This window comes from Myotis yumanensis, unplaced genomic scaffold (assembly GCF_028538775.1).
Source record: "Myotis yumanensis isolate MYYU_CA2020_CCGP unplaced genomic scaffold, mMyoYum1.0.hap1 SCAF_13, whole genome shotgun sequence".
NCBI lineage: Eukaryota > Metazoa > Chordata > Mammalia > Chiroptera > Vespertilionidae > Myotis > Myotis yumanensis.
This window is the reverse complement of record NW_027223764.1, coordinates 13,008,058-13,080,146: the sequence shown is the minus strand read 5'-3', so window position 1 is coordinate 13,080,146 and position 72,089 is coordinate 13,008,058.

The following is a 72,089-nucleotide window of genomic DNA, read 5'->3' as shown; positions in this document are numbered from 1 at the left end:
TAATTAACAAGTCCAAATTATTTTTATTATTTTCAGAAAGTTCTCGTTAGTGAAAACACTAGTTTTGAGTCTGATATTCTGATTACTCCTAGAGAAATTTAAACACCGAAGAACCCAGAGATGTCCTTTAATACAATTTGACTATGCTTGTGAAACTTAGAAGCATATGTTAAACAAGTGGATATTTACAAAAACGTGGTTGGCAAGCTCCAATGAAGTCACTACAAAATAAACCCCTAAGAAAGCCACTTAATTTTTTATGTTATTGAGTCTATGTTGTTTTTTTTATTCTACTCAAAGTTGTAAAGTTCTTCAAGGATGATTGCAAAAAATAATAACCTAAATTAGGAACACATGTTTCTTCTCTCAACAATGATAATGTCATTGCTTCTCATATTTTACTTGTGTACCATGTCATCATTAAAATAAACTCTTAGCATTCTTCATCACAGGCTGCATCTCACAGGTGAAGAGATGCATTAAAAATTTTCACCATATGTGCCCTGGCCAGTTTGGCTCAGTGGATAGAGCGTCGTCCTGCAGACTGAAGGGTCCTGCGTTTGATTCCAACCAAGGGCACATGCCCGGGTTGCGGGCTCAATCCCCAGTAGGGGGCGTGCAGGAGGCAGCCTTTCAATGATTCTCTCTCATCATTGATGTTTCTATCTCTCCCTTCCTCTCTAAAATCAAGAAAGAAATATATTTTTAAAAAACATTTTCACCATACATAGTGACATCTTGGAATATAATGTGTCATGTGAAGCTTTTGATAATTAACTGGGAGTCAACCCCTGGGTATCAACAGATAGTCATGGACTCATAAGCAAAGGTAATGAAGGGACTGTTACCATAATGAATAGTATGTGTTAGGGTATAATTACCAAAGCAGGAGCCTGCATCTTGATGATTTTTTAATGAAGAATAGGATGCTTTTGTAATTTAGAATTATTTCGCTCAAAAGCTCATTAGCACATCACATTCTCTAGTGTAGCAACATTTATCCAAGGAAAAAAGGTGATAGGCCTAGCTGTAATTTCTGGAGTTGGAATGGTAGGGTTTGTAATTTTCTCATAAGCTGCTATAGTATTCTTAACCAAGATTTTTTTTTAATGATAGTTTGCTCTCTTCCTGGGGTGCGATAAAATGTTACCATTTTACTGGGCCCCCAAAAGTTGGGAAGATTTAGAATATATAACTGCAGTAACACCTGGGACAATTTCTCATGATTCCATGTTTAACTAAAAAACAACTTGAGATGGGTCTATTGCGCTAAGGATCTCGGAAAACTCAACAGGTAGACTAAGAGATCTCTGAGCCCCTTGGTTTTGATTTAGTGACCCAGATACTCAACCTGATGTTGGAACTCTACATTTGAGTCCCACAGGTCCTGGATGGTCTTGCAATATAGGGAAACCAGGACCTGTGTAAATCTGCTGCTCCAGAAAAGCAGAAAGAACACAAGCAAGTATTGTTAAAATCAAATGTTTGAGGATTGTGAAAACTAATAAATATTTGTGAGAAGCTGAGTAGCACTTATTCAAGAAAAAAGGCTGAGTTAAACGACTAAAACTAGCAAATGTGTTGCATGCTAACTTGTCCTCTCCCATTCACTTTCTCTCCAGCTCTGCAGCAGCCTTGAAACTATGGAAGTGTTAAAGTCAGCTTCCTATCAACCACTAAAGAGAGCATATCAGGACTGGAACTTTTCAAAAAGCCTCATCCCCAGAGTCTTGTCACTATGGGACTTGTCTGATGGCCACCTTTGAAAGCCCCATTCAAAGGGCTGGGCATTATTTGACATTGCTCAGGACTCAGTAGAAAAAGCCTCAGAATTAAAATAAAAATGGAAATTGTTTACATTATAGCTGTCTAAAGTGGTGTGATTTGAAGAACTAACAGATGTGTCTGTCTCACGCACAAACAAAACTTAAAAGAAATTTCTGGGAAATCAAATGTCCTCAGGAAATTTTAAAATTTCTAACGTAGTCATCAGAATCTTAAAAGCCACACACATGCCTTGGGAAACCTGAGACAGCCCTACCCTCATTTCTGCTTCACTCGAAGTTGTAGAGAGGCATGAGGTTAAGGGTGAGACAGCTGTAAACTGCTGGAACACTAAAGGCACATCCCACACAGCCACTTAAGAAATTCTAGGAGACTTCCTGGTTAATTCACTTAGGGAATTTTCTGTCTAATTACTAGCTAACTACTAAAGCTACTCATCAGAAGCTGAAGTAGCCACACACAATGGGAAATACAAACTTTCCATGATTAATCCAGGAACTCACTAAATCAACAATTCGCCAAAATAAAAAGCAACCACAACCAACTCATAAATGAATAAACAAAATGTGGTGTATCTATATAATGGAATATTATTTGGCAATAAAAAGGAATAAAGTACTGATATATGCTACAAAGATAGGTGTACCCTGAACATCTTAAAATAACCAGTTACAAAAAATCCACATTTTATCATTCCGTGTATATGAAATGTCCAGAGAAGACAAATGCATGTAGACAGAAAGCAGATTAGTGTCTGCTAAAGGCTGGGGGAAGGGGAAAATGGGTCTAAGGTTTCTTTTTTGGAATGAGAAAAATGTAACATTTAATAGTGTTGATGGATGCACAATTCTGTGAATATAATAAAAATGACTGAAATGGGCACTTTAAAATGGCGAACTCTACAGCATGTGAATTATATCTCAATAAAACTGTTAAAAAGAAAAGAATCTAACATCATTCATTGGGCTTGGCTAGAAATCTTTTAACCTCACCGATGTTACAGAAATAATTTATATTGAATAAAGCCACTTAATTTAGAAGCCACTGCTTCTAAATAAATCAGAGGAAAGTAGCACAATATGTTGCCAAGACAAATAAGAGCTATTCTTGATGGGACTTCAAATAGTCAGTGATATCTCTCACTAAAAGTGCTACCCCGCGCCTCTGCTCTTTCCCACTCTGCCCATGAAATTTACAGGTAGAAATAGATTTTAGAATTTCATCTGAGGCTACATGTATTCTTTATAATTGGCTATTGTTGATGTTTCTTACATCCTATATAATAAAAGCCTAATATGCAAATCAACCGAACAGCAGAACGACTGGTGGAATGACTGGTCGCTGTGACGTACCAGGGGGCAGATGCTCAATGCAGGAGCTGCTCCCAGCCCACAGGCCCCAGACGAGCCAAGTTGGGTGCCAGCAGGGGCCTCCCCGATCACCCTGCTGGTCACCCTGCAGAGGCAAGTGACGGGCGGCAGTGGCAGGGGGCGGGCTGGCGAGCGGGCAGCGCCAGGCAGGCCAAGGCAGGTGCCAGCAGAGGCCCCCTGATCGCCCCACACATCAGCCCTGATCACCAGCCAGGCCTAGGGACTCTACTTATGCACATATTCGTGCCCCGGGCCTCTAGTATATAATAAAAAGGAAATTTATTATGCTCATACTAAACCCTCTAATGTTCACTGAAAAACAGATCTGCACATTTGACATCAAACCATAGACAGCTGTTTTGTTTTTTGTTTTTGTTTTATAAGATTGCTTTTTTTCTCAGCATGTAAAAGAAAACCAGGAATATATTTTCAATTAGGGAAAATTACAGATTACAATTTAGCTCTCCCAAGAGGGACTCAATTTCATGATATCATGTAAGAAAGAGAAATGTGCAGAAAATATTTTCTTTCCTTAAAATAATTATATAATTCCTATCATGGAGATAGATAGAGGGTTATACTTTTAAATGGCCAGATCAGAAGCAATTATGAAATGACTTTTAAAGGGTGGATGTATCTGGTGCTCATTTGCCAAACCCATTTTCATCATAATGGGATTTCAGAAGTGAATATAGGGATTAAAAGGTCCCCTTGAAGAGAAGTCACCTGATCAAGCCCAAGTGACAATACTGTATTATTCCCTTCAGCACTGTCTCCAGGGCTTTGTCCAGTCTCATTTGAAATATGCCCAAATTTCACTTTCTCCATTATTTTTAGCTTGAATACCTATTTCCTAATGGTACTAATGACTAGTCTGCCAACACATGTATCTTCTTTTAAAAATGGAAATAAAACAGTCTTTGTAGTATACTGGGCAGAGAGAAGTGGCTCACAGTTTCTAGGGGATAATAAGTGGATACTTGAAGTTGTACAGCTATTTTTGGGTCTTCAATTCCCTGAGACAAGCACAATTTCCAAGGAATGAAGGAAGATTAAGGAAACCGGAAAGCATGCTGTTGGCCTATTTTGGACGGTGCTGAAGATACCTAGGAATTACACTTGCATCTCTCCTTTGACTTTCCCTATATTCCCTATATTCACTTTGACTTTCAGGTGTGGAAAATGTGGGGAACAACCCCTTCTCCTTGAGAAGAGATTGGATTAATATTTGTCCTGTTTTAAACCATGACTTCAAGATGTGATGTCAGCTAGTTACTCTTATAAATCTTATCAAAAATGCCCAGGTATTCTTCATTAGCAATTATGTTACAGGAAAATGAAAGCTCAGAAAATACTACAGTAAAATATTGCATCCCAGTACAATGTCTTTCGGTATTTCCCCATAAAGGCCAACTGTGACCAAAACATCTCTTGTAATTAATTGGATATCTTTTGATAATTCTTCTGTCTCCTAAGAAGGACCCCTGGGTTTTATGGATGCCTTCTGATTTCACCAGGCCATTTTCTCACAACTCACCATCTGTACATGGTGAGAGATCTCTGCTAACCACAGTACTGCAGCAAGCACAGGGAGAGGGAAGGTACAGAGAGATGAGGAAATAGATCTGGGCAGAAGCTTCAGAAATCACTGTCCTTCTTCACTCCTATCTTAGAAGACATCTTCCAGGGTCAGGACTTCCTATTTTAAATTGCTATCCTCTGGTATTCTGAGTATAAAGCATTTGGTTCAATCAAATCCTATATGAATCACTATAGTTCAAGAGAGAGAATTATTGGAAATACATGGATGATAGCAATGGGCCAACCTGAATACTTCTAAAAATAAAAATAAAAGGAGGAGGTTTTGAAGGGAAAGAAGGGAAAGTTGGTTTCTGGCATACAGAGTGGGAAGGGCTGGCAGATATTGAAAATCCAACATCAAAAGTTTCTTGACCTAAAGGCTACTGTAGTTGGCAGCACACCAGGTTACATGTCTCTCCCAAAAGATTAAAAACTCCTTGATGGCAAGGATTATGTCATTTGCATTTGTATCACTGAACCTAAGGCAGTGATTAGCACCCATGAAGCATTTGATGGGGGTTAGGGGAGTGCATAATATTCTAATGTGCACACATATGCCTATATACTTCAGAGTATCAAACTTTGATTCCCCTCTTCAGCAAGACTGTCATAGATAAAATATTGAAGATCTTCAATCATGCCTGCCTTTATTCCCTTCTGCTTATAGTTATTGGAGAAATCACATCTGAACTTGAATGTTCATTGAATGCAAGCAACAACAACAAAAAAGTAAGTGTGGAAGACAGAGGTGAAATTGTCTGAATCAAAGAGGAGGGAAAAATGATACAGGAGTGAAAATATCTTAGGGTTTAGATTAGCATTCTACAGACAAGCCAGGCAGGTTGCTATTGAATAAAAAGCTCTATCAGATCTGTAAGGAGCTGAGATGTGTTCTGAAATATAACAAGATAATAGAAAAATATTCACTTCAAGGAGATCCTGTATTTTGTCAGAAGGCTCATTCTGATCATTAAAGTAGGATCTGAAATATCCAGGAATCATGCTCAAGTGACAGCAGATATTCCTAAATTGCCATAACTTTTACAAGTTATGAGTGGGGGTGGGGGTATTTGAAGAAAGATTAGATACAGGACAACTGTGGGGGTACAGGTGACAGGGAAAACAAGATATCATCTATTTCTGCATCAACCTGACTCTCTCTAGAAATGTGAGTCTTAGGTTGGTACAAAGTTATTTATTAAACTGGCAGTTTAACCAAGACACAGAGCAGAAGGAAGCTGTTTCTCAGAAGGAAAAATTTTAAAACTCCTTAGCAATAGATGAAGGGATGCTGTGCAGAAAAAAAACAACAAAACAAAACAAAAAAACATCAGATGCACACTACATTTAAATACAGCAGAAAAAGAATACTGAAAAATACTTATATAATAACATTCACATGTAAAAAGCACTTTGTGCCAAATCCTAGTCTATGATTTACTGATATTAACTCATTTAACCTCATCATCCCTACTTTGCAGGAATGTCACCTGACTCCACAGTCCATACTCATACCCCCTAGTTCACAAGCCTTCTCAAAAGTGTGCCGCCTATGAAACAGAGCGGCCAGTCTCGAGCTAAGACAAGAGGTGTAAAGGAAAAGAGATGTCCAGCTGCTAAACTATTTCATTATACCGCTTATTGCATTTATTAGAAGGGTGTTTGAACTTACATTTGATGAATCAGAATCCAATTCATAGCCTCAATTTTACTACAGCTTGGAAAATTGGAAAAAAAAAATAAAAACCTCTCACTTTTATACATGAAAGTGAAGTTCTAAGGATTCCGCGTATGTAATTGAGGTTTAGAAACTAAATTTTTCAAAAGATCGCTACCTTCTTCAAAACACAGGGACTTCAGTACCTAAATGCTATCAAAAGATTCCTTGTTACATATTCAAGGATTGGAACTCCTTCCTTGAAGCAGGTTGAGGTCACTAACACACTGTCATTCCAGGTCCCTTAACACTGAATAGTCACATAATTGGGAGCTTAGCGAAGCATAACAAGCATTAACAGGTGATGGTACCATTGGAAACCAGCCTTAGATCTTGCTAGCCAAGGCAGACAATTGCACACTGGAAAGGATGTATAGCCACAGAGGGACAAAGAAAAAAAGGACTCTACAAAGAGATGGGGGCGGGTGGATGGGGGTAATGGGGGGTGAAAATGGGGGACATCTGTTAATAGAGTCGACAATGAATACAAATGTAAAAAGGGGTGTTCACAAAGGAAGGGGTATCCACACCCTCTACAGAGAATGCAGAGGTAAGCAGGCTTCGAACTGCAGAGGGCTATGCTGCGTGAGAAAGCAGATGATGTCTATTGTCTAACAGAGGCTTTTATTGGATTGGCCTCCAAACCAAACGAATAGACAATAGCAGAGCTTATGAAAAAACATAATAACAATTTGCCACTAATCGTTAATCACATTAACAGTCTATGAATTCTAATTCACTAGCAATAAAATTCTGTTCAACTACGGGACCTGTGTTTTACCTTCTACCCCGCATTGTGGAGCTTTCAATGACGTAAAGTGTCCTCTTCTACAGGGCAGCACCGTATGCTGATGCCAAAGCTTAATATGAACTCAACATGGCTTTGTTCTTTTCCTCAAAGTCTACAGCATCATGGTCTTTATGACCATTACATTGTTCTGTGTTCATATTTGTTATTAGTGGGCAGAAATTCTAGTGGAGACTTAGAAGATCCACACTTAGATATAGTATTAGACAGTCATTTGTGGCAAGACACCTTCTTAAGGTTACTGCCATGTAAGTCAGAGCTGCTCATCGACATCCATTCAGAGGCTCACAGAGGGAGGAGTCAGGAAATGTCAGTGCAGAGAGAGTTCTAGAAGGAAATCACAATGGGGAAGGGACAATGGAAGGAAAGGGGTATTGTAATGGAAAATTAATTATAGCGCTTTCGAGTAAATTATCTGGTTTAATTAAGCAGAGAGGGAGAGTACAAAGTACTGTGGATTATGTCTCTCTATGCTATTATTTCCCTCACAAACTTCTCTGGGAGGGAGGACTGGATGAAAAAAGGTGAAGAGATTAGCCAAAGGACATATATGCATAACCCATAGCCACAGACAACAGTGTCGTGATGGCCAGAGGGAAGGGGAGGTGGGTGCTAGTTGAGACAGGCAAAGGGGGGCATGGGGACATGTATAATAGTGTCAACAATAAAAATGAAGGGAAAAAAGTAAATGTATATGCCCACATATTAAATAATTGGATGGATTCTCCCAACACCTTTTACATTGGGATCATGCTGCCTCTTGCCATATGAAAATAGCCAAGGTTTCTTCTCTGTAAAAAGGTTCAATCTGTTATGGAATTACTTTCATTTAGTTTTATTTCTATCCCTGCCTCTCTGGTAGGTTTTTTTAAAAAAAAAAAAAAAATGGATGTTTTTTGAAGTTTATCTGGCATGCTATCATTAAGTCTCTCGTGAGTTCACACATCCAAAAAGGATCAGAAGTCACACTTACAATTCTAAGTGACGTTTTCGTCACTAGAGATGTTCACAGGTAGAGAAAACCAACTATTTTGAACGCTTTCGGTTGATATAAGTCTAAATGGCATATGGGAGATGGAAAAAAGACATACAAGCCAAACTTCACAGTCAATGAAGTTTCTTAGTTTTTTTCAGTTGTTTTTTTTCTGTGTGTGTGTGTGTGTGTGTGTGTGTGTGTGTGTGTGTTTTCATCTGCAAAATGGCAATAACACCTACTATCCAGTTTTGAGAATTAAATGAAATAATGTCTGAAAAATCTTGGTGTGGCAAATAGGGCAATTTAGATTCTCAAACATATTAATTTCAGTGGCTAAAATGTATCACCCAATCACTACATCCCAAGCCATAGGCTAAGTGACTTAACATTATCTTCTCTGTTCAGCACCATCTCCCCTGTGGGTAGGAACTAGTCTCAGTATTCAGCGAGGAAACCAAGATTCTCAGGGGTGAGTTCACAGCAGAAAAACAACAGACCTAGTGGCTCCAGGGGTGGACCTTTAATAACAATGTTATATTGTGCTCCACACATTATATCACTGTCTTTCTCTTTCGTGTTTCTGTGATGGAAAATTGACCCTCTCTGGCCTGCATTCTTCTCTAAACAGCATTGTATCATTAGAGAGAGATTTCAGCATATAACCACAGAGTTTTCCAATCGCTTCTACATACTGCCATTGAACAATATTCTCTACCCTTTTGTTAATAAGCCCTTTCCATGATCAGAGACCTCTTCCTCTCCTATTCTCCAATTATTACTTTGTCATCTGCTTGGTCTCTTTAAGAAGAGTCACCCCTTTGTTCATCATTGTGCTTCCTCTCTCTCCTCATCACTTCCTGCCCCATCAGCTGTCAATTTCTAGCTACAGCAATGCCTGGAGGGAAAGCCTTTTCCTAATGAAAGATTCACTGGTACCTCCATTTAGACTCAAGGAGAGAGAACTACTGATTTCTGAATTCATAACACGCACTGTCCCCAAATCTGAAACAACATTTGTGAAACTATGGGGTTAGATATAGTGTTACTACAGTTAAATCAGTGATCACAGATATGAGTTCTGGGGATGAAATGTGCAACATGGGGACCATAGTTATCAATACTGTGTTGTATATATGAAAGTTCTAGATCTTAAAAGTTCACACAGAAAAGTTCTAACTATGTGAGATGATGAATATATTAAGTAACCTTATTGTAGTCATTATTTCTCCATACATACATATATAAAATCATTATGTTGTACACCTTAAACTTATGGAATGGTATATGTCAATTGTATCTCAATAAATCTGGGATAAAAAATAGTGTTAATAATTTGGATTAGTTAAGCACACTGCCTGAATATTCTACTTAATAATGGTCAGTTATTACTATGCTCAAATAACACTGGTATGGGAGTGTGAGATATGTTGAAGGTGTTAAGGTAATTCCTCAACTAAGTCAAGAATAAAACCATACAGGGAAAAAATCCCTCCTCCCAAAAAAATTTCTTACATGTATTAAATAATAATCATCCCCCATATAGTGATTCTTATGCATCTATTAAAATAATTGTCTGGCACATGCCCGGGTTGCGGGCTCGGTCCCCAGTGTGGGGCATACAAGAGACAGCCAATCAATGATTCTCTCTCCTCATTGATGTTTCTATCTCTCTCTATCTCTCCCTTCCTCTCTGAAATCAATAAAAATATATTGAAAACATTTTTCTGGTATTGTCAATTATGAGTGAAATACTCTCATGAACACACCATCATGCATTTGGTGAATTTTTCTTTGGGGACACAGATTAATCTGGTTTTGCCCAAGGGGCAAAATCTTGTGCTTGAAAAGCTCTATATTATGAATTGGGAGCCTAAAGGCCAGAGCTAGCTCTGGCTTCCTTCACTTCATCTTTCTGTCTTAATATGCACATTGGAAAATAGGAGCATGAGGAAGATGTTCTAAGAATCTCCCAAGCTTTAAACTTCAACTAGACAAATACTAGTAAAAGCATTCTAATGCAGTGATAAATAACAGCCAGTCACATTTGCTTTTGTGTATTTTGAAGGAAATTATATTTTTCCCACTGACTTTCTCCACTGGTTTCCACCATTTATATTTTATCTGGGCTAATGCACTTGCATTGTTGGGTACATATAAAATTAATGTGAGGGTCCAGGCAGATACTGGGACTTAGCCTGGAATTAATAGGAAATGTGGGTATTTGAGAGGTGATGATGCATTGCATTAAATTAGGGCTTTATTCCAAGACATCCAAAGCAAATACTGCATATCATTAAAGCCAACTTCTATACAGTTGAGCCAAAATATGACAATTTACAGAATGTATGACCTAGCATAGCTTATTTAAACTCTCTTCACCTGGGTAGGGTCATCTAAATCACAGGCAAAATTATAATATATGTTTTGTAGTTAATTGTATGCGAAAACTTTAGCACAGGGTTTGGCATGCACTTCTAAAACCACAAAATACTTTCAAATTTAGATTTGGACGGGTTTTCAGTAACATGACAGTTTTTTAACACAAAAATATGAATCTATTTTTATCATAAATAACACTATAAGGGTATTAAAACTCATATGGACTTTTTACAGGTAGTAGAAGTCTGAAAAGGATTTGGGTGGTGACCTCGTGTATTTTCATAGCATCTTCAGGAAACACAAATTAGGAATTTTCTTAAAATAGAAATTATTCTTTCCTCCGTTTTACAAATAAGAAAATTAAGGAACGAGGATGAAGAAACTTGGCCAAGGTTATGTAGCAAGCCAGTGTCAGCTCCTTCAACTGAGCCCAACTTTCCAGTCTCCCCTCTAGGACATCAGCTGCCAGTCAGTTATCAAGCATCAGAGAAATGGTAACGTCCCTGAGGCGCAGACTATTACAGCATCAAATGCCACTTTGTTTTATCAAATTTCCAAACTATTATATTTTTAATGTTAATATCAAGTCTTGAATATTGAGCATGGGAATAAGCTTTCAGTAATATGTATCAAAAGATTAAAAATAACGTATGCCATTTGTGCCAATGTTTCTACAAATTGGAATTTATCCTGAGGAAATGTTATGAATATAAAATAAACATTTATAAACGTGGAATGCTTATAACAAAGAAATGTGTGCCAATGAAACATTGGCAAAATAAATTACTGTACATGGAAAAAGTAAAATGATGTACAAAAAATTGCAATAATATTTAACAACATAAACATATGCATGAAGTATTAAATGAGAAGCCAGTTTACAAAAGAGTGGACACTGTGGAACATCAATTTTATGAAATACAGCTTTAGGTAGAGCACATATGCATGTGTGTAGAAAAAATACAATGGAAAGATCTACTAATTTTTCCTCAATATAATACCTCTATTTTTTTTTATTAACTAATCATGAGATTTGTGTCTTTGCAGTGCAATAAATTCCATTACTGATTGAAAACTTTTATTCAACTTTTTTTTTGAGGAAAAGTAGTTTCTAATCATTATCCCTACATTCAGTCCATATCCCTGTATCAATTTAACCATCTCCTTCTATTGTACAAGACATCAGAACAACTAAAGAGCAGGCTGAAATGTAAATCCCTAGGCAGCCTTCCCCAATAGCCATCCTAAATAAGTTCCATCCCTCCACACTATACTTATCTCTTCTTCTCAGCTACCCCAGAACCTTGAGAGGAGTTATGGTTTAACACATCTTGAGTAATTTTAAATTTGGTGAAAGAAGACCAGGCTCGTGAGAAATCCGTATACCTTTTCAAATGGTAATTCACTAGATCAGCGGTTCTCAACCTGTGGGTCTCCAACCTGTGGGTCTCGACCCCTTTGGGGGTCGAACGACCCTTTCACAGGGGTCACCTAAGACCATCGGAAAACAATAATTACATATTGTTTTTGTGATTAATCACTATGCTTTAATGATGTTCAATTTGTAACAATGAAAATACATCCTGCATATCAGATATTTACATTACGATTCATAACAGTAGCAAAATTACAGTTATGAAGTAGCAACGAAAACAATTTTATGGTTGGGGGTCACCACAACATGAGGAACTGTATTAAAGGGTTGTGGCATTAGGACGGTTGAAAACCACTGCACTAGAGGGTCAAAAGTATTTTTAGAAAGAAAAAAAAAAGGAGCTAGCAGGAAAAATAGGATGATATCAATAGCTGAAGGTTTATAGGAAAAATACTTAGTCAAAGTGAAATATTAAATCCAACAAATTATTCTGCCACACAACAAACAGAACTACTCATGCACATGGCAAACATGAGAACCATTACAAATGGAGGGAAATAAAACAGTGACTTGCTCTGAAAAAAAAAAGCCAAACTCAGAAATGTCAAAAAATGGAAATATATTACCTTACCTTTAGAAGCTTCCAGTCAAAGGCAGGAAATGCATTCCTCCAGGAAGGCCGTGGGAAAGATTTTTGGTTAGGATGGTTCATTGACTCTCAGGACCCCTATGGCTTATTGGACTATTCCACATTCCAAAAGGAAGAATTTCCCAGTGAAAACTCCCTACTTCCTTCCATGACATATTTTGGAGCCAAATGAAAAAAAGAATCTTTACAAGCCCAATCTCTAACATTCCTACAGACTTGCATTACATTAGGGGTTCTGTATCTAAGAGACTGTCTTCCAAAATAATGTATAGGGGACTAGGAATCAGAAGACGGAACTTCATCCACTGGGGAGCCCAATGACACTATAATAAAGCACTTTACATCTCTGAACTTCAACTTCCTCAACGCAGTTCTTGAGATAACAGTACCTGCCTGGCTTTTTTCCCAGGAGAATGGTCAAACACGTTTAAAACCACAAAGCAGTATAAAAAGGCAAGAGAATGTAATTACATGACTTTCCTGAAAATGAATTTAAAAGAACATTTGATTTGTGACTATTACTACATCCATTTCCAAATACCCTCATCTCCCCAAAAGCAAAAAAAAAAATTCATTTGTATCCCATACAACTGACATCAGTTTATAAAATCACAATATGCTTGACTCATAGCTTACCATACCTGCAGTTAATATAGAACATCTTGGTTTTTACATAATGAATGCTCAATGAAAAAGCACGTATTTATTACCTTCTTTGATGTTTTGTTGGCTTGCACTCTGAAGTTTCCCTTTCATTACCTGCAAGAACAAACAAACAAAAAACAATTATGAAGCCATCTGGAAGAAAGTGACAAAATACCATGTTTTTGTACCTGTCCCTTGAGTAATTGTCACAATAGATGGCATGTCAGAACAATGACGTTAACAAAACAATTCTCATTAAAGAAAGAGATGTACATAACAAAAACTATGGTTGCTTATCAGACTCAGTGGGGTCACATATTGGTCCACAGCTGAGGCAGGTATGGGAGGCAACCTACTGATGTTTCTCTCTCACGTCAATGTTTCTCTCTCTCTCCCTCCCTCTATCTGTCCATCCCTGGCCCCCTCCCTCCCTAAAAATCAATAACATATTCTTGGGTGGAGATTAACAAAAAAAAATTCATAAAATATAAAAACAAGATCTGAATAGATATATCACCCATAAATATATAAAGATGACAAGCATTTGAAAACATGTTAACATCCTATGTCATAGTAAAACCATGAGAGACCATAATACACCTATTAGAATGGGCCAAAATGCGAACACTGGACAACAATGTGGCCAGGATATGGAGCAATTTCCCCTCCGTGGCAAGTGGTAATGCAAAATGGCACAAACAGCTGGGAAGACAGTCTGGCAATTTCTTACAAAGCTAAACAGTGTTATCACATTATCCAGCAATCCCACTCTGTGATATTTACACAAATGAATTGAAAATCTATGTCCACACAGAAACCTGCACACTAAGGCTTAGAGCAATTTTATTCATAATCATCAAAACTTGAAAGCAATCAGATACCCTTCAATAGGTGAATAAATAAACTGTGGTACATTCGTACGAAAAATATTATTTAGTAATATAAAGAAATGAACTCCCAAGCCACAAAAAGACATGGAGAAAACTTAACTGCACATTGCTAAGCGAAGGGAGCCAGTCTGAGAAGAGGACATACTGCATGATTCCAACTATATAACCTTTCAAGAAAGACAAAAGTGGAGAGACAGTAAAAAGATCAGTGCTTGCCAAGTTCAAGGGACAGGAGGGAGGGATGAATAGGTTGAGCACAGGGGGTATTTAGGTCAGTGAACTATTCTTTCTGATACTATAATGGCAATGCATGACATTATGTATTTTTCAAAACCAATAAAACTTTAAAACATCAAGAATAAGCCCTAATATAAACTATAAATGTCATTTTATAATATATTAATATTGGTTCATTTTATTTTTAACAAATGTACCTAATGGATGCAAAATGTTAATAATAGGAGAAAATGTGGGGAGGGAGAGGGTATATTGGGAACTCTGTACTTTCTGCTCAATTTTTATGTAAATCTAAAAATAAAGCCTATTCATTTTAAAAAAGAAACATTTAAGTATAGTTAACTTTTCAAGATGTCAATCAATTATAAATAAAATGTCCAATAATTTGCCTAATTTTTTTGTTATATAAATGTAACTTCATATTAGGTTTCCATTAAAATCAAAATAATAAATATTAAATTACTTGTTCAAGAAATACAATGCAATTAGAAAATATAAAAGCATTGAACTATTTTATAATTAGTTATAACACGTAAAACATGCTTGCATTATCTGGAAGGGATATAAAAATTAAACTAGATGCATTAGGGTTGTAAAATTTTATATTATGAAAATATTAAAAACAAATTAATGCTATAGTGAATGTCCTTGTAACTTTGTATTTTTAAATAATTATAGACAGGAAAAGGGAGTGTGGGGAAGTAGAAGAGGGTATAGGGAGTATAAATGGTGATGGAATGAGCCATGACTTGGGGTGGTGAACATACAATATAATATATAGATGATGTATTATAAAGTTGAATAGCTGAAACCTATACTATTTTATTAACCAATGTTACCCCAATAAATTCAATTAAAAACATAAATAAAATTAAAATTTATATAAATATAGACACGGAATTTGCAATAATACCTAGAGTCCTTTTTAGATTTTCTCAATAGAATATTATATAATATCAAAAATAGGAAATTGACATTAATAAATTACTGTTAACTAAAGTATAGATCTCACCCCAATTTTTACAATTTTTAGAGGCATTCGTTTATACATATGTGTGCATAGTTCTGTACAATTTTATCCCATGAATAGATTTTTCTAACTACTCCCACAATCAAGATATAGGCTGCTCCAACATTATACAGGAATTACTTTGTGTTTCTGCTGCATATTAGCACACCCTGTCCCTCCATGCCTGCCCCGCCTTCTGGCAAGTACTGATCTGTTCTCCACCTCCATAGATCTGTCATCCCTGACTGTTTCAGAGATGGCATCACACACTATGAAATCTCTTGCTATCCTTTCCTCACGGAATTGTGTTTGCTCCACTGTCAAAGATCATCAGACTGTATCTGTGTGGCTCCATTTCTGGGCTGTCTAGAATGTTCCTTTGCTCTGTGTATCTATCCTGTAACCAATAATATGCTTTCTTGATTTTGCAACTTTATAATAAATCATAAAATTGCATAGTGTATATCCTTAAAATTCTTTTTGTTCTTCAGTATGCTGTTGGCTAAGTTTCTTTTTGCCTCTTCTATGAACATTATAATCAGTTTGCTTATATATATCTACAAAATAACTTGCTGGTATTTTATTTTACATTTAAATATTGTTGAAAGTATTACATATGTCTCAGTTATCCCCAATTGACCTCTCCCTGCCAGCTCCTGCCCCCCAGCACAAGCCCTCCACCCTTACTGTCTGTGTCCATGGATTATGCTAATATACATGCATACAAGTCCTTTGCTTGATCTCTTACTTCCCTGCCCCCTCCAGCTTGTTGATATTTTTATTGCAATTGTGTTAACTCCGTAGATTATAAATGGGAAAATTTACATCTTAACAATATTGATTCTTCAAAGCCATGAACATGGATAGATTTCTCCATTTATTTAGATCGACATCAGTTCCTTTCATCAAAGTTATATAGTTTTCTCTATAAAGTCTTTGTATGTCTTTTGTTACATTTATATCTAAGAACTACTTTTTAAATTTTGGTGTTATTTTAAATGTTTTTATTTCTAGTTCCAATTATTCATTACTCTTATATAAAAAGGCAGTTGACTGTATTCATCTAGTGTCCAGTGATCTTAATATACTAAACTGTCTACCATAAGAAGAAATCAAAATAGAAATCATCAGTAGTTATGTTTGACAAAATATAAAAGGACATTTTATTCAAGTGAATCACAGTTGTATTTCAATTCTAACTCCTCATTCCTCTCATTGTCTACAAAGGAAAGGAAGTTATTTAAATATTGAGTGAGCTCCTCTTACATAGAGCAGGCTGTCTTAAAAATTTTGCAGATATATATATATATATATATATATATATATATATTCTTATAGATCAAATATATATTACTAGCATTATCATTATGGGAGATATCATGATAGAATAAGATAATTTTTAAAGGACTTCTTGGAGCAATAAAATTTAGCTAATGATAAAAGAGAATGCAATGCTATGTTCTTTCAGCTCTAGCTATAGCTTTATTTCCTACTAGAGGCCCGGTGCACAAAATCTGTGTATGGGTGCGGTCCCTGGGACTGGCCAGTGATCAAAGCATGGCATCTGGCATGGAAGGGCAGGTCCCATCTGACCTCAGGCTCCCCGCTTCACCTGAGTCACAGTGCCCGAGTCCCCACGCAGAGATGAGGTGAGCACAGTTGGACGCTGTGGGCCTGGGTGCAGCAGGAGCCTCTGGGCCACCCAGCGGCACTACACAGAAGCCAGGTGGGCAGCGTGCTCCCTCCCGGCCAGCCTCACAGACCAGTTCCTGCATGAACCCACAGGAAGCCCGATCAGCCCGAGGTCCCGGTTACAAGAGCAGATTTTAAACAGGCAGTAGAAAGAACAAATTTTACACCAGCCAATTTATCCCTTAATATTTTACCCTAAATTATTATCCTAATTTGATGAAGCTGTTTTTGCTAACCATTCCTCTGTGCCAGACTTCTTATAAATCAAATTCTGTGCCTCAAACACTTTTTTTAACCTCAGATGTATTTTTTGTGCCTGTGTGTGAGTTGGGTAAACAGGGGTATCTTACTTTCTCCACAGTGATCATTATTTTCCCCTGAATCTTTCCTTGGGTAAAATAAGCCTTCCTTTCATTTCTCCTTATGAGAAATGCATTTCCCCCCACGTACCCCAATCCTCTTGAGGGACCCTCTTCCTCTGTAATTCCAGGTGAAAATAAGGCATTGATATATGCTGTCTTTATCCACAGCCCTAAGGAAAATAGTGAAATGCCACATTTTGTGAGTAATTGGTTTGTAAAACAAACCTAGAGGCAACAACAACAAAAACAACAACCACTGAAATTTGTATTTCATCTCATTTATTTTGACAGTTGCAGGAATTCGAGTCCAAACGTGCAAGTTAATACAGGTAAGTAAAGGTACATAGGGAAAAAACGTGTTTATTCAACTAAGACTCAAACGCACTGAAGCATAAAGACCATTAATTTGTGACTGAGTATGGCAACACATTGCTCAAGTGATTTTGAGATATACTTTGTCAGATTGTCCTGAATGCTTTTCTCATACTTTGTCCTGTACTAGGATAAATGCCAACACATTGAAAGCATTCTCCCAGGGAGCCCACAGTCACTGAGAGCAGCAGGCCACCCTCTGGTCTCAGAGCAATGCTCTGCCTGGACAGGATGCCTGGATCTTAAAATAAAAAATAAAAAAATTCTCTATTTCCTTCAAACTCAGTTTTTTTTTCTTTGTATGTGAAGTAGGGGAAAAGGGGACATTTTGAAAAAGGAATATGGATACAATGTAGACTATAAATGAAAAGAATGAATAAAGTGAGTTATCAAGATATAGAGATATAAAAACGTTACTGAGATATTGTGATATAAATATTAAAAAATGATTGAAATTGGGTGTATCTAGGAAGTGAGGTTATAGCTGGGGTTCAGTGGGATGGGGATTTTCAGCATGAAGTTTTTGGTACTATTGGGTTTTTATTAGGCACACATTACTTTAGTGGTGATAACAATAATAATAATATCAATAATAATGTAAATATGACTATAGACCAAAAGAATTCAAGCTGAGATGGAATGGTACCCTAGTCCATGAAATAATGAAATAATCCTTTACAATTATTAGCCTATTGAAGCATTATAATAACTCTGAGTTACATACACTTATTCCCCCATTATTCAGATAAAGAACTTGAGTTTGAAAAACTTAGAGATCTCTCTGAATGTCACCCAGTAAGTTGAGGACAGAATAACTGGGAAATCACCGGTCTCCTAAATTATGCTGGAATGCTCCTTCCTGCTTACCAGATTGAAAGATAAGTTCTCAAGGCACCAGTCACTACAGCAAGAGAGATTTAGGCCAAAGGCAAGGAAAGAGAATACCACTTTAGCTAAAGAAACATCAACCTGAGAGATTACAGAGTCAAAAGTATTCACTGATTCAAGAAAGTTTCAAATAACAAATATGAGAGCAATTGGTCCATACAGATCATGAGAAATTGCACATAAAATATAACCTTGAAATTTTAAGAAAACGCAGACATAAGTGACCCATGGTCTGACACGGTGGGGCTATGTGTTGGATTCTAGATTGAGAGGTCAGCAAAGACAAGCAATACATTTCCTCCACTCAAGTAAGATCAGTAGAAATGTGTAAGCCAAGTGCTGACTTGCACATAACTTCTACAGATAAACAGCAGTAGTAGACCCATAGCAACTTACATCATCCCCCATTGCTCATCTAACCCTCTGTGCAGGAGGCTCACTGGTGTCTTTTCTATTGTCCTCACTGATTGCACTAAATATTTAAATACATATCCAACAATTGGAAAATATCACAGCAAGACCTAACCCAAGGGGGTTGGGTGGGGGAATATTCAAGCAGAAGAAAGTGGGAAGACTATAAATAAAAACTCTGAAAAATAGGAAGCACATTGAAAACAAGAGCTGTTCAAGTTAGGTCAAAGCATGGGTGGGAAGAGAGGAAGCGCCAGGGATTTCAGAGGTGGGGCAGGGCCAGCTCCTACAGCACATTATATGCCATGTCAATCAATCTTCCCTCCAGAGGCCCTCATGGTTCACTCAATTCATTCATGTCTCTGTGCAGAGTCATTTGCACAGAGAAGTCTTCCCTGACCACCACAACCAAAGTAACATGTTCACTCTACCATCCTCTAGCCCTTTTTCTTCCTCTTTTATTTCCAACCCCCGCCCCCCAACACAGCCTTTGCTATGCATTTAATTTTTTATCGAGACACCATTTGTTTTCCCCATAGACTACAGACTAAAGAATAAAGGGGCTATTTCTCTTTTGTTCACTGCTACATTCCCAGCACCTAGAATAGTGACATATAATAAGTATCTATAATATCTGGGAGATGGATGGATGGATGGATTGATGGATGGATGGATGGATGGATGGATAAATGGATAAATGGATGAATGGATGAATGGATGAATGGATGAATGGATGTACTTGCTTCTGTTGTCCTAGCTGGGTGATTTGGGCAATTCATTCACCCTCTCCACATTCGCATGCACATGTCTCACTGGGAGCTTCCGGATCACTCTGTGAGCTTGTTTAAAAAAAAATAAGTGGGGTCCTATGCTTAGCTCCCGTATTCTGATTCAAGGGACCTTGAGTGACAACAAGGAACCTCGACGTTTAACAAGGTACCTGAGCTATATCTGCTGGGCAGGGGGCCACATTTTGTAGTACTGAAGTGATCAATAGCCTCTGATTGGTTTCTATCTTGCATATGACTTGTTTACTGACACCTGTTTTGGTTGTTGATCCCTGTCCCACCCTTCATACTCCTTAAATGTGTTTTTAGTTTATCATGTGAGGCTAACCTGCTCCCACTGTAAAGACTGTGAACACCTATAGCTGGCCTTTCCTGGAATTAAATAAGAGTGGTGGGAGAAGAAGCAGATATGGCAGAATAAAGGAAGCGTATCAATCATCCCACTTAATGACAATAGGATTTATATTAACATTGCTATTAATTATAGCCCCTCCTTTTAATAGTTGAAGAAACATGTTCAAAAAGTCCAAGTTGTTGAATCATCACACAAATGGGGTAGGAAAGGCAGGAAGGACAAAATACAGAGGGGAGATTCTCGTGAATAGGAGGTTTGTGAAGTCTCAGTTGGGAGTGGGGAGCAGGAATTCCCCACTATGGACATTAATGAATCATTATTGAAATCAAAGAAGGCCAATAAATTGCCTATGCTAAATAACATGGCTTTGATAATAAATGAAAGAAAATCTTAGTTCCTGTTTTCCAATCCCAAATGAAAGCAATTAAAGAGTGAATTTAAAATAAGACTGGGGGTCTCATAACTGCTTCCAACCAGGCCATGAGTATTGCAAAAAGGAGTGTGTGTGCACGTGTTTGTGTGTGTGCATGTGTATACCCATGCACTTGTGTGATAAACCTTCAGGCAGAGAGATTATCGTCTTTTCCTGACAGACAACAGCTGAAATGGTGCTGATCAAAAGCTGGCCCTAGACATGCAGCCTCAATAATTAAAACTTCGACTTATAACCTCTCTGTAAGGGGAGTCAGGTTGATTATAAGTCTCTCACATCAAATGAGTTAACTTCAATAATTCTAATTTCTAAGCCCCAGCCCCTCCTCAACCCATCTCTCTAGGTCATCTGGCAGCTAGTCTGTAATTTAACCCTGTGTGGTCTGCATGAAGGTAGAATCATGCAGTCAGGTTGAGAAATGGAGGCCACTTTGTCCAGGGTTCTCAACCGTGCAATAAGACTGGCATTAAACCATCAGCATGAACAGGAAATAGCATTTCATAAATGTCAACTTTCATCTTTATTTAAATTTAACCAACATATTTAAAAGAACAATTTATGAATATGTATGTTTATATTATTCATCCAAAAAGGTTTGTGAAAATCACATTTTAAAAAACGGTTTATTTTATAAAACTCACTCATTGGCTGTACATGAAGCTACAGAATAGAGATCCATCTCCTATTCAAATTAAACTGCACCCACTAAAATCCTGCTACGCTAAAAGAGGAGTGATGCTGAGCATAAAGGTACCAGTATTAAGATGTATTTTGGAATATTAAAATGAGCCCACAAAATGCACATTTTAAAAATGACTACATATTTGAGCAATATAAAACCAACAATGACTAAAATGTTGACATTTATTCGAAATTTTGGGTAATACCCTAAGCACCAAATAATTATCTTATTCTTTCCATCCTCAGGGTCCAGCACAATCCCCAACATATAGTGTATGAGCTAGACGCAGAGGTCCTCAAACTTTTTAAACAGGGGGCCAGTTCACTGTCCCTCAGACATTCCACACATGTGCACTGCGGGCCCGGGACGAGTCGGGTGCTAAGCAGGACAGGCGGTGGCGGCACAAACACCCGGCGGGCTGGATAAATGTTTTCGGCGGGCCACATGTGGCCCGCAGGCCGTAGTTTGAGGACGCCTGCTCTAGAGGCATATATTTGTGATTAGAGACAGATTTCATCATGCTGCTTCTGAAGACTGTAGACTTTGCATCAGTCAGGATTCCTCAGAGACAATAGGAGGTGTGTATGTGTGTGTACTATATAGTGACTAGAGGCCCGATGCATAAAATTCATGCAAGAGTAGGCCTTCGTTCCCCTGGCTGCCAACACCAGCTTCCCTCTGGCACCCGGTACCTGGGCTTCCCTCACAGCCCCAGCTTTGTCTGGAAGGTTGTCTGGTCTAATTAGCATATTATGCTTTTATTGTTACAAAAGATTGAGGATCTGGCAATTTTGAAATTTATAGGTTAGGACAGCAGAGTGGAAATTCTGGTAGGAACTCAAAGTTATAGTTATGAGGCAGAATTTCTTACCTAAAAAAATCTCAACTTTGCTCTTAAGGCCTCCAGCTGATTGGATGAGGTCCCTCCATATTATCAAAGGGAATCTCCTATAAAGTCAACAGTCTGGAGATGCTAATCACAGTTATAAAACCTTTTTACAGCAATATCTGATCCAGTGCCTGACCAAATAAATGTGCACCATAGTCCAACTAGTGTCAATTCGGAAAGAGCAGAGTGCAGCAGGCAATAATTTGAAAATAAATGGAAACTTCATACTGGAGCAAAAGTCGGAAACCTAGCCAAATTGCCAAGTTCTCATTAAGATAAAATGAATGTTAACTCAAAAATATTGTTAGAAAACGTGCTTGTTGAAGAGATGCATTTATTACATAAGGAATATCTAAATCAGAGCACTTTCAATCTGGTGCAGCGAGAGCATATGAAGTATCCCCTAGACCTGGAAAAATGGAAATGCAGGGAGATTCTGAAGATAAACAATAGCAACAATAACAACAGTATCATTTATGTTAGTTTACATTAGAAAAATGCATTCGGGTGTTAGCTGATGTGCAGAAAAATCAAAACAAATAAGCTTATGATATTAATATATAAAAGAATTAACAATGGCAGGATTATTTTAAGAAATGTATCTTTAAGACATTGAATTTTTTAAAATTATGTTTGTATTGATTTCAGAGAGGGAGAGGGAGAGAAAGAAACATCAATAATGAGAGAGAATCATTGATCTGCTGCCTTCTGCATGGCCCCCACTGGGGATCAAGCTCAAAACCTGGCATGTACCCTGACTGGGAATGGAACCATGACCTCCTGGTTCATGGGTCAATGCTCAAGCACTGAGCCACACCAGCCAGGCAAGACACTGAATTTATTTAAACTCAATATTCAATAGTTTATTGGACTCCTTTGGGGGGCCTTTGTAATTCTCAGTTGTGCATACTAGGAAGAGTTTCAGGTAGTCAGCATAATTTTATCGAGGAGTATTATACATAGATGATACAGACAAAGGCCTGACCATCAGCCATGCTTTGTATAGCACCACAGCTAAGAGGCTCAGCTTTTCACATACAACTTGGCTCAATTCCACCACTAACCCTTGAAGACTTTGAGAATTTGACCAATTACATCACCATCCTAACCCTCAGTTTCTTCATCTGGAACACAGGGATAATATTACTTCCCATTGGTTTATTTTGGGGATCAAGTAAGGTAGCTATGTAAACTGGCAGAACCAAGATTCCAATTCCAATATTCTAACTCCAGAACCCCAAATCTTAAAAGGATGATGCTATTATCATCTTTCCACTCTACCTACATGATTTGAGTGATCTGGATGCACACAAATATGTCTAGGAACACAGTAAATTCTCAGCCCAGAAATTATAATCCAGAATAATCGTTTATTTCACATATTTTAGACATTTGATAAAATAGATGAAGAGGACAAACATCAGGCTTTGGACATCATCTGAGACCCAGCAGGAAATCCGGTGAAGCTAGAGGGAGGTGGGGGGCGGGGGTGGGGGGAAGGAAAATGAATGATGTGGACAGGAACAAGACATCATTTCCTGGAGGCACTTGAGAGAGAATACCGTGTGCTACAAGCTTGAGGTATCACTTTTTGTCTTTGATTGCTTTATTCATCACAAACAAAGTCAGTCTCTCACACAAGCACTTGTACTGGGAATCAATACAATTTAGCCCAGACAAGTTGATTCCTGTCCCGTGATAAAGGCTGAATGTTCAATATACCTAGTCCTGGGGAGAAACCTGTGATTTATGAGCCAATCTCTCTTTTTATGCTGAGGAAAGGGGAAAGTTTTGCCCCTAAATTAAGTTTGAGGGCTTTGTATAAAAAATAGTATTTTAAATACACTAGAGATCACTATTTTAAAAGATCCTCAAATAAAACATTTTTAAAGCAACAAATGTTTTATTAAAAAGTGCATAAGTCTGTGTCCTTTTTGTTTACTGCTATATTTCTATTATCTAGTACAGCTTGACACATTGGAGACATGCCATAAATATTTGTAGAATGAATGAATATATTTGTAAATTGATTATTATAATAGTATCTGCTTCATAGAATTGTAATGAATACGTTGATTTATGTAAAGCTTTTAGTAAGTGCCTAGATGATAGTAAGTGCTCCACAGGCACTTATTTACATATTAACAAATGATTTTGGCTAGAGATCCTGATATGCAGTGATATGAGATTATGTGTATGAGGAGTACAAACAATTAGACCAAGAAAAATATCACAGGCAATCCTCAGGAGTTTGTACTTTATTCCATTGGTAATGGAATAGCTTTTTGTTGTTGTTGTTTTTTAATCCTCACACAAGGATATGTAGGAAGTTCAGTAACTTAAGAGCTAGACATAATATCAAGAAGCCATTAATTTAATCTCTCTTTCTCCAAATACCACCCTAGACAAAACTGTGACCATGTCCCTCTGTAGGAAAATCTGCAATATTTCCTGGCAATTTTAATTAAGTGTAACTTTATTTTTACTTTGTGTTTAATCCAAACTCTACTCAATCCTATATAATAAAAGCTTAATATGCTAAGTGTCTGGTCCTCCATTCAACCAATCAAAGTGTAATTTGCTAATGATATGCTAAGGCCGCTCAACCGCTCACTATGAGGTGCACTGACTACCAGGGGGCAGAGAGTTGACTGGTTGACCAGTTGCTATGATGTGCACTGACCACCAGGGGGCAGACAATTGATGGGTCAACTGGTAGGTTAGCTTGCTGCTGTGGTCTGCCTGATGGGGACTGAGTGAGATGGGCCAGACATGCCCTGAAGCCCTCCCGCGGTCCCTCCCTGGCCCTAATCCTGCACCGGTGGGATCCCTTGGCCTGGCCTACACCCTCTTGCAATCCAGGCTGAGGGACCAACCCCCTCCCTCCCCCGGAGTGTACGAATTTTGTGCACTGGTTTATATTAGTTTAATATAAACATATTGAGCTCCTACTACATACCCAGGTCTGTGCTGGATAGATAATGAGATAAATACACAGTGTCGATTCTTAAGAAAAGATTTGGGAATTATACTACCCCCTCTCTCCACCCCCACCTAATAGCAGCCTCTCCTCAGACTTTAGCCTAATTTATAGAGCCTCTGACATATCCTTTTCTTTACCTGTGTGTACATGTGTACTCATGTTTGGATGTGTAAATACACTGAGAAACAGAAAGTGAAACATTGAGTTTTCTAAGTAAAATACTTGGTGTTAAGTACTTTGCATGCATTATTTCATTTGAATGACCTCATTCAATCACCCCATGAGTTAGGTATGATTTTCACTCTACTTTGTAGATATTTTAATAAGTAAGGCTCCAAAAAGTTAAACAGATGCCCAAGGTCATGCAACTTTTAAAAGGCAGATTTGGGAGTCAAACCCTTGTCAGACCCCAAAAAACCTGCACCCCAATAAGAAAGATACTCAAACTCTTTGAACCTCAATTTATCTGTATAATAAAAGACTTTCAAGATAAGAAGACTGGGTTTCTCCAAAGTCTGACAGTTTACTGGAGGCAGACAGACCTGAGTTCAAATCTCAAACCTACTACTTATCAACCTGGAGCAAATTTCTTAATCCTCTTAAATCTCTGTATCTTAATTGGTGAGATAACTATAGTAGTATCATCTATCTCAATGGTTATTGTAATGGTTTATGGAAATGGAGGAGCACTTAACACAGGGTTTGGCACATGGTATATTTTAATAAATTGTGGTTATGGCAATGTATGGTGATTGCTGATAATCTTTCATCTGGTCTAGCCACTTCTCTATGAATTTATTCTTGGATTATTTTATTCGTCGGCTCACCACATCGTAGGTGTGTTCTCTCTCAGGTGTTGAGAATAAAGTACCTGAAAATACCTCACCCTTTGCCAAAGGAAAGCAAAGCTGAGTCTCTGAGTTGGGGACAGGTAGGAGGCAATAATGGGCACAGCGCAAGCTCTGGGATTATGCAACCTGTTCGTGCACCTCATTGATAAACCTGCCTCCTCAGCCTATCAATGATTCTCTCTCATCAATGATGTTTCTATCCCTCCCTCCCTCTCTCTTTCTCTCTCTGAAATCAATAAAAAAACAGATTTAAAAAGAAAAAGAAAGGAAAACCTGCCTCCTTCTACACCCGCCCCCACCCCCCGCTCCCTCCACCAAAATATGTCATATATCCTGCAGAGAGGCTACTTTTATGTCTTCTATTTTTCCCTGAATCTCTTTCAGCCACTTATTTCATCACAATGTTACAGCCTTCACTGTAAACAGCTTCTCTACACAGTTCAGAAAATCCTTTTACTAGTACTTCACAAAACTAAATTTCATGATGACTACAAAGAAAAAGTCCATGACAGGAGAACGTGTTTCTCTCCTTGAGGATAACCAGATGGCAATCAAAAGAAACATTTAATCATTTCTCCCAAAATCGTAGGTCTTGAATAAGAAGGTATGTGCATTTCCTCTGGGCATTTTTCTGGAAATCTGGGGAACGTGGGTTGAGGTAGAGGGGGATGAAGGACCTGTGAATAAGTAAAAATAGATAGGGTTCTCACACCTCCAACCTAAGGGCTGAAATATCTTGGAAAACGACCAAAGACTCACCTGCCCCAAATTAATAAGTCCATCCAGACAGCTTCTCACATCTCCCAAACGAATAGTAAGAAAGAGCAGGTTGGTACAATAACTTTCAGAGAGCTATACTTTGTAAAGAGGTTCTGATGAGTGAAATGGCCACAGTACTACAAGTCTGTTGGTTAACTAATTTTGCTAAAAATCTTAAGATGCATGACTTTGGGCATAACTAGAAACCTGTTTTCTCTTGAAAGGCAGAACAACCATGCCTATGCATTGCTGGCTGTGAGGATTAAACTTTGGCATAGTGGGTAATAGACAAAATAGTGATTCATATATATGTTAGGTAACAACAATAAAATTATTTTTTGACAATTAGAAAATGAGAAATATGTACAAGGCAGGGGCATAGACACTGTGGGAGTGGCCAAGCTTATGCCTTCCAGAAATATCCTTCGTATTGGGGATGGAGAGGTCAACTAGAAAAATATCAAATCACAGTATAAAACATAGCAAACCAAGCAGCTTTTAGTGCAATTCTGGCATGGAATCACATTCTAAGAAATCTCAATGTGACAACCATAATTAATTAAAATATTTTATTTTCCTTGAAGCCTATGTATGTATACCAAATAGTGATCCCATTCTTAACCTTCAGCGAATCTTAAATTATTTCACACTCCCCTCCCTCACTCACAGGCCTTCAGAATGTTTCTCCTTTCCTTCATTCCAAAAATCTCCTTTAAAAATATAAATAAAAAACCATCTTTCCCTACATCAGCCAAGAGCCCAAACAGGCTTTTAGGTTATCCTCCTACTTCTGACTTAATTGTCATTCATATCAGTTAAGCCTGAGGCCCCTTTCAAATTCTCTAATCCAATAACTCGGATTCCACACCATAAAGAAAGACCTAGGAGCTGACACAGAAAGCAACAGTTACTCCTCCATAAAAGTCAGCAGGGAAGGGGGGGAATTGCAAATACTTATAAATTAATATCATTTTCTTTATGCCTATCCAACTTGTAAAGAAATACTAGGTCTACTATATGCCTTAAAAAAAAAAAGGTACAGCCCAATAGTGTGCCTCAGTGGTTGAGTGTCCACCTATGAACCAGGAGGTCATGGTTCAATTCCCGGTGAGGGCACATGACTGGGTTGCGAGCTCCATCCCAGAAGGTGGCGTGCAGAAGGCAGCCAATCAATGATTCTCTCTCATCATTTATGTTTCTATCTCTCTCTCCCCCTCCCTTCCTCTCTGAAATCAATAAAAAAATAGTTTTAAAAATGTTACATTTAAAACAAAGGATTTGGTTTTTTTTTAAAGGTGCAAACAAATGCCTAGTGAGGAGGCACTATTGAGGCAGCTGTGTTGGTTTGGTTTGGGGTGGGATGAAAGGTCTAAATTTAAATATTTGTACCAGATAAAAGAAGAAAGAGAGGATGGAAGGTATGCCCCCTCAAGTAAGGCAAAGACTTTTAATTCCAAAGCAAAGTACATTGGGACTAACTAAAATAATCTAAGAGAGAAACTGAAGACAAGGGCAGCCACTGCCCATTAACTGATGGTAAGACTCAGAGTAGTGGGCATAGCACTGGCCAAGTTTCTCAAGGCCTTCAGGGAACACTCATCCCAGGCACATGATAAGTCTTTGGAATGATGGGCTTAATTCACTATTCAATATTTCATTATTATCTATAATAATAAAAGCTATATTATCTTATATAATAAAAGGCTAATATGGAAATCGACTGAACAGCAGAACAAACAGTCACTATGATGCTCACTGACCACTAGGGGGCAAATGCTCAACACAGGAGCTGCCCCCTGGTGGTCAGTGCACTCCCATAAAGGGAGCGCCGCTCAGACAGAAGCTGGGCTCACCCATGGGGAGCAGTCCTAAGTTGTCAGTCAGACATCTCCCAAGGGTTCCCAGACTGCAAGAGGGCGCAGGCCTGGCTGAGGGAGCCCCCCCGCAAGTGCACGAATTTCGTGCACTGGGCCTCTAGTCTATAATAATATGCTAATTAGACTAGACATCCTTTCAGACAAAGTCAGGGCTGTGAGGGAAGCCTGAGTCCTGGGTACCAGAGGGAAGCTGGTGCCAGCACCTGGGGGAAGGAAGACCTACTATTGCACGAATTTCGTGCATCGGGCCTCTAGTGTATTATAATATGGAAATAGTCAGGTTAGGATTTTATGTGAAATTTGGAAGACTTGATGCTGTGCTTTCTATATGACATGGTCTAGCACTGAGAGTTAAGGAAACGCTCCCCCAACTTTGTGAGAAGCTGTCAGGAGATAAAAACCACCACATTTGTTACGTTGACAGAACTTGATATACAGTGTTGTTAATAGGTACAAGGTTATAACCAGGTAACTAAAGTGTGAAAAGGAAAAGGAAACTCAGGCATAATGGAGACAGTGGATGAAGAAACACTTCTACCTCGAGGGATGAGGAGGAAAGGGAAGAAGTTGGAATCATTAAAATTTAGAAATATAAAGAAGATGGCTGAAACTCAGCCTCTTAAGAAAGGCGCATCATGGGACAAGGACCCAGACCTCTTAGAATAGGCTGCTTGGCCCCTGATGAAGTCTCTTTGAACTTGGAAGAGAAATCACATGGACTTGGGACCCAGACTTCTCAACATGGGTTTCCAGGCAGCGGATGCTGGTGTCTGGGGATCTGTGGAGGTCAGTGCGAGAGGATGGGAAGGAAAGTATGAGGAAGCTGATTCTATAAGGGCTGGAAAAACTGCAAACAACTTTCAGCTGCTGCACAGGAAGGCAAAGAAGCACATGTGGGATGGTGCTTTCAGGAACTACAGCAGGCAAAGAGAACCCCAGAGAAGCCTCTCCCATTTTGACAGATCCCAACATACAGGCATCCCTGAAACTAGCTCTACCCCAGCCGATTCTATGATTTGTCTATTGAAGCCAATAAATCTCCCCATGTGTGCCTACTCTTATTCCAACCAAGCTTCTGTCACTTGTAATCAAAAGAGTCCTGCCTAAAAGAGAGATGATCCCAGCATTGACACTAAAGCTGTGAGAGGGAAGAGAGATGGCACTTGCTTGCAAGGAATCAATACAGCCTCCTGAGAAAGGTGGAATCTGAAACAGCATGGAGCTCCCACATGTGGAGACCAGAGGTGACAGGTTCTAGGGAGAGGGAAGACCATGAAAGAAAGCATAGCAATCAGAACAAGTAGAATTTGTTCAGGACAAAGAGGCCAGTTGGGCCGGATTATAAGAAAGAAAACTAAGATATCAATCCCACTGGTGTGTGTGTGGCTGATGCTTTCTCATCTCTCAGATTTCAGCTGAGATGTCTTCTCAAAGGAGTCTTCCCTGAGTACCCTATTTAACCTCCCTAGTCACTCACGGTCCCAGATTTGCTTTATTGAATGCACAGCACTGATTTGTAATTTCATTGTGTGTGGGGGTTTTTTTGTTTGTTTGTTTTTTATCTGTATCCCCACTGGAATGAGAACACTCTGGTAGAAGCATCCTTTTCCATCTTGCTCTCATCAAGTCCCCAATGCTCACAAAGAAGTCTGCCTGACATGAGCTCTCAGCAAATTCTCTGGAGTGAGCAGGTGGTGAGACTAGCAAAAGGAGCTGAAGCCACATAGTGGAGGGTGCAGAATCTGGACCTTATACTAAGACAGAACTAGACATAAACTGTCTGAGCTTTGTTGCCAGGTGATTCACCTGGTCGGAAGGAGGCAGAGACTGTGGTTAGGCATACATGGCAAGAAGAGCAAGGTAGGAAGCCACTGAAAACATTTAAGCAATAGGTCATGTTCCTTTGGTCTAGCCAGTGATATCAATGAGTGACTTCCTGAACCTTCCCCCCCAGGAGAAGAATGAAAAATGGTTTGTTAACTCTTCCTTTCCTTTCTCTCTCAGAGCTGCAAAGACTTGCATCTTTCTTCAGATAAGGTTTGGTAACCATACATGAATGTCTTATACATGAATCTATAACAGCAATTCTCCCCTGCACTACCCCCTGCACCCCGTAATGACTTTGAAAAGAAGACAATGGCAATGGCTGCTTGATCAGATCATGAGAGCAGAGTGATTCTCAGAGCTCCAGCAGCAAAGCCTATATTTCACCGTCTGTCCCCACCCCAGACATCCCGAGCCTCTGAGCCAGATTAGCCCAGTCTTATCTTCTGCCACACAACCTGTTTCTAATCCAAAAGGATTTGCTCCCCACGGACCATGTTCATTCAGTCTTGATTGGTTTGTTTGTTGTATTTTGCATGTTTTTATATTTGATATAAATAGTATCCCATAATATGAATTGCTTGGAACTTATTTTTCTCATAACCTTGGATTTTTATTTGGTTATATTAAAATAAGAAGTACTAGTCCATTCATATTCACTATTGTATTGTTTTTCCCATGAGTGTGTATACTACTAATTATTTAGTCATTGTTTTGTTAAGGAATACTTAAGTTAATTCTAATTATTTGGTTTTACATGCAATGTTACACTGAACCATTTTCCAAATGATTCCTTGGCAACTATGAAATAATTTCTGAGATATATGGATATCTCCTATAAATACACACACAAAATTGCATATTCATTATATACTTTTGAATAAGAAACTTTACAAAATGTAGCCAACTTGCAATCAAAAAGATTTTTTACCAATTCACATTCCCACCAGTGGTCTATAAGAGTTAGCATTTTCCCCCACATTCTTGCCAAATGCTTGGAATTTTCCAAATATAGTTATTACAGAATGACATTTCACTGTTACTTTAATTTACATGAGCCTGGCAGTTTGAGAGGTGAGCATGCTTTCATATCTTCACTAGTTGTGTTTCCTCTGTTTTGAATGGCATTTTCAGTATGTTGTGCCCCTTGATCAACTTGCCTTTTGCACCTTGACTTGTAGGAATGCTTCGTAAACTCTTTATATAATTATTTTCCAGTTTTATTCATTGTAAATAACTATTCCAAGTCTGTCATTTGTATTTGGATTAAATTATTTTTAATTTTGAAACAGGTCACACATAACTTTTTTTTACTTGTGATTTTTCTGACCAGCGTTAAAAAGTATTTCCAAATCCTGATGTCATAAAGATAGCCTCTTATATTGTATTCCTGAAGTTTTAAATGTTGATTTTCATGTGTAGAAATTTACTACTGGAATTTACCTTGCCTTAACTTTCCTCTGCCTCTTCTCAGGAACTCAGCTCTCAGGGAAAGATCCTTGATCCCCCTCTCATCTAAATCCTGATTCCTTACAAGACAACTTAGTTCCCGAGGTCCCCCAATTGCTCCAGCCCTCACTGACTTTCTTTCTCCTCCCTGGACTCCTAAGATACCATTCATTGGGTTTGGTTTAATTATTGCTTAATCAGGGATTATTAAACCCACAGACCTGCAGTGGCAGGAAGTTAACCCAAGTAAGTCAAGTGGAACTAAACTAAAACAATAGAAAGTATAGAGAATGGAGCAGTTAACTAACAATGGAATGTGGGCCCAGACTTGCTAATCATTTGAAATTATACAAATACTAGTATTGCTAGGAACCTGTATTTCATCTAATCATTCTATAATTTCTAATCACTACTTGTCTTCTAAATAAAAACTGAAGCCATCCGAGTATAGAGATCCTGCTTGGTATCTACCACAGATCCAATTTCAAGAAAAAGCACAGAACTGCTCCAGAAATTCCGTCGCATGTTGGATGGCAGATCTTCTAACTACACCTTTGAGCACACAGCTATCACCACAGACCAATATAGAGGAGACGTTTAAAAGATAATTCCACATGTCAATGTAACCAGTTTTATTTCCAGCCAAACACACATACAGAAAATGGCAAATGGACAGAAACCTTATTCCAAAGTCCAGATCATCTCAATATCTAACAGGTCAGGTTGCAGTAGGTTATACATATAATAGCGGTGATCTATGTGCTACCGAGAGCATTTGCCCATCTCTCCAATATGCATCCCTCCATATCACACATATGAACCCCCATTGTCATCCAGGGGGTGAACACATGATTGGAAATCTATTTCAAGCATGCATATTGCTATTTTGTTTCCAGAGCCGAGTCCCTTGTACCTAACTTATTGCTTTCCTTTTACACCTAGTCAGGTCCTATGTGGCTCATTGTCATGGTTATATTGACCCAGACCAGGAACTGGGGTTGTCCTAGAATACCCTTGAATAGGGTACTTTTCTTTTTTTCCCCATCTGTAAACTAGAATAACATCAACTCCAATCTCACAATATAATAGGAGGGTAATAAATCTACCCAGGTAACTGAGTTGTTCAGAAGATCAAATAAGATTGAGATTAAGCCTGTAAAGCTATCTATAAATGTAGGTATAATGAAATAAATCTGAAGGTATGAAAACACTTGAAAAATGTACAATGTCACTCACATGTTATTTATTATCAGTTTTAGGGCTCTTTTGGTCTGTTATTCATTTGTCTGTCAGCACTCCAGACCAAGTGGGAAATTTTCCAATCGAATTTGCTTTCTCACTGATACATTGAGTGGTTCTTTCCTTTGAGGCCATCCCACCTTCCACAATACCCATCTCGGTGAGGGATCTGGGCACTTGTACTGAACTAGGCCAAATCATATCCATAGAGAGATAGCAGATAATTCCCAATAATATTCCAAGACCTTGCACAGAGCAAACATGGAAAAATTTTCAAAGTCAACTTTTGAATGTATCTCTTTATTCACCTGTCTATGGCTTCCTGTCTGGTGCCTGTGTGTCTCTGTGTGGATCACAGTGTGTATGTAAATCCTTGACTACCTTCATTGTGGGCAAGTATGTGTGCTTAGAGCTGTTCTACACAAGTACTAGTAAGCTTTACTATGTGTATCTAGGTTTGTCTGTTTGTCTTTGTATGTTGCATATCTTTCTATACCTATATCATGTATACCTGTGTGCGTTGGTGTGTGCGCCTATGTCCTATGTTGTGAATACACATGTCTACTCTATGTGCCTGTGCCAGTGAACATTTTGGAATATGACTGTGTCTGAAGGGTGTATCTGGGGCTCCATAGCATGTGTGTGTCTCTGATCATGTTTGTGTGTCTATGTCAGTGATGGGTGGGCCTGTGTCAATCAAACTATCTTTGAACAATATGTATGTGCCTGAGTTTTTAATGTAACAACAGAAGGGTTGAAAATCTTTTCTGTGGTCCAGCAATGCTCCTCTAAACTATTCTCTGTTGCTATCAAACAGATCCCCCAGGAAGCACATTGTTCAGAACTTGGCTGTGAAACAGACTCACTTGGGTGCTTTTAAAACCATTCTGATGATATCACCCTATTGCTACCAAGTTTTAATTACTCTTTCCTGGAATGAGGTCCAGGCATCTGAAATCTTTTAAGCCTACCCCCGCCCCTCCCCTACTTCCAGGTGTAAAGCCAGATTTGAGAACCACCATTCCAGAGAAAAGGCTGAAATTCTTCATGGACAGTGTCAATGTGTGTCCACTATGTATGTCTTTACTTATATAACAGTGGGAGAGAAAAGAGGATTTAAATCTTAGGCAGAAAAGGACCGATCCCCTCCTTTCCTGCTGAGGGGGGTGGTGCCCCACCAGACTGGAGCCTGTGAGACTACGGCCCCAGACTGACCCGTGAAAATGACTGCAGGGAGACACCCTTCCCGGCCTCCTTCTCTTTCATGCAGCACTTGTTTGCTCCTATTTATAGCTCTGTGTAATTAACATGACAAAGTGTTTTCTTACTTTACATATAAACTCTTCTTGTATACTATGGGCCTTTGGCAAACAAAAAGAGGATTTATTAGTATAATAAAACAAGCACTACATAAAAATTTAAATGCATGTTATGGAGCATTCTTTACAGAGTAATGAAAAGACGAAGGACAGTAAATAGAACATAATTGAGAGCCTGAAGGATGGGGAACTAAGGATAGACGAGAGAGGATCTAAAAAGTTGGGAAGAAATAAAACTGTAGATGTATAACCCTGGGAGGCAGAGCCTCTTTTAGCCCCAAGATATCCTTGCACAAATTAAAAACCCACTTTCCTGCAGGATCCAGCCTTACTGGCCTCTTCAGCATCTTCCTGTTTTCAGTGGACATCCTAGAAGCCTGTCAGAGGTCCAGCGGGCCCTCCTCCCACCTGGGACTCTCACACTTAGAGAAACTCTCCATGAGTTGCCTTTGCCACCCATAAACAAGAACTCAGGTGCACAGCCCAGAGGGAAACCAGGTTTACAAACATTCTCCAGACCCACCACTGCATTAAGCTAAGAGAAACAGTAACATGATGAATGAATGTGTGGAATAAAGGAATGTTAATACAAAATGTTTAACAAAATGAGCATCTCAGGGCTGTCCCAAAGGAAGCCCACAGAGAGCATCAAAGGGAAGCTTGGTAACACGAGCACAGTTATCACCACAGGGATATGTCTTAGGGACGAAATATTTACAGAAACTCACAAGGAAGATGTTATTTCTGATTGATGTTATGTCTGATTGTTTCAACAGATATTCTCAGCTACCTAATGAGACAGACAAGTACAATTATTATTCCAATTTCACCGATGAGAAATCCCAAGCCCTAGAGGTCAAATAACATAACCAAGGTCTGAGAGCATGTAATTGGGGAAGCCCAAATTCCAGTTCAGATCTAGTACTGCCAGAGGAATACACGAGGGGGAGTCCTCCGTTGTTTGGGAGAGAGGGGGTTTGGGGCTGCTGAAATAAGAATTTTCAGAAGCTCCCAGAGAAGGATCAGAGGTGGTAGAAGATTTTATTGGCATGAAGTTATATTCCTCAGTTTCCAATGTCCTATTTCCCCAAAACCAGTCCTGACAGAGGGGCAGCTGGGAGTTCAGCAAAGTCAGAAACAAGGCCAGTGTCCTGAGTTTCCCTTCCATGTTGCTGCCAGGTGAAGTTCAGTATTTCAGCCATATTTAAGTCCATTAATGCATGTGTGGAGTCCAACATGGAGGGCCAGGAACCCTGCACGCCAGAGGAAGAGGTGGTGGGGGGGGGGGGGGGGGTCTTCCTCTGGTTGGAAGTTTTAAATATTTAGGTTTCCTGAGTTGGCAGTGGCCATGCCCATTCTGGCCACTGACTTGCTTTCAGGAGTGGTTGATCTGTTGTGCCTTCCCATGTCACTCAGACCTTCTGGGGCATGCATCTTAAAACCGCCTTTGTCCAGTCCCTTCCCCCATCAATGAATGGGGACTAGACTTGGAGAATGTTAAATGTAGCTTTTTGGCAAAGCTGGATAACCAGCATGCCTCTATTGTTTGGCCTCCCCTTTTACTCGTTTCCGGTTAAATAACCAGGTTATTATAAGGACATCAATAGGACTATAGAGCCGTGTGCTTAATCAATATACTACTCATTCTCCGTACACCAAAGACAAGATAGTAGAGCAACTGATAAAGTATTTTAAAGAAAATAGTTGAAAGTAAAATAATATTTACGTACAAGCTAAATCATCCCTTAGGCCTTCGGTTTGTCTCCTTTCATTGACCTTTATTCATTTTCCCTCATGATGCAGTTTTCCTTTTACCTCATGGCCTAAGTACTTCAATATACAGGGTGGAACAAAAGTAGGTTTGCAGTTGTGAGTATGTAAAACAGAGTTTGTTCTTGTATTATTATTTACTGATTATTGTGTTATTTTCCATATGAACTTATGGGCAATGTTCTGGTGAGGATATTTTAGTAGAGATGTTTTAACTGCATTTAAATAAATTTCAACCAAAGATATGAAATTCCTTTGTTTGTAATTTGGGGTTTGTATTAATATATGACAAACATGCGTAGGCTTAAGAATTTTCCTGTTTATGTATCTATTGCTTCAGGTATAAGGAATGTCTTGAAGTTCAAAAGTTTCTTGGATTAAATATGAACAAAAGTAGCCAAGAGTGGGATTATAGACTATTGAACACAAATATGCAAAGAAAAAATAATTTTTACATAGTCACTGACAATTTTGCTGAAGCCAAACCCTGAAAAAATAAACTATAATGCTAATTAACACTAACACATCCATATGCGAATGTAAACTTTTTTCAAAGAATACATTAATGTAACCAAAAAGTCTTAATTTATTTTTCCTTTCTGGACTGTAAGTATTTTTTCTGTTATAATTATACTTGTGAAGTTCAATAAAAGAAAAAACGACACTCTGAATTTAATTTTTGGCCACCACTTTTATTGCTCATTTCATGCAATGATTATTAATAAAATGACTACCACATGGTGGGGGGGGCTACTAAAAAAAAAAGTATGCTCTCTGCTGTCAATAACACTAGATGTACCATTGGATAGTAAGTACATGGATAAATGAAATTAACCCATTACACTGCTTCTATTTTTCTAGCTCCTCAAGCTCTTTAATATAAATATGGTCACTCCAAATTTCTTAAAGGTATAATGAGTGGGAAAGGCTACCCTGTGTCAAGTTGGGAAGATGAGTGATGGGAATATGAGTGTTAGTTAATTTTAGTAAAAGGTGGCAAGGAATGCATTAGCTACTATACACAAAATGCCCATAAATTAAGGGATGCTATGTATCCTGCAATTGCTTTTCAGCATATTTCAGTTAGCATTTCCTAACTCTTAAATTATACATCATTATTTAGTGACTAGAGACCCAGTGCACGGAATAGTGCACTGGTGGGGGGCGTGGCCTGCGGGAATTGGCCCGCTGTGGGAGCACTGCTCATCCCAGTCAGCCAAGCAGTGCTCCAACTGTGGGAGAGTACTGACCACCAGGCGGCAGCTCCTGCATTGCCTCTGGTGGTCAATGCACGTCATAGCGACCAGTCAACCGGTCATTCTGGTCATTCCGCCGTTGGGTTGCTGGGCGTTTATATATATATATATATATATATTCCTTTAGGGCCTAGGGCAGTGATGGCGAACCTATGACACGCGTGTCAGAGGTGACACGCGAACTCATTTTTTGGTTGATTTTTCTTTGTTAAATGGCATTTAAATATATAAAATATCAAAAATATAAATCTTTGTTTTACTATGGTTGCAAATATCAAAAAATGTCTATATGTGACACAGCACCAGAGTTAACTTAGGGTTTTTCAAAATCCTGACACGCTGAGCTCAAAAGGTTCGCCATCACTGGCCTAGGGAAACTGCAACCCCATTCTTTTTTTAAAAATATTTTGTATTGATTTCAAAGAGGAAGGAAGAGGAAGAGAAAGATATAAACATCAATGATGGGAGAGAATCATTGATCAGCTGCCTCCTGCACGCACCCTACTGGGGATCAAGCCCGCAACCCAGGCATGTGCCCTTGACCGGAATTGAACCTGGGGCCCTTCAGTCTGCAGGCTGATGCTCTATCCACTGAGCCAAACCTGCCAGGGCCTAAGCAACCCCATTCTTGACAACCCTCTTGCTGGCTGTCCAATGGTTAGGAAAGATGGCATAGCAGCAAACAGAATAAAAGGAAAGTCTCAATCAACTCAATAATGTGTCCCTCAAAAGCTCTGTGCTGGCTTTGTCTTTGCTACCAAACTTTTATTTCAAATGCAAGAGGGATGCATATAACTTAATGCAGCAACAATTATAATTGTAAAGAGAATACTGCTTCTAGTTCATTAGCATGCAGCTATAGTGTATACCATCTTTTTTTTTCATTTGCCCATTTTCTTGTTAGGGGGTGGGACAAAGACCTACTTCAAGCATCTTCAGGAATATTGGGGGCAACTCTTAGAAACATAGCTCTCCAGTTTGCTGTGTCTGTGAAGATACAAGTCACAGCTCTAAACTCAAGCACTCCTATAACATTCACAGAAAGATTCTTACTTTCTTGAAACACTTGCAATGTGAGGATCAGAAATTGGAGAAATGAAAGAGAAAAGTGATGACAAATAAGAACAAAAGAAATTAAAGTATGTCTCAGGGTGTTTCCAGCTGCAAATCACAGGAAAGTTGACGAGTAGCTGCTAAAGCCTAAGGTCAGGCATCATGTATCTCACAAGCCATTTAGAGGAAGGTGGATGCAGAATTCTTGCAGGACTCTTCTACGTTTCCTGTGGACTCTTTTCTACCCTCCCAAGATGGCACTTCACACAATGCCAAAGCACAGCTAAGGGCTTCTTCCTTCACATCTGCCCTCCATTAGAAATTACAGTATCTCCAAAAACTTCCTAACAGATGTCTCCTCATTTTTCTCTGTCTAAAAGTAGGTCACATGAATGCCCCTCAATACATGGAAAGCTTGGAAAGTAAATATCTGGCAAAGGGTAACAGAATTATAACCACATCCCCTTAAAAATCCATCTCTGTTGGCAAACGATTCCAAGGGAAAGAGCAAAGAATGACTGCAGGGCAGTCAACTACCCTGGATTCATTTCAAGTTGCAAACCTGGGCTTCAGAAGCAGAGGCTGGAGAGGGTTAAAAGGCTTGAGGAAGGAAGGCCCTGGTGGTCAATAGCAGCTCCTTCCCTGTGTCTTAGCAATGTATTCACACACACACACACACACACACACACACACACGGCCCCCCGCAATAACAGAGCAGGGAGCCATGGGAGCACTGACCCTTGCAAAAGTAGCCCCGGCCTCCTCAGCAACACAGGATTCTTTGCTTAAAGTGAAAGTGCCCCCTGGGGAGTGGAGTGGAAGCAGGGGCTTCCAGCCTTGCCCTCTAAGGCATAATGGGTCCCCTGGCCGCTCCCTAAGAGCCTGAGAAAAGTATTAAATGCGAAGAAAATGGAATCTTAAAAAGCTTCCCTGTCAAATGCTATCTGAGCATGTATTTCCAAACACAGTGTAACCATTCCATCCAAACAAGTGCAGGCAGAGCCTCGACATGCCTGCCCCCTGTCAGCAGGAGAGATGGGTTTCCGAAGGGAGGGGGGTGCGTGGGAGCCACAGGTGAATTCTCCCTTTGAGTGGCTGTGGGATTGTTTACAGCTGGCTGTGGGACTTTAAGGACAAGCTGGTGTTTCTAGAGCTAAACCTGGGACATCGGGGACAAGAGTGAACGGGAGGAAGGGGCCTGGATAGAGTGGCAGGAGGAAAGGAAATGTGCTGGGACTAGCTAGTGAGTTGTCATCCCCATTCGGTATGAAATCGGACTCGTTAATGCCCAAGTGGGACAGTAAACACCCCATCCTTAGGACTGTATGCAGCTTTTAATGTTTCTCCCATAAGGATTTCACATCATTCTCACCACAGCCCAGATAGATGAGACAGCTTTCATCACTTGCCTCTGAAAAGACAGTGCACCCAGACACACAACGTGACTGGGACAGAGATGGCAAAGCTGGGACTAACACCTACATCCCTTGCATCCCAGACCTGTGCTCTTCCGCTAAGGAGGGGGCAGCAGACAGCCCTCCACCAGACCTGGCCCATCACCTACAATTGCAAATGAAAGTGTGGTGTGGTGGGGTTTTTCGTGGGGGTGGAGGGGGCCCAGCCACATCCACTCTATAGCTACTTTTGAGCTACAACAGCAGAGTTCATTCTGACAGAAACCAACCATGTGGCCCAGGGAGACTGAAATATTTACAAACTGGCACTTTAAGAAAAAGTGTGCTTCCTGCTATGAACCCACCCTTCCCCTCCAAGGTCATTACATGGCCCCTTTAACCCAGAAGTCCACTTCTGATCATGCCTCAAGGGGTATTTTGAGGCAGAACAATTTGCTCTGTTACAACAAAAAAAAAATTTTAATATTTTTATTGATTTCAGAAAGGAAGGGAGAGGGAGAGAGATAGAAACATCATGCCGAAACCGGTTTGGCTCAGTGGATAGAGCGTCGGCCTGCGGACTGAAAGGTCCCAGGTTCGATTCCGGTCAAGGGCATGTACCTGGGTTGCGGGCACATCCCCAGTAGCGGATGTGCAGGAGGCAGCTGGTCGATGTTTCTCTCTCATCGATGTTTCTAGCTCTCTATCTCTCTCTCTCTTCCTCTCTGTAAAAAATCAATAAAATATATATTAAAAAAAAAAAAAAAAAGAAACATCAGTGATGAGAGAGAATCATTGATCGGCTGCCTCCTGCACGCCCCCTACTGGGGATCAAGCCCACAACCTGGGCGTGTGCCCTGACCAGGAATTGAACTGTGACCTCCAAGTTCATAGGTCGACGCTCAACCACAGAGCCACTTTGGCCGGCACAACAATTTTAAAATTTGTCATAACGCTAGACCTCTTCTGTGGAGGCACAGACTCGTTTGTAGACTTGTCTTTAAGTTTCTCCAGGCTCAGCTCATGAACTGAGCCAGTGCTGACTATACCTAAGGGACAGTTTGTACTGCTTACATTTCAGGAAAAGAACTATGGCTCCAAGAAATACTTCTAAACCACATATATGACTTGGGATTCACATATCTGAATCTAGTACCCTCCCCTACCCATCCCTCACATCCATCTTCCCAGCCTGGCTCTTAGTTTAGTCCAATACAGTGGGGCCTTGACTTACAAGTGTAATTCGTTCAGACACCGAGCTCATTAAGGAGCTCGTTAACTCAAATTACTCTATCAACTCAATGCAAAAAATAGGCAGAGAGACAGCTGGTATCTCAAAAAACTCGTTAGTCGGGACACTCGTAAGTCAAGGCCCCACTGCACCTTCCCCCCATTCATCCCGTGAGGTAGCTGCTGGTCTCTTGCTCAGGACAATTTCATTTTCTCATCCCACCCAGCTGTGTAAGGGGAGGCCTCATGCCTTGTCCCACAGATTCAGGTGCTTTATCTCCAGCGGTCCCAGGTGCTCCTCCTCACTGGGGAGCCAGACAGAGGAGGAGGGAATTGAGGGTGCCAGAGGAAGAGGAGTGAAAACAGAAAGGGGGGACTGTCCCCCGAATTATATTTCAACTGTGATGTTTTCATCTGCTTCTGTGACAGAGGAGACTTGCCCAATCATTCACCCATGGTCCCCCTCTAACACAGCACCTGACACATGCCTGACATGCAGTAGAAACGTGTTGAGAAATGAATACAATTAATCAGATGCAGGCCCTGGCAAAGACCGAGAAGGATACATTTTGCCTCCAAGACATATTTTTGCCAGCAATTGCGACCACTGTGCCCAACGGTATTGCTTTTTCTTTGGAGAAAGCTTAGGCTGGAATTTCACACCAGAGTCCTGGTTCCAAGCAGCCAAGCAGAGGGCGAACCCAAGCACAGGGCAAACCTGGGCACAGGACAAACTGAGCACGGGGCCAAGAAGCCCTGGAGAGACACCGTTTCTGCCCTCTCTTCATGCAGCCGACATCCCTTTCAGTAAATTTTCATTCTCAGAGACCAGGCTTCCCCGAAACCAAAACCTAGATCAAAATGCAATTCCCTTACATTTAAATTAAATTCCCTTCCCTTGCATTTCTTTCATGTTTTTTTGTTTGTTTGTTTTGTTTTCTAAGTACAGGCAAAAATTTTACAACATAAGGACACATCCGGGCCCACTTGCACGCAACGTCGAGTTTCGTGAGGCTGAGCCGTAAAATGTTTCCTCTTACCTGGTATCAGGTAGCACCGCGAAGGATTTGTCCCCTGTCTTGCTTCCATGGGATTGCTCGTCTGTGAGATGCCACAGTGGAAAAGCAGGCAAGCAAGTATTTAATCCACAAAGCAGGACAACGAAGTGACCGGGTCCCTCAAGTGAAGTGGCCAACTGAGCTACTGGGGCAACTACTGCCCCAGAAATAAGCCTAAGCACAAATTATCAGTGAGAGCCAGCCTGCCTTAAATTAACCTGCACGTGGCCCTGAATAGACACACCTGCACTGCATCATTACCTGTCTTTTTAGGGATCAAGTCTAAGTTCACATCCTAATTACCAAAGGCAAGTTAGGTCCATGGGTCTTTGTCCCTCAATTTTAAGAGCACCTCTCTTATCAATGGAAGATTTGTGATCAGATAGCTACATGAGGACTCAGTGTATGCAATATGGGAGTATATGTATGTGTATAAGTATAGGTATATGTATAGGTATATGTATAGGTATATGTATATGTATATGTGAGAAAAAATAATCATGCAGATGCCATTAAACTGAACCTAACCTAGATCTCCAATAACAGATTGTAGAAAAGTGACTTATTGCCCATCTAACAGTAATTTTTTAAAAAGTAGGAATAACCATATCCCTAGTCCCCAATCCTGGCTGCCAATTAGATTCATCTGAAGACTTTTAACCCTCCCCAACCTAATGGGATGAGAATCTCTGCAGGTGCAAGTGTTGTTTCCCAAGTTCCTCAACTGAGTATCATGTGCCACCCGTGTTGAGAAACACTCTCTTATATATAGTAACTTGAAAAATATGTAAATGAGTTTGGAAACAATATGAACATTATCATTTCATTTTGTTCCCAAAATCAAGCCACTTAATTGTGAATGTATATTTTTAAATAAGCAAAGAAAAAAACTGAAATATGGCAAAATGTTACAAAGATGAGTTCTTAAGTCCACTAGTGTCTGTTATGTTACTTCATAATACCTTAGATATGATAGTACTATTTCATGTTTTAAAGAAAATAATGTAAAGCTGTTAAAAACACACTACACTTAACACCAGATACTTTTTGAAAGGGGACAATTTTTAGTTTTTACACTTCAGTGTATTCTTTTTGTACTTTTAAATTTAATAACATATTTATTTCTTTTCTCTCTTCTTTCCTTCTCCCCTCTCCTTCTCTTCTTCTCTCCTCCCCCTCCTTCGCCTCCCCCAATCCCAACTGAGGTTTATATAAGAACAGATAACCTGTGAGCATCTACTATCCCAGTGGTCGGCAAACTCATTAGTCAACAGAGCCAAATATCAACAATACAACAATTGAAATTTCTTTTGAGAGCCAAATTTTTAAAACTTAAACTATATAGGTAGGTACATTATTATTAATTAGGGTACTCCTAAGGCTTAGGAAGAGCCACACTCAAGGGGCCAAAAAGCCGCATGTGGCTCGCGAGCCGCAGTTTGCTGACCACGGTACTATCCCATAAGCAAAAGTGAGAAGCTGGATTTTCCTCATTCTCTGCTGCCTCAGGCTGAGAAATCTCTGGACTTTTCCTAGGCTGTTCCAAATGCTGATGTAGCAGCATTCCCAGTTATGGAAGTAAGACGAGAAGAGCAACAGATAGAGGGGACTCAGAGAGCATTTTCTCCCAGAAAGTCCCTCTCACAGCCCAGAAAAGGGCCCCAATATAGGGATCACATTTGCACTTGCCCCTCAAAGATTTCAGCTTCACAAATTTTCATGCCACTCACTCACGTTTTGCAGACAGAACTCTATAACCCATTCCTGAGAGGACGAGAGGGGAGAACGCTATTTAAAAGGGGAAGAAATAAAAGTAGATGTTAAGTAAAAAAGTATGCAAATAAAATAAGCATCAGTTCTTTCAAGCCAAACACTTGACTGAAAACCTTTTTATTCTTGAGTAGGGTGTACTGGTATCCTGAACCAGTGCTGGCCGTAAACTGGCTCACTGTTTCAGAGTGGTATCTGATAACATGTAACAAGGGCACTCCAAATCAAACCCTGATTAAGTAGATGGCGTTAATAGTAATAGTACTGCTACAAGTCAGAGTCCAAGCAGATAGGATTATTTCTAACTGCCCTAAGAGCAGTGGTCGATGGTGCTTTCCTAGAATTAGACATTTAAGCAGGAGGCCAACAGAGAAGAAACGGCTGCAGTTGAAAGGGCCTGATTCATGGTCAACAGTCAGCACACGTCCAGGGCCTTCATTCCCACGTCACCCTTCAGGACCTCAGGGTGCTGTCAGCTTCCCCTTGAAACAGACTGCTGGAAGCACAGTACATCTGGTGACTCTTTGGAGCCCAAACAGGATGATGTGTTGGAAAGAAGGCTGGACTTGAATAGTTTTGCAAAATTTAAAAATTAGACCTTGATGGTGCTGGACTAAGAGAGTGACTGGGAGTTGGAGCCCTGAGCTCTGCATTTTAATAAACTCCTGAGATAATGAGAGCATTCCAAAAATAAAATAATCAGATTCTCTTTGGGGCCCTTTCTTGATATGATGGTTTGCTACCTACTTTTGGAGGCGGGTGGGTAAAAATATGGGTTCTGTAATGATCATTTGTTTATATTTACATAGCAGTCCTTTGAATATAGTAGACTCCTTCTCATCATTCACATTTCAGCTAAAATATTCCCTCCTTAGAAGTGTTTCCTCATCTTCCCAATCTAATATTTCTCTTCCCTGCACTCTTTTTCACATCACCCTATTTATTAAATTAACATGAATTATCATCACCCAAAATTAATTATTCATTTCTGGTATTTGTGATTTTAACTCCTCTCTTTGTCTATCTAATCATCTATTATGTTAAACATTGTTAACATTTGTTTAATGAATGAGTGAGTGGATGTGCCAAGTACTTTTTACACATTGATTAATAATTGCAAATCCCTCTAGTTCTGAGAAGTAAAGTGACTTGCTCAAGACTATTAATTTATTTAATAGCCACATGAATAATACGATTGAACTTATTCTCTTTGGCCCCAAAGCCCATGCTCTTTCCAGTACAGCACAATAACTCTGAGGATTGTCAGCTATATAGCTGCCTCACCCTTCTCCATCTACTGGTGAGCCCAAGAAGCAGAATAGAGGGTGTTGTTAACATCTGTGTGCTGTGTTCCTACCATACCTTCTGAGTTTCTCCTTTTCCAGATCCACCTCCCACAAAATATTAGACTGAGATCCAGGAATTGGGTTATCTGACTAGAGAAGTAACACAGTAATCAATATAGATAAAAAGGCCCTCATTGGTTAGGCTCAGTAGATAGAGTGTTGGCCTGTGCACCATGGGGTCTCTGATTTGATTCTGGTCAAGGGCATGAACCTCGGTTGCAGGCTCCTCCCCAGAACACACCCTAACCCAATATTCCTATTTTTCCCTCCCTCTTCCACTCTCTCTAAAAATCAATGGAAAAATATTCTCGGGTGAGGATTTTTTTAAAAGATACACAAAAAGGAAAACAGTAATTTTCATATTATTTTATTTTTTTAAATATATCTTATTGGTTTTTTACAGAGAGGAAGGAAGAGGGATAGAGAGTTAGAAACATGGATCAGCTACTCCTGCACACCCCCTACTGGGGATATGCCCACAACCAAGGTACATGCCCTTGACTGGAATCAAACCTGGGACCCTTCAGTCTGCAGGCTGACGCTCTATCCACTGAGCCAAACCGGTTAGGGCTCATATTATTTTAGAGCAGTGGTTCTCAACCTGTGGGTTGCGACCCCTTTGGTGATCAAACGACCCTTTCACAGGGGTCACCTAAGACCATCCTGCATATTAGATATCTAATTACAATTCATAACAATAGAAACATTACAGTTATGAAGTAGCAACAAAAATAATTTTATGGTTGGGTCATAATTTTATGAGGAACTGTATTTAAAGGGCCAGAAGGTTGAGAACCACTGTTTTAGAGGAAAAAAATAAGCTCTTCCTTCACAACAGGTATGCACATACTAAAAACATGTCTCTGTGTGTTTGCGGTGTCATCATGAATATAAGGCTTTAGAGAAAAGAGATTTCACTAATTACCATGCTTTGAATACCCATTTTTTACAAATATACATTGTTTACTATTTATCCTACAAATCTCATCCTGTCACCTCCTTCCTGCGTCCTGACCCAGATAAGCCCCACTAGGATTTATAGCACTTTAGACAAAAACCTAGCAGTGTTTTGTTCCACTTCGTAACTGGAGTTTCTGATTTACCAAAAATAAACTCTCTTCTCCTAGTCTTTCCAAGATTTTTAGTTCAAGATATGAACAAATATAGAAGTCAAATGGGTATTTTCCAACTCGGATAGTATTAAAATGCAGAAATAACTCAAGTCCAAAGTCCTCTGAGTCTTGGCTTAATAAATCGTATATGTTTCATGAATTGAAATTTTCTGCTTAAACATAGAACTTTGATTAATTCTTAAAGCAGCAGGGAAGTTATTCAATTAGTATAAGAAGATTCAAATTCAAATTGGAGGATTAATTTTCAGGGTTATGATATGAAAGATATGGTGATTAAGTTAGGAAGTGAAGGCAAAATAGTCTTTCACACCTGAATGGAAAGAATTTCTGATTCAATTATTTGATTAAACCGCTCCCGGGAATGACATGAAATCATAACCTCTAACATAAGGTTGAATTGTAGGGTAAACCCTGTGGATGATACACTAAATGCTATTATCATGGCTTGCCTTAATGTAATATAAAAATGAGATTATTATTTTAAAATGTGCACACGTTTTAATAATAAGCTAAAGATGAGTACAGCTAACTAACGAAGCACTTTTCTGAAAATGTTTCTGGCAATTACAGTACAACGGAAAATGTAGGGATATGTACCAGGTTGGATAATCTGTGCATTTTTGCTGGAACTAAAGTTGTCGTCTGGCTTAGACATTTCCTGGACACTCGGATTTTGAAAAAGTTGTGGATGAGTAGGGATGGAGATCATTTTTTTCAGTAGATGATATTCTTCTCAAGGAATGTCAGGTGAAGGCTCTAGTTCATAGCTTCTTCCAAACCTGGAAGCCCTCATCCAACCCCAACCTCCTATTAATCCCACCCCTGACTTCCTCTCTTTCTCTCCTTCATACCTTTACCCCCTGATCAACATTTCTTTACCTATCCTTCATATCTTTACCCCCGATCAACATTTCTCTACTCACTCTGCTTTCTTTTTTTTAAACCAGACCATTGGGGGCCCATGGTCTGGTTAAAAAAAAATCTCTGAGCAGTTGTAGGAAAGGGGGGTTAGGATGCGGACTCCAGATTGGAGGGGGTCAGCGAAGATGATCTAGGGTCGGTGGCAGCTGCTTGAAGGGGACCAGCCACTGCCATGCCAGGTGGGAGGTAAAGGAGCGTCACAGGCGGAGAGGCTGAGGGCTGGCAGGTCTGGCTGGCAGGAGTGAGGGAGCTGAGGACCGTGGTGGCACATGGATTGTAGGAGCCACTGTCCCAGTGACCCCCCCTCTTGGTTACTGGGTGCTGCCACCGCCTGGTCCCACACCGCACTCCACGTCTTCTCTCTTTGCTGCCTCCTCCCCGCCAGGAGCCTGTCTCCAGGTCTCGGGGAACTGGGTCAATGCTATTGGTGTGTGTTTGTTCTCTCTGCTCCTGGGCTTTGGGAATTGACACCTTGATCTGGCCCAGGGCACAATCTGAGTGTCCAGCACAGGGAACATCCCAGAGAAGGAAGGCAGCTGGGCTTGTGTGTGCATGTGGTGGGGGGAGAGTAATGTCAGATAGAGTGTGTGTGTGTGTGTGTGTGTGTGTGTGTTTGCTTGCCTGTCGAAAACCAAAATGCCTTCTAAAGTCTTTGCAGTCCTCAGAATCCTAATCGCATCCAGGCGAGGGGAAGTCCCGCCAGTGGCCCTATAACCCTAAAAAACTGCAGAACTCATTTGGTCTGGCCCTGCCAAGGCAATGGGCTGAGTTCATTAAATGTTTGACCACATATAACAGGCGAATTTTTAAGTTGATAATTTTATATGGCTGGAGAATGATGTTATAAATATCTAAATGTCCCTTGGCAGAAAACATGATGCAGAAATACAAATAACAATTGCAATAAAATAAGAAAACGTCCAGTGTCTAATATAACTTGCTTATTCTTCATACTTAAATCAATTACCTCAGAGAATCTTCAACCCATGCGTCTCTGATGGTACACCTTGAAGATAAAGTAGTTGTTTCTCAACAAAAGTGAAAAATTGTAGGTGGTATCTAAGAAGAATGATTTATAACAGGTTGTATTTTCTGAGAATGGCTGCAACGGTTTCCCTCATCCCACAGGCTCTACCTCTCATATGACTTTGACATGCCCTTCTCTTAATCTGGGCAGACTGTGCTATGACAGAAGTGACATTATGCTGCTCCTGGGGTTAGATGACAGAAGACAATACAAGTTCTGTCTGGTTCTCTTCAGACACTTGCTTTGGAGCTCAGCCACCGTGTCATCTGGAGGAGGAACAGAGGCCCCAGGCTCTAGCCCCACCTGAGTGAGCCACAGCTGACAGCAAGGACCCCTGTGATGGGTCTACAAATGGATGCTCAGCCCCCATGAAGCAGCCCCAGTGATGCCATGACAAACAGAGAACAGCTGAACCTGCCGGGCTCTGCCCAAAGGGCAAATTCCTGAGCAAAATTAATGAGTGTTATTTTAAACCACCAAGTCTGGAGCTGGTGTGTAACACATAGAAAACAGATACACTTAATTCTCTTACATTCCTTCACAAAGTGTGTTTTTAAGACCTCTTTCCGAAAACAAATGCAGATGCAAGGGAAGGAGACTTTCGTATTGGGTGACATTCTTTGACATGGTTTGAGCACAGCTAGTATTTTTATCCATTCCAGTTTTCTTTATTTGGACCTATATTTGAAAATGATCTGAAATGCAAGCTATAAATCACCTATTGCAAGATATTAAAGAAAATTTTCAACCAGCCACTGATATACAAGACATGAAAATTTCCAATGTGAGGTTTCAAATGATCGTATGCAGAAGTTAAAAGGCAACTGCATGAATCCATTCTAGAACTTTTGTACCCCTCAGCCAGATGAAACACATAAAAAGGGACTGGCAAGTGGAAAGAAGGGAGGCTTTTGTAAAAAAAAAATATTTGAGAAGAGTTTTTCTTCAGAAAGAGCTCTTGTTGTGCTCTGAATCACCCACCACTTCAAAGGGAGGCGCGGTGTCCTGATTGCTTCCTCTCTCTCCTCGTGAAAGAGGTAACCCTGGGTCCACCAGTCAATAGGAACGCTCTGTGGCTGCTGTAACTCCCATCAAGAGCAGAAAGAGAGTTCAAGAGGTGGTACTTTGTGAAACATCCAGGAAAGGGATGCTGCTTTGCAATCAGCCTACCTCTGAGAGTTGGTCAGAGCGAGGGATGTGCGGGTACTTCCTACAGTAGATGGAGGCCATCCAAAAGGAAGAGAACCAGCCTCGCTGCGTTCATAATGGGTCTTGTCCAGTGGAGTCGCCACAGGGATGCGAAAAATATGCTGTACACCTGAAGCCAATACCAAATAATAGTGAATGTAAATGTCATTGAAAAATAAAATGAAAAGTTCTTTATACAAAAAGAAATAATTAGAACACAAATTTTAAATATTTAATCCACTTGTTTCAGAGAAATGAAACATTTTCTTTTTCTTATAAAAAAAACAACTAAGGGGTGCTTTGTATTTTTAAGGGTCACTTAATTTTAAGATGATGCATCTGCTTGTCCAGGTCACAAAGAAAAACTATAAACTATGTAGTCTCTGACGGCAGCACAAAATGAATTAGCTTTCAACATCTTCGAAAGCATGAAAACAGCTTACTTTCGTACCACTTAGAGAAAAGATGGTACTTTTCCCTATTGCTCTACTCTCACCCTTCCCCAACCCTGTAGGTGTCAGAATGTGCCCAAGAGGGTGAGGTGAGAGTAGAAAAGCACAGATAAAGAATTAGACAAGGAGCCGGTCTTGCCCCCTTTCCTACTGCAGGCTTCCATTCTCATGGAAGGAGGAGAGGCTTTAATGCTAAATAAAATTCAGAGATTTAATTAATATCTTAATGTCTTGGATTAGATATTCTGATTTCTGCATTGAGACTCCTTTGTAACTTAAAGTGCCCGAAGAGTGAGTGCAGATGGCATTGGTCTGGAAGAGTGGTCATCCAAGGGCAGGAGAAGATCACCCTGACTTTAATTTATTTTGAAGGGATGGTGCAAAGAAAAATGAAGTGTTCTGATGATGCCAGTTGTATGCTTCATCAATATGTTGGTGTCATTTCCAAATGGCTTCAATTCTAATTTCTGTCTAGAAAGGCAGAATTAAGCCAGGTCTGTGACCTAAGGCCTATCCCATAGCAAGTTCACATATGGACACAAGTTCAGATGTGACAGGAAACACTGAATTTAATTCCAAAATCATTTATAAAGCTAAAGAGTGTGTTAACAAGAGTAATGTGAAGAAATGAATCAAGACTTACCATACTTGACCTAGGCCTTTCTTCAGTTCTAGGTTTCTTACTTTTCCACAAACCTTAGTTTTTGCATCTGTGTAATTATATGCTAGACTACCTTATCTTTAATAATGATGAGCTATGAGCCTATTAACTTATCCATCCAAAAAAATTAATGAGTAAATGGTAAATTCAGAACTGATTCTTGCCATTAATATGCAGTGTGACCTTTGTAAGTTTCATAATATCTCCATGCTTTGGCATATATATTCCCTTCATTCCTACAAAATTGACATGCAGCTCAAATAATAATGATAATAATAATAACAATAAAGATTTTTGAAAAATTTAAAACATTCTGCAAATGCATGACCCAATGGGAATTAAGACGGCTATTATAATTATGTCAAATGAACACTGATTTATTTGAAACATTCCAGAATACAACCGAAGGTGGGAAGGGAAGTTCAAAACCATTCACACTGCACTCCCGTACACCATGTTCCTTCTTATCTGGACGGAATATCCTTTCCTTTACTCTTTCATGCACAGAAGTTCAACAAAAATCCTCTGTCACCAACTCCACAATCTGACAACTCTTATAATTGTATATTCACTTCATTTAATCAACCCATGTTAATAAAAAAAAGTATATAGCAATAATTTTGATCCTTAATTATACTAGCAAAAAGAAACTATTCACTGTAACTTTTGAAAGAGAAGGAATTCTACCTTAAACAAGTTAGCAGCTATTGCCATATTGTTTCATTATACGTATTCCTGTTTTTAAGTACTATCTACTATTTTACTACTGGAATTATGTTAATACATGAGGTTAAAATATGTTGTAAAATTTATTTTGCTACTGGATTTGTGATCACTGTTTACACAGAAATCAATAGAGGAAAATGTCTTTAAAAAAATAAAATGGGAAAGTTTAGTATCCAGAGTGGGTGAGGGTTAAATGTGATATTACATACACAAGATTCTCTTACTTGACTTATGAAATAGCAATATCTTAAATTTTTCTTTCTTATATATAGATTTCTGAGAGTCTTTAAATATAAATAGCAGTGTGGATATCGGAGTATAAATTCATGAAACAGAGCTTGAATCTTTAATCCTAGAGTGAGAACATAAAATCCCCACTCTTCTATTGATTAACACCTATTGATGCTATTACTATTTTAAATATGAAAAAAAGTATTTTGCAAGGCGAGGGACCCAAGAAAAACAATTTCAAAAATATTTAAACATAGCTGTAGTCTAAGATTCCAAGAATATTTATCATAGTTTAGATTTTTTTTCATTTGATTCGTTTGTTTTTCTTCCTTTTGCTTCTTTTTCAAGCTACTGATGTGTGAGTGGTCACTAATGCAGCACTTGCCCAGCCATAGCAGGCAAGGGGATATCAAAACCCTCAACATCATTTACTTTGGAACAATGTATGAGAATTTTCAGATGTCGATTTCAGGGATTTTGGACATAAATGAGGTGGGAAATGCTCATTAATCAAGCCCAAGTTGCCTATTTCTCAAAGGACACAGAATCAATATAGGTCAAATTTTCTATTTCTCCAAAGCCTATCTCACTAAACACCTTGAAAGAGACTTTACGGGCAGTTTTCCTGTAGATTTACTGCTTGGCATGCAAGAACATCAGCCTCTTTAACTGTTGTTCAGACAGAACTCTAAATTGTGAAAAAGGTATGCCTGATTGCAGGGTAAAAACAATCACACACCAATTCTCTTTAAGGGAATGCATTCTCTAACAAGATAGTGATGTGGGTGAGTGAATTCTAAATTTTCATGTTGCAAATATTGATTTTAGAAAGAATGATTCTATACTCCTTACCCCTGAAACAAACAGAAACACTACCTTTTACCAACACAAATGATAAAAAATTAGATGAAAATATTTGAAATATATAGGAGAGAAAAAGTTATTATACTACATATAGAGTTCCTACTATCAATAAGGAAAAATAAATATTATAATTGATTAATATCCAAAATATATGTATAAGCAAATTTATTAAATACTAGTTTTCAATAATTTAAACACCAACTTCTTATTACTGTATTAGAAAAAATTATCATTGTTAAAGTTTTTCCCTAAAGATACACACACATTGGAAATGACCAAGATATCCTTCAGAATGAATAAATTAACTGTGGTACATCCAGAGAATGGAATATTAATCGGTGCCATAAAGAAATGATCTATTATGTATATGAGGAGGTGAATTTCTCTGAGGTCCCAATTTCAACAATCTGAGAAGTATTACATGCCTCTTCAAATATATTTACATTCCAACTCTTGCATTTCTTAAAAACCTACTGATAAAAAAAAAATTGGAGCAGCTTCAAATTAATGATATAATCTGATAGAGAATTTTCTTTAAAGAGCTCAGAAATGTAAAAGAATGAATTCTATGTCATTGCAGGAATACCTTTTTCTCTCTGAGATCTACCTGCTGCAATCAAAATGCATTACAGATTGAATAAAAATTTCATTCAAAATAAGACTTGGACATTGGCCTTGGAGCAAATCCTAACTCCTGAGGGTGAGATGGCTTTGTGTGTATTTTCCTCCTCTTTCTTGGAGCTCTTGATTTCAAATTCTCTCCTCTTCTGAAGTGATTTCCAATAATTCTCAGGTTTTATTTCCCTTCACGTGGACTGGCCTTTCTTGATAGATTGCCATTGTGTAAAAGCCTTAATAATGTTCCCCGAGAGGATGTTGTCTCCCTATTCTGCAGTTGGAACAGATGTGCATAAGTTCACCAAAAAACTCAGGGCACTTTAATAGATTGTCACTTCTTGGGAAATTGTAATAGTAAGTAAAGACTTGCAGCCTAGCTCTAATTATCCCTAAATGTGTTTTTATTTCTTTCTGAACTAGAATAGAATGTCAATAATCTTACTCTTTATTCTAACATTTTTTATGAAGATGGAGATATTTTTCCCAAGCTGAAATAGAACTTAAGCAGGTAAACTAGTCAGGTGACTCTTGCCCCAGCCAATGCCAGCCTAAATCAGCCAACAGCCAATAGTAGAATAATTTAGCTGAACCCTAGTTGTCCCCAGGGGAATATACTGATGAGAACTATTCTATGCTTTCTAGGTAAAATCTATACTCTGTAGTACAGCTCGGATGATGCCACCTAAGTTAGCCCCCTCCTACCTCTTCACTCTAGTTATTATTTTCTGATTTTTCTCTACTTCCTTATATATCCCTACTACAAAAATGTGAAAAACAATTATAATTTGTCACCTTTACTTCCATTCCCTTCCCTTCTGCTCTCATATATGAGCCTTGATAAAGAAAGAGCAGACCTTCTGTAGAATGATCTGTTTGAATATTGTTACCCGAGGGAGGGTAAATGATAGCAACAATATTCTTTCAAGATACTAATAGTAGTTAAGACAAGGCGATTGAGGGCATTGAGTGCAGTACTTATGCCTGGCAAGCACTGCACAAGTGCTATCGTTATTAATATCATTCTTTTTTCTTTTGTTCATCTTATAATCTCTTACCCAGTTTTCAACATGCAGACCATAGATTCTCCAAGACCTTTTGCTGACTGCATCCACCCTCTTCTCATTCCTCCACTTTGTTCCCCTTGTAACCTCCAAATACGTTTGTAGTAGTTCTTACCAATAACATGATAGTAGCTCATCTGTTTGTCTCCCCTCACAGGATTGTGAGCATCCTGAGGACAGAGGCTGGGCCTAATTAACTTCTGAATGACTAATGCCAGCATCTAATTCACTGAACAGGTTCAATGAACAAGCTGCCTTTCAGAAATTTTGGAAACATCAAAACTCTGCTTTGGCAGAGAAGAAAATGAATCCTCAGAGAGGAAAAGGTTGTCAAGAATGGAGAGTTCTTGGCTTGGTTGAGATTGTTCACTCCGCTGTCTTCTACATCAGTGACTGGAAGGAAGATTTTGCCAGCCAGCTGAATCCTGACTCACATGAAGAGCTGGTAATGCAGGCATCCTACCAGGATTCTGGATCTAAATGATTGTGACCCAGCCAAGCTTTGGCTCATCATAAGAACAGCTGATTTTGATGCTAGTTTCTTCACATAGTTACAAACTCCTTTTCCCTCAAAGAATTCAACCTGGCACTTTTCTTCAAAAGTGCTAATTGATCATTTATTGTAGAAAAAACTGCCACTGAGAAGCCAGAATTTTGGATGAATATGAGAGATTCCCTTCAAAATCATGATGGAAAATGAAAAGTCTCATTTTAATGAATCTGCCAATTTTTTACCTTTCCAAGAGCAGCAAATCTGAATGTGAGACATACTGTGACTTTCTCATTTGGAATTTCAAAAAAGTCTCTAATTAATTTGGCCACATTTCTCTTTCAAGAAACATTATTACATCCATCCAGAATGAAGAATATGATGTTCTTATCCCTGAGGCAACTTCCTCATTTTTAAGCTCAGTTTCTAGTATAGAGGTTTGTTTCACTTACTGCTATTTTTCTTCCTCAGAATATGATGAATTTAAACATCAATCAGGAAATACATATGAAAGGTTCAAAAATATACACACAAACACAAATTCATGAAAACAGTTATATAAATTAGATATGTAATTTTTCCAGATTCTGAGCATAAATTGTTTCTGTCAGAAGCAATACTGACATTTCACAGTTTGTCTCTTCTTACCTCCTTTTATGTGCTTTTTGATCTGAATTTTTGCAACAATTACAATGTTGGCAAAGTTACTCAGTTAAAATAAAAATCACCAGTTTTCATGTACTTCCAAATCCTACTTCCCTCAGATTCTGTATAATGAACATTGGCTTTCAACTTAAAATCAGTTTTTCAACTTAAAATCCCTTATCCAATCAGTTTTCAGATTTAATTAAGTTCATTAAACATTTACTGGGAGCCTATTATGTGTTATATGGTGACAGTAAGAAATCCTTTCTCTGAATTGAGTTTCAAAAGCATATATTTCCTCTCTCTTCCTACTCCTCTGTGGTAATAACCTAGTTGGTCTTCCTGCCTCCTCTCTCTCTTCCCCTGTATATTGCATTTATTGGCAGGAATTTATGTCAACCTATCTGGAGAGCTGACATCTATTTTGCACTATAAAGAAGACATTGATGTAGCCCAAGACCTTAGTATAATAAGAAATACCACGGTGTGTCCTAGAGGCCATATTATTTCCTTGTTGATAACACCTGTGTAACTGCAGGCCCCCTAATAATCAACAATGAAGTAGAAGAATTACACAACACAATGGTTCCATTGTTTTTTCTAGAAAGATCATTATCTCTAAATTTCACCATTTATTTAATCATGTGCAGAATTCTTAGTCAATGGGGTGGTGTGTGTGTGTGTGTGTGTGTGTGTGTGTGTGTGTGAATGTGTGTTAAACTTGCCTCAGCTATTTGCAATTCTGCAACATATTATATGCATGACTGGCCATTTCTCATGGCACCTTCAAGCATCTCTGTTTAAAGAGCTGGAAGCAACAAAGACTGTACACTGATTTGTTGGGAATGCATGAAAAGAGTCAAGACCAAGGCCAACTTTTACAACCCGGAGACCATTTTCATTTAGCAAAACCTAGTCTCCTGTGACAAATACAAATCCTCTCACATTTGCCTTGTGCTATCCTAGAGAAAAGAATAAATTGAAGAAGTGAACAAAATTATCTGCTTATCACATTAATGCTGCTCTGCCTTGCTGCGGCAGCAGAGATATTGAAAATGGAAATGTTTGACACTGCAGGCACTGCCCCCACTTCCTTCAGAAACAGGTCATCCTGCCTGTGTTGGTATTACTAGGTTTGTTTTTCCATATTCGTTACAGAGTTCTGTGTGGACGGTCAGCCTAGAGCATTACTCAGACAAATAGTATTCCATTTGGAAAATAATAGTTTCTTCTTGCCTCATTTTATCTTCTCTTTGCCCTGGCCCCCTGATTTAGCATGCCCATATACTCCTGACACCGCCTCAGCACTCAGCGGTAAGGTGGCATTGCAGTTTTTCTTTTTGAGGGAGAGGACATGACAGGAGACCTGGCAGGTATTAGGGCTCTTCCTCAGAGCATTGATCCGCCCTGTGCCTCGCCAAATCTCTGTATCCAAGAGCAGATTCCACAGCACAGTAAAACAAATTCCAACTGCTGGCACTTCGCTTACCCCATAACATCACAATGACTATTTATTAGTCAACTTTTTGAAGCCTCACTCTCACCACCTATGAAACAGTAGAGCTGTGTAAGAATACAATGAAATAAATATAATGGAAATAGCCAGTACCTGGAACAGAGCATTTGCTCAATAAATGTTAACGATTACTTTTCTTCTTTTTTTTTGTAATCCCAGAGATATAAGAGGCTTAAGGAGACCTACTGCTTGTGCAGTGTTTCTGCAGGCAGCTGGATTCAACAGAATCATTTATAGCTGCTAGATAAGAAATACGTGCTTTTCTTTCTCTACCCCATACATAGTGAATTAGAGACTATGTTTACTACATGCCTAACAATTCTTCCAGGTGAGTTTGATGGGCAAACTTGCCAAGCACTATTTTATTCATACCACCCTAAATTCTATTGCTCAAGTCCCTTTTGTAATAATGCTGCCAAGTGTTTCTGTAAGTGTTTAAATACTTAACATATTGAACTAAAAACGCCTCTTGGAACACCTCTGTCTATATATTACAGCTTTAAGAGGTGAGTTTTTTTCTACCCAAGTAAAATTTCTCTCTAGGATCACTCATTCACTGATGAAAATTCAAGCCTCTAGAGAAGTGGTTCTCAACCTGTGGGTCGCGACCCCTTTGGGGATCGAATGACCCTTTCACAGGGGTCGTCGCCTAAGACCATCGGAAAACACATATGTAATTAAATATTGTTTTTGTGATTAGTCACTATGCTTTAATTATGTTCAATTTGTAACAATGAAAATATATCCTGCATATCAGATATTTACATTACGATTCATAACAGTAGCAAAATTACAGTTATGAAGTAGCAACAAAAATAATTTTATGGTTGGGGGTCACCACAACATGAGGAACTGTATTAAAGGGTCGCAGCATTAGGAAGGTTGAGAACCACTGCTCTAGAGTCACGCAGAAAAACAACAACAACCATCCTTATGTCTGATAGTCATTCATTTATTTGAAATCACAGTTGCCCCCATGTCTTCTCTCCTCTGAACTAGTACATTGTTCACTAAAGTGCCAGTCCCCAAATGCCAACTTTATGTTTACCCAGTCCGTGCCAAATAGATTCTACTTAGAAAGGCCCAAGTACATTGTCCAGATCTTTCACATCATCACTGTCAGGATACAAGTTTAGTCATTCAAGTCCTGAGCATTAATTCAAGGTCTCCAAACCCAGAAGAAAGGCTGAAAATGTGTTGTTTGGTTCTACTAAAGCTCAAATTTATGTCATCTCTCAAAATTCTGCACCCTAAGTTTGGAGTTTTGATTTTCTGATTTCAAAGAATCTGTTGAGCTGGCTTTCCCTGCTAATGATTTAAGATTCATAAATGAGAAGCATCGATCAGGCGGTCTAGAGTTTATAGGAAATTCCCTTCCAGTGTCCTGAGTCAAGTGCCACATTCATATATCCTCAGCCTGTGGCCTCATGGTGACACCGGGAGATCTGTGGTTCAGGAGGCAGCTATTCCAGCTGTACATATGGGTATGTCCATTTTTAGTTGTTCAATTTTCAGTCAGCTATTCAAGCTATTAAATTTTAGTCATTTGATTATTCATCAGTTTATACAGCATTTATTTATTTTACTAACCATCTACTAAGTGTTGGGTGTGGAAAGTACCTTGGCCAGCCTAAGTTGTTGTTAAAAGACCTGCTAATTAAGAGGCGGTAAGTAGTTAGAGCCAGACAGGTTCTCTAATTAAACAATATCTCCAACTGCCCCTTTATATCCTCTAACTCTACCCTGAATTTCATAAATACAGTGGGGCCTTGACTTACGAGTTTAATTCGTTCTGAGACCGAGTTCGTTAAGGAGCTCGTTAAGGAGCTCGTTAACTCAAATTACTCTATCAACTCAATGCACTGTACCAATTCCTTTGAAAATATGTGGAATGCACTGAACTATACAAATACAGTAAGTCAATACTTGACTTACGAGTTTAATTTTTTCCGTGATGGAGCTCGTAACTCAAATTACTCGTATGTCAAATCAAAAAGTGAATGAGTGAGACACGTGATGCTGGGCTGATGTTGTGGTGTTCACTGTGTAGCGGTGGGGTATCTGAAGCTGGCTCGTAACCTGAATTTTAGCTCGCAACTCAAAGCAAAAAATCGGCCGAGAGACAACTCGTATCTCAAAAAAACTCGTTAGTCGGGACACTCATAAGTCAAGGCCCCACTGTAAAATAAATTATTTATATATCTGTGGTGATACAAAAAATACCCTTGGAAGAGGAAACAAAGACTTGATCATTCTTGGTTTGTTGGAGTGAATTTGAGTTTTACTTTGATTGCGTTTTTTCTTAGCTATTTCAGGGCTAAGCATTTCTGAGACTTTAGAGAGGTGATGAAGAGTACAAGAACAATAAGAGGCTTGTGGAGAAGGAGTAGAACAGGAAAATACAATATTTTTTCCCTTCTTTCTTCACTTTTATTTTGAGATATCTGTGGATGCCAAGTAGGCGATGTCAAGCAAACCAGCAGATGCACAGGTTACAATTGTGGAAATATTTGTGTTGGAGACATAGTATGGAAGTTCTCAGCATATACATGGGAGCAAAAGCCAAGCACATGGATAGGGAGATTTTTAAAGTGAGAAACGATGCTCAAAAAATTTCAATAAGATGGTATGTCCTTATGAATTGAGAAAATCAGCCCCAGGGAGGTCATTTGCTTTTCTCTTTGACATATGGTCACCATAAGGCTAAACGTCTATTTAATTTTTAATTCAGTGTCCTTTGCACTAAGCCATGCTGTACCTTGAGTCAACAAAGATTTGCCAAGTGTCTACTATGCGCCATCAGCTACAAGCTACATACAGAATACAAAGTAAGGATAAGGCAATGCCCTGCACCAGTCTAGTATAGTACTACATATATCCTACTTCACTAGTTGCTATTGAAGATAATCCCTGGGCTTGGAAGTTCCTAGTCCATTTTTCAACCTTCTAAATTCTAGTCATTCATACCAACCCTCTTGACCATCACTTCCTCTAAGAAACCTTCTCATAGCACCACTAGTGATAATTTTGAAGCAGATATTTTAAAAGATGAATTTGACATATATAATGTTATCTTCTTCATGTACATATCTTAACTCCTCAACTGGATAGAAGAGACTTCAAGAATAAAATACAGTGGGGCCTTGACTTACGAGTCTCCCGACTAACGAGTTTTTTGAGATACCAGCTGTCTCTCCAACGATTTTTTGCATTGAGTTGATAGAGTAATTTGAGTTAATGAGCTCCTTAACGAGCGTCTAGGAACGAATTAAACTCATAAGTCAAAGCCCCACTGTACGACATTTGTTCTTAATTGATCTCCTTCAATACAGGTGATTAGAGGGATGTTTACTGAAAAATAAGAGAATAATGGGCAATTTCAGTGTTAGAAGTGAAAAAGTAAATAAAACAACAGAAGCACTTATTAATAACTTGGCTAATGGGTAGAGAAGTTCTGGTTTGGGGTCCAGAAATCATGAGTTCTAATCCAAAAATTGAGTGAAGGAGCAAATTATAACCACCAGGAAATCCAGTTTGCACTATTTATAAAGTGCAAATAAAGTTACTTTTCCTGAACTTTTGGAAGGTAATTCAGAGAAAGCCAAAATAATGTAAATAGACTCCAAAGTCACTATGTCTTCTTGTCACTCCATCCTCTGTCAGACTCATTGAAATGCTTCTAGTTTAGACACTTTAACGATTCTGTACTGTACCAGCTTAGAGAAGTCCCTAATCTTGGCAAATACTTATTAAAATGAAAGGTCACTGGAGCCCCTGGAGGAGGTCCTTTCAGGAAGCCAATTAGCTCAGTTCCAACCCATGATCCTATCTGTTCAGTTCTTAAAGGCTACTATCCTATTCTCTTTCATATATTTTGATCTGAAATTAGTTTTTATTCAGTATAATATCCATGACCACATGGAGAATTTAGCTGTAACATCAGTATCACCTGGCACTTCTCTAGGAAAAGAGAAAGCTGGGTAATTAGAGAACTTGAGGATAAAACATCCAACTCTCCGGGACACGTGACTAATCTGAGGATAAAAAGGAACCTTTGCATCAAGGTGCCGTACAGAATTCCCTCCATTGTAGCTGTGAGATCCTGCTGAGAATGGCATGGGCTCCTGAAAGAAGTGGTACCACATTAGTAGTTCTCACTAAAGTCCTCTTGGGGGACCTCGGGTAGCCATGTGAAATGGCCAAGTACCAGTTAGTCATCGCTTTGAAGAGTATACTCATCTTTAAAATACCAATCATTTTTCATTTTATTCGTTTGGTTTAGTATAAAAACTGTTTCTCTCAGAGCACTAAGCACTATCAGCAGTCCTGGGAAAATGGACCATATGTACCTGTGACCTCAGGCACCTTGTGATAAACTGCTTATGTTTGAAGAGCCAATTTGCTGATTGGAGTCTGGTTGTATAGGGATTTAACTTACTGACATATCTTCCTATCAGGAAAGAAAACCCACAAAAACAAAATGTGGTGTGACATTTATTTTTTGTTCCTATTTAGAGAAATTTAATTTATTTTAAAAACTTCCTGAAGATATTGTTAACACGCAGAGATCGTATATGTTTAAGGTGCACAACTGGATGTTTTAATATATGTGTACATTGTGAAAAGATTGCCATAATAAAGTTAAATGACTTGTCCGTTACCATATTTTGGTATGCATGCATAGTAAGAAGATTTCATTTAAAAATATCTCTATCCTCTTGGCAAATTTCAAGTATACAATACAGTATTGTTAATAGAGTCACTGATATGCATTAGATTCCCAGAATGCATTCACATTGCGTAACAAAAACTTTGTACCTTTTGACCAACATCTTCTCATTTCCCTCTACTCTCCTCCTCCCCTGGCAACCACCATTCTATTCTCTGTTTCTATTTTAAGGCTGAATACTCGATTTTATATATTTACATATATATATATATATATTCACTTTTTCAACTGACAATGGACATTTGGGTTGTTTTCATATCTTGGTTGTTATAAAAGAACTAGAGGCCTGATGCTCGAAATTCATGCACGGGTAGGGTCCCTAGGCCTGACTAGCGATCAGGGCCGATTGGGGCCTTCCAGCTGCCTGCTGGGGCCTTCCTTCCCCAGCTGTTGCTGCCCTTCATTCCACACCACCCCCTAGTGGTCAGTGCACATCATAGCAAGCAATCAAACTCTTAGTCTCCCAAACTCCCGAGGGGACACTTTGCATATTATATATATATATATATACACACACACACACACACATACATACACACTACATGAGAGAGCAGATATCTCTTCGAGGTACAGACTTCATTTCCTTTGGATATACACCCAGAAGTGGGATTGCTTAACAAAAGAAAGATAAACAATCCAATCAAAAAAATGGGCAAAGGACCTAATAGATACTTTTCAAAAGAGGACATTCAGAAAGCCAAGGGACATATGAAAACATGCTCAAAGTCACTAATCAGCCGAGAGATGCAAATCAAAACAACAATGAGGTATCATCTCACACCTGTCAGAATGGCTATCATCAACAAATCAACAAATGACAAGTGCTGGAGAGGATGCGGAGAAAAGGGAACACTCGTGCACTGCCGGTGGGAATGCAGACAGGTGCAGCCACTATGGAAGACAGTATGGAGTTTCCTCAAAAAGTTAAAAATGGAACTCCCATTTGACCCAGTGATCCCACTTCTAGGAATATATCCCAAGAAAACAGAAACACCAATCAGAAAGGATATATGCACCCCTATGTTCATAGCAGCACAATTTGCCATAGCTAAGATCTGGAAACAGCCTAAGTGCCCATCAGCAGATGAATGGATTAGAAAACCGTGGTACATCTACACAATAGAATACTATGCTGCTGTAAAAAAAGAAGGAATTCTAAGTGCCCATCAGCAGATGAATGGATTAGAAAACTGTGGTACATCTACACAATAGAATACTATGCTGCTGTAAAAAAAGAAGGAATTCTAAGTGCCTATCAGCAGATGAAGCATATGATAGTTCTATTTTTAATTTTGTGAGAAACCTCCATATTGGCTGTACCAGTTTATATTTCCACCAACAGCACACAGGAGTTCTCTTTCTCCACATCCTTACCAATGCGTGTAATCTCTTGTTCTTTGAAAGGACAAAAGCCATTCTAACAGGTATGAAATGATATATCACTGCAGTTTTGATTTACATTCCCTAATGATTTGTGATGTTGAATACCTTTTCACATATCTGTTGGCCCTTTGTAGGTCTTCTTTGGAAAAATGACTATTAGAGTCCATTGCCCATTTTTCAACTGGGTTGTTTATTTTCTTGCAATTGTGTTGTTAAATGATTAGCTCCTCGCTCTACATAGTTACCATTTTGGATATTAACTCCTTATCAGATACATGGTTTGAAAATATTTTTCTCATATCATAAGTTGCCTTTTCATTTTATTGATTATTGTCTTTACTGATTATTGTCTTTTTAGGTCTGTGCCAATGTGCAAATGGGCCACTAGAGATTAGAGCACATCATCTCCAGTGTAGGAAAATATTGATCGACTTGTGAAATGACTAATTGTTTCTTCTGCCAGCAAAGTGGGATGATGTAAATAGAATCTGGTGAAGAGAAAGGAGGTTTGCATGTAGAAATATTCATATTTGATGTTAAAGTGTAAGATTATCCCTCCATCAATAAACTCTTCAAAATATACAAATCAAATTCCATCAGCTTTGGATCTTTTAAGTAGATGTGAGCAGGTATAATTTATTACTAATATTGATAGTCTTCAAATTAATATTTTTAATTTTTTTCATTTTTGAGACATGTAGAGTGATAAAAAGGAATATAAATTGCTCTTTTGTTTTGAATCTACTACTTTTTAGGTATGTGATCTTGGACAAGTTCATTCACTTATCTAAGCCTCAGTTGCCTTGGGGGTGACTACCCACCATGAACTGCCCAGTAAGGAATTTTTTATAAGATCACCCCATGAGGTTATTTTCCATAGAACTCCTTTATTTCATCCATAACCACTTCTTACATATAAAAATGTCTTAATTCTAAAAAAAAGTAACCAAAAGTGTGTCCATTTTCTGCCATCCAATGCTTCATCCCTTAACCTCACTATATTTTAGATGGAGCCACAGTACAGCTCTAGCTGAGCCACAGCAGGTAGAAACAACAGGCTTGCCTTTCCAACAGGACTCATGTGAAGATGTGCAGAAGCAGCCCGTTATTACTCATATTTTGGCTTTATTTCCAAGATGTTCTCGCTATAATGATGTCTAAATTTGAAGATTTGTTTACGTGACCTGAGCCTGCTGTGTGAATCACTGACCATCTATGTATTAGTTTCCAAGAAATGGATTAAAAATGGACACATAATTTCACCACAAGGGTCAGAATACAAAAGGGAGTCTTGCAAAGCAAATTTTAATAAAAATAAATCTTCTTGACCCATATTCTGTAGATAATATTTCCTTGGTGGAGGAGAGAAGTAGCTGACAGAAGAAGCCCCACCCCCCACCACTACTATTTTATTTTCATGTACTAATTTTAGCTCTTAAAAATAAACTGCAAATAATGGTAGAAGGAAAGTGGGATTCATAATGAAAAACAAATGAGCTCCATGAAATATTTATCTGTAGTGAAATGGGGTTTAATGGTATCTGAACATTAAAAAAAACAAAAACAGAGCATTCTATTATATACATATTTTTATAATAGGATTCCCTTTTATGCATTTTTATTTAAAAGTCCAGTCATGGCATGTCCTGGCCAGTGTGGCTCAGTTTGGTTGAGCATCGTCCCATGCATCCAGAGGTCACCAGCTCAATTTGATTCCCAGTCATAGCATATGCCCAGGTTTTGGGCTCAATCCCCAGTAGGGGGCATGCAGAAGGCAGCCAATAAATTTCTCTCTAAATTATCAATAAAAAATGTATTTTCTAAAATAAATAAAGTCCAATGATGGGTAATAATAATAATTTGATAAAAAGACGGAAATATTCCATACCTTTTTTTTCTCCTGTTTTCCAAGGCTAAACTTCAAAATACACTGATAGAAAGTTTGTACTACATAGTAACTTGATTTTCATGCATCTAATATTCATCATTCTGATAATTTACTAATGATTCCAAGGGTTGGATTTTATGAGTAGTCACAGTTCCCTCACAGGATTGTTGGGGAGAATAATAAGCCAGGACATGTATAGCATCTATCCAATGATTCCTGAGATAAATTTTTCTGAAAATAACAGCTTGTAGTTTATTTATGCATTTGCCAGTAAGGAGGTAGGGTGAGGAAGATTACATGAAGGTACGTCGTAATTAGTCAGTAAATGTTGAGTGTCATTTCCATGATTGAGGATTGGCAAAGGCCTATGAAAATATGTCCCAATTGTATTCTTTGTTATTTAATGCCCATATATGACATTGGAATGCTAACAGTCTCCAGGCTTTATGGTATCTGATTTCTACTACAGGTTTTAAAGTATCGTATGCTCCTTGGTCTATACTTTCTTTTTTTTAAGGACTTTAATTTTTAGAGCAGTTTTAGGTTTATAACAAAACTGAGAAGGAGATAAAAAAAGATTCCCTATAAAACCCCTGCCCCCACATATGCACAGCCTTCCCCATTATCAACAAACATCACATCTGAGAATGGGATATATAAGTATATATTTTAATCAAGGATGAACCTACATTGATACATCATAATTGCCCAAAGTTAATTTACCTCAGGGTTCACTCTTGGTGTTGTGCATTCAATGGGTTTGGATAGATGTATTATAATATCATAGAGAGTATTTTCACTGCCCTAAAAATCTGCCTATCCATTTCCCTCCAATTCCCTGTCAACCATTCATCTTTTTACTGTCTCCATAGTTTTGCTTTTTCCAGAATGTCACAGAGTTGGAATCTTAAGGTAGGTAGCCTTTTCAGATTGGCTTCTTTCACTTAATGATATGCATTTCAGATTCTTCCATGTTTTTTCGTGGCTTGATAGCTCAAATCTCTTTACTACAGCATAATATTCCATTATATGGATGCACCACAATTTATCCATTCATCTATTGAAGGACATCTTGATTGCCTCCACATTTTGGCAATTATTAATAAAGCTGCTATAAACATTTGTGTGCAGGTTTTTGTGTGGACGTAACTCTTCAGCCTTGGTCTATTTTTAAATGTTTAGTGAGGAAAATTTATGGCTCATAGACTGTCACTCTTCTCTCTTATCACCATGATGGTCAGCACTATTCAAATCAAGCAATTTATGAGTCTACACAAGGCCTCAGGGTCCTTTTTCACACATACTCTGAATAGCCACTTACTAAGTGATTCCAGTCAGTACATGAGATGAAACCCAGTTGCCATTCATTTCCTGGAAACACAGCCTAATGACAGCATTCTGAGCTGTAGTTCTAGAAGAGAGTTAAATTGTAGGAGGGGGCTAAAGCCTTAGGAAAAGCAATGATTGATGTTCCTTTTAGCAATGGCTAAGCCCATTTCTTGTCCTGAACACTTATTCTTCATGACTTCAGCATGGTGATTTACAAAACCATAAATTAGCACATTTAGGAAATTTGTCAATATGAAACTCCAATAATAAACTATCCAGATTTATGCAGGTGCTCCTGTAATCATGACGGCACCATTTATCCTCCAAATGGCTGTCAAGGGAAGAATACAGAAAAGGACAGCTGACAGTTTCTTTGAACGTCTGGAGAAATATTACTTCACCCCTTCTTTTGGTTATGGGAAGGTCAATTAACCTGAAGTGCAGAAATTACAGGGGGAAAGAAAAATGGGTTGATGTAAAATTTATGTTGAGGTAACCGGAAATTTTTATAAGTTCTCAGCATCAGATCCTTTGTTTAAAGAATGTGTAAAAGGGAATATTCTCTCGAAGCGTCCTTCTAAGAAAAATAAATGACTCCAAATTAAAAACAATGTTCCTACAGGTGAAATGAAGGCATGAAATGAGTAGTGGAGGGTCTCTTTTATCCTGTCATCCTGAGAGACACAAGACTACAGACCTGAATTATACCTTTTTTTATGACTCTACTCAGTGTAGCATTTAGTTTCCCCAGCACAGCCATCTCACCCACATGAACTGAACGAAGCTGAGAAGTGAGGAAAGAGAGGGAGAATAAGGTCATAAGGTCGTGCTGCCAACGGTCACCAAGGCAAAAACTCAGGTAACCAGTGGGCACTTTCCATCTTTCTGTCACGCTGCTGCTTTAAAGAAATATGATAGACAAACTTGTAGGAAATACCCAAGTTCAAGGTTAGAAGTTTCTCTTTCTGCCTAGCTAGCATGGCCAGTAGTTGATTGTCAACCTATAAACCAGGAGGTCACAGTTCGATTCCTGGTCAGTGCATAAGCCCAGGTTGCAGGCTCGATCCCAGGTATGAGGCGTGCAGGAGGCAGCAATCAATGATTGTCTTTCATCATTGATGTTTCTATCTCTCTTTTCCTCTCTGAAATCAATAACAAATAGACTTAAAAAAATAAGTTCCTCTTTCTGAAGGTTTACCTGCTTGCGACGAAAAATGACAGGGGAGGGAGGGAAAAAGGGAATCATATGAATTGATTGATAAAGGAGGGAACAAAGACAGAAGAAATGGGGAGAGCAACAGTCTCTAGGAGCAACCATAGCAAATAAAATAGATGATGTTTGTGTATGGACAAATGCACTTCTTCCCAGCATCTCCTACTTTAGTATCTCCAAATCAGCCTAAGTGGAACCGCACTCATTTTAGACTTTTCAGAATAAATATCTTGCCTTTTTACTTAGCTTAGTTAAAAATTTGCAAGTTTCCCTTCATGAGGTAGAAAAAAAAAACAACCCACCTTCCAGGTACACTGATTTAGTAATTTATTTGGTATAAAAATTTTTCTTACCAAATGAAGAGGAAAATGAGGTCACCCTGTAAAATTTCCCCAGCCCCTCTGCTGGAGGGACTGTGAGAAATGCTCACCTGTCAGAATTAAAATAATGGCCTAGGAGACAGGAGTATGGTGATAACGAGACTTTTAATTCGTTCTCCATTGTACAGGCACACATGGAGTAGTGATCACAGCCTATTTATCCCCCTAGGGCAGCGGTTCTCAACCTGTGGGTCGTGACCCCTTTGGGGGTTGAACGGGGGTTGCCTAAGACCATCGGAAAACACATATATAATTACATATTGTTTTTGTGATTAATCACTATGCTTTAATGATGTTCAATTTGTAACAATGAAAATACACCCTGCATATCAGATATTTACATTATGATTCATAACAGTAGCAAAATTATAGTTATGAAGTAGCAACGAAAATAATTTTATGGTTGGAGGTCATTACAACATAAGGAACTGTATTAAAGGGTCGAGGCATTAGGAAGGTTGAGAACTACTGCCCTAGGGTGTGAGAGTCCCTCCTCTGGTTCCTCATTGGCTGAGTACTAAGGGGTTAACAGTTTCCTCATATGTCACCTAGGTCTTATTGTCTCCTATTTAATAAAATGAGCTAAGGCCTTTTCTAATTGTCTCCTCCTCACTCTGTCTAGTTGAGGCAGATGCCTGGGGAGGCGGGCGGGGCGGGGGGGGGGGGGGGGTGTTTCCACCACAATGCTGGCTCAAGTACACAGTTCTTTTATTCTTATATTCTCTTCCCTCCTCCCTACATTCTGTTTTTCCTGGGAAAATTCAGTACCCTTTTCCATTAAACGTTGACTATGCTGGAGATGGATCACAAAGGACTATTTCCTACAGGACCCTGAGCTATACTTCAGTCTAACTTTTACCCTTCCAATTTTCCACACTAAAATCAGTACTATGTTGATTACAGTGACAAAAATCTAATTTAAACTGAGGCCCTTAAGCCAAAACAAGCAAACAAACCAATTGGGAAAATGCCCTTAGGTGAGGCTGAATCTAGAACTTCAACAAATCATTAGGTGTCTCCCTCTTCAAACACTTGCTTCTGTGTCCCCTGCTTGGACAGAGAAATATATATATATGGAAATTGGACACTTGTACATGTACGTTTTGTGTTTATAGTCATGCACATTTTGTGTCTATAGTGTAGTCTGGCCATCTATAAAATCAGGATAATAATACTAACCATGTAGAAGTTATGTGGGAGGAATAGTTAAGAAAAAGTCTCCAAACACATTAAATTTCAGTATGTTACACACACATAAATATATATATATGTATATATACACACAGACACATGTATCCTATATAATAAAAGGCTAATATGCAAATCAACCAAATGGCAGAAAGACCAATTGCTATGACACACACTGACCACCAAGGGGGCAAATTCTCAAAACAGGAGCTGCCCCCTGGTGGTCAGTGCACTCCTACAGGGGGAGTGCCACTCAGCCAGAAGCTGGGCTTACCTATGGGGAGCAGGCCTAAGCTGTCAGTCGGACATCCCCGGAGGGTTCCCAGACTGCAAGAGGGTGCAGGCCAGGCTGAGGGAGCCCTCCCCCCCAAGTGCATGAATTTCATGCACTGGGCCTCTAAGATATATATATAATACATAGGTATAACTGAGAAATTCGCAGTATGGGTTGATTTTTTTCTTCTCACCTTTTCTTTAGATTCTGCCCTTGCCCAATACTACAATATATGCTGCCTTCTATTAATCTCCTTTTGCTCTACTATTTCAGTCTAAAATGATCCATGTTTATGAGTAATAATAAGCTATCATGTGTTCTGGACCTTTCTCATCTTTCTTCCTGATTCCGTGGCTACTGGAAGGTAAATACCCAAAGGGAAGCCATCTAGTCCAATGCCCTGCCTCCATCCTCTACTCACCTTCCACAGGATATGCTTAATAGATGCTGTAATTAGAAACTGAGGATTGCATACATTTACTATATTATTTTTGAATAATCGTATATAATAAGGTGATAATTAATCCAACCTCATGAGGGCTGGCATGAAAACAATTGAAAGCCAAGTAAACTACATATTTTTTCCATAAAGGCAGAGCCTAAATGTGTTATGTGATTTAAGGTATCACCACCATGAACTCATAATGCCAGACATAGACTATGACAGGCCAACAAGCACTCAATATGGGCATATGACTAATGGGTCTATATAACCTACATTCAGTTCTACTTCCTTTGCCATTTTCCTTAATGACATGTTAAAATGACGGCCACCATAAATATTCACTTGCAACATTGTCCTCCTGGAACCGAGTAGAAATGTACATGTTTTAATTTTAAAATGTATAGCTCAAGGACACAGAAATGTTTGAAAGCACATTAAATAAACACATGCAAGTAGCAGAACACATTCAAATTCTTCTCAGCAGTCGTTCCTCTACTTCTGGCCTCTGAGAATCCTTATACATTGACTCAAAGAGCAGGGTGGAGTGGATAAAGGAAGAGGGAGACGTGTCTTCCTTCTCTGAGTGGTGTTGTGGAGAAATGGCAAACTCACTTCTGGGTAAAGACAGGAAACTAAAAAAATCGAAGAGTTTGGCAGGAAAGACACAGCAAATATTACTTGCTCTCTCATTTGTTTTCTAATTAAGGAAGATGTCACAAAGGTGTCTCTGTATTTGGGACCTTGTATTTGCCTATTACTATGAGAACATATTTCTAAAATGTGATGAGTCACTAGAATATTTAAACCTGGGAATACATGGAAATATTTGAACATAGAAATGAAGAAAGTTCCTAACATAGAAACCAAGAAACAGATGAACAGTTTTTAAATCAGAGAAGCTCAAGACAAAAAAGCTCCAAGGGATACATCTTGAAGTTTGAAGCCACGGTTTTGGCAACCTTATAATGGACACCTTTGGGGACTGTTTACATTGGATAAAGGTAAAATTTAAGGATGGTCATTAATGTATATTGTGGGTGCATATGGGTATAAGTGACCCATATATAAAACACACAAAAAAGTGTCCTTGTTCTGATTAATTTAATTACGGACCTCATAACGACTCCAATAATTTATCTCATTAAATGTGCCCATGCAGAAATTAATTCAGAATAGTGGTGAAGCACATGTACTTTAGAGACAAACCAAAATGACTTTGAGAGCTGAGTTCCATCTTCTCCTACTTGTACATCCTTGGGCAATATTTCTTTAATTTAATTTTTCTCATCTGTGAAATTAGGATTACTCTAGTACCTTTCATTGTAATATCACAAGAGAAAAAAAATACATACTGTCTTTAGCATCATGCCTGGCACATAAAATACACTGAAACAGGTGTTGGTGATGGGTGATAGTGGTCATGAGGATACCAGATTTTGCACCTACAGTAAGGCCTAGCCCAGTGATGGCGAACCTATGACACGCATGTCAGAGGTGACACGTGAACTCACTTTTTTGGTTGACTTTTCTTTGTTAAATGGCATTTAAATATATAAAATAAATATCAAAAATATAAGTCTTTGTTTTACAATGGTTGCAAATATCAAAAATTTTCTATATGTGATACGGCACCAGAGTTAAGTTATGGTTTTTCAAAATGCTAACACGCCGAGCTCAAAAGGTTCGCCATCACTGGCCTAGCCCCTTAAAGAATCTTTTTAGAGTCCTGAAAAACTTTAGAGATGCTCTTTAATATCCTAAAAGAGTGAAGACTTTAAAAAAAAAAGGTTATCTAGAATCCATCAAAATATTCATGAAAAGTTGTGGAAGCATAGAATTCCAGGACCAACCAATGTTAGGAATAAAAAGAAATAAAGTCAAACATCTTCATTTTGATGCAGAAATTGATGATCACAATGTGGTTAGCAGCATCCATGACTCTAGAGTCCTAGTCTAGTATTCTTTGAACAATAATACACTGGAAACTGCACCACAGCCCAGCATGCTCCCAAAACACTGCGACAAACCCTTTAGGAGATGAATTTAATAGAGTTAGCACCTTAAGAATACAGTAGAATTGGTGCTGATAGAAATAGGTAAAAATGACCAACAAATGAATAGGCAATACGAATTCTAGTCTGTTTCCTGTCCTGTCCAAAGAAGCACCCAGCTGTACAGGCATATAAAACACAGGTTTTTTTCTTTGTTATTTCTGAAACATGACAAATATATCTTGGAATGTTTACATCAATGACA